The 72,089-nt window shown below is 45.4% G+C and overlaps 3 protein-coding genes across 5 annotated transcripts; 1 reads left to right on the forward strand and 2 right to left on the reverse strand.

The window, feature by feature from the left end:
* The first annotated feature begins 12,273 nt into the window (after window positions 1–12,273).
* LOC123070816 (basic leucine zipper 6) lies at window positions 12,274–15,431 on the forward strand. The gene is made up of 4 exons (XM_044494164.1): window positions 12,274–13,072; window positions 13,176–13,266; window positions 14,635–14,761; window positions 14,853–15,431. Exons 1-4 carry the CDS (start codon window positions 12,630–12,632, stop codon window positions 14,996–14,998), a joined length of 807 nt encoding a protein of 268 aa, XP_044350099.1. The 5' UTR covers window positions 12,274–12,629; the 3' UTR covers window positions 14,999–15,431.
* A 3,281-nt stretch (window positions 15,432–18,712) lies between these two features.
* LOC123065681 (uncharacterized) lies at window positions 18,713–19,644 on the reverse strand. The gene has a single exon (XM_044488919.1). The coding sequence runs from the start codon at window positions 19,549–19,551 to the stop codon at window positions 19,027–19,029; it is 525 nt and encodes a 174-aa protein (XP_044344854.1). The 5' UTR covers window positions 19,552–19,644; the 3' UTR covers window positions 18,713–19,026.
* A 13,432-nt stretch (window positions 19,645–33,076) lies between these two features.
* LOC123070817 (la-related protein 6A) lies at window positions 33,077–44,130 on the reverse strand. 3 transcript variants are annotated; one of them, XM_044494166.1, is made up of 11 exons: window positions 43,517–44,130; window positions 43,220–43,307; window positions 41,402–41,496; window positions 41,221–41,292; window positions 41,055–41,134; window positions 40,838–40,922; window positions 40,534–40,581; window positions 40,173–40,424; window positions 34,782–34,866; window positions 34,025–34,226; window positions 33,077–33,480 (listed from the first exon to the last, which is right to left on the reverse strand). In XM_044494166.1, exons 1-10 carry the CDS (start codon window positions 44,027–44,029, stop codon window positions 34,072–34,074), a joined length of 1,473 nt encoding a protein of 490 aa, XP_044350101.1. In that variant the 5' UTR covers window positions 44,030–44,130; the 3' UTR covers window positions 33,077–33,480; window positions 34,025–34,071. The 3 variants fall into 3 exon arrangements, with proteins under 3 accessions (XP_044350101.1, XP_044350102.1, XP_044350100.1); XM_044494167.1 differs by having other exon boundaries at window positions 33,077–33,524; XM_044494165.1 differs by lacking the exon at window positions 33,077–33,480 and having other exon boundaries at window positions 33,927–34,226.
* Window positions 44,131–72,089: the final 27,959 nt, after the last annotated feature.

Genomic DNA, 72,089 nt, shown 5'->3' on the forward strand with positions numbered 1-72,089 from the left:
TGAGTTTTGATGTACCGAAGGATTTCGGAGTCCCGGATGAGATCGGGGACATGACGAGGAGTCTCGAAATGGTCGAGACGTAAAGATCGATATATTGGACGACTATATTCGGAGTTCAGAAAGGTTCCGAGTGATTCGGATATTTTCGGGGGTACCGGGGAGTTACGGGAATACGAGGAAGAAGCAATGGGCCTCATGGGCCAAGTGGTGGAAGAGAGGAGGCAGGGCGCGCGGCCCCCCTAGCCCAAACCGAATTGGACTAGGGGGGCGGCCCCCCTTTCCTCTTTTTCCTCCCTCTCCTTCCTTCTCCTTCTCCTTCCCTTCCTTCCCCTCTCCTAGTTGGACTAGGAAAGGAGGGAGTCCTACTCCCGGTGGGAGTAGGACTCCTCCCTGGCGCGCCCTCCCTTGGCCGGCCGCCCTCTCCCCCTTGCTCCTTTATATACGGGGGCAGGGGGCACCCCATGACACACAAGTTGATCTACGGATCGTTCCTTAGCCGTGTGCGGTGCCCCCCTCCACCATATTCCACCTCGGTCATATCGTCGCGGAGTTTAGGCGAAGCTCTGCGCCGGTAGAACATCATCATCGTCACCACGCCGTCGTGCTGACGGAACTCATTCCCGACGCTTTGCTGGATCGGAGCCCGGGGATCGTCATCGAGCTGAACGTGTGCTGAACTCGGAGGTGCCGTGCGTTCGGTACTTGGATCGGTCGGATCGTGAAGAAGTACGACTACATCAACCACGTTGTCATAACGCTTCCGCTTACGGTCTACGAGGGTACGTGGACAACACTCTCCCCTCTCGTTGCTATGCCATCACCATGATCTTGCGTGTGCGTAGGAATTTTTTTTGAAATTACTACGTTCCCCAACACTTGAAAGGTGCTCATGCAAACCTCAAGGAGTCTCATGCTCAACTCCAAGTTAAGCTAACCAAGGAAAAGGCCACATTTCCTCACATGGTCTTGATTGATAATGCAAATGCTACTAACCCATGTTGTGAGCATGTGCATCTTGTGGAGGAGAATGTCAAGTTGAAGGAACAACTCGAGAAAGGTCTTGTGTCATGCATACAAGGCGAGAAGAACCTAAATGACCTTTTGAGCAATCAAAAGGAAGTTGTGGGCAAGGAGGGAGTTGGGTTCTCACCCAAGTCCAAGAACAAGGAGAAGAACAAGGAGAAGAATAACAAGACCAATCGACCTCCCCCGCTCAAGCAAACCTTTGTGAAGGAGGGAGAGGGTGCTCCTAAGGAGAAGAAGAACAATGCGAAGAATGGTGATGCCAAAGAGTGCAAAGCCATCTCTCCCAACAAAGCCGGCGACTTTAACCCCTCTTATGTGTTGTGCCGTGCTAGTGATGGGCATGTTTATGCTAAATTTGTTGGTTCTTCTTATGAGTACATTGAATGGTCTATTTGGGTTCCTAAGACACTTGTTACTAACATCAAAGGACCCATTACTCAATGGGTACCTAAAACCAAGCATTGATCTCTTGTAGGTGTTTGCTTCCGGTGGGGGATCATGGTTGCTCGATAGTGGAGCAACAAATCATATGACCGGGAGCAAGGACTTGGTGGTGGAAGTGCACAAGATCCCATCTATGCCCACCAATGTCGAATGGGGTGATGCCTCACATTCTAAGGTATTGGGTCTTGGCAAGGTTGTCATTTCTCATGATCTAACGACCGAGAAAGTCATGCTTGTTGAGTCCCTTGCGTTCAATTTACTTTCCGTTCGTCAACTCGCACTCATGGGCTTTGCCACATCCTTTGATATTGATATTGATACCGTGGCCCTCTTGTGGAGCAAGACTCTTAAAGTAGCCTTTGTTGGGCATGTCGAGAACGGTCTTTATGTGATTAACTTTTCGGAGCAACCCACTAAGACCGCGACATGCCTAATGGCTAAAGTTGATGTGGGATGGCTTTGGCATCGCCTTTTAGCCCACGTCAATATGAGATCTTTGCAAAGTCTTCTCAAGGGGGACCATGTTCGTGGACTAACGAATGTTAGTTTTGCCAAAGATCGTGCTTGCAGTGCTTGTATCGAAGGAAAGCTTCATGAAACGGCTCATCCTCCCATGACTATCATCTACTCAAAGAGACCCTTGGAGCTCCTGCACATGGACCTCTTTGGGTCTCCATCCTTTGATAGTCTTGGGGGTAGAAAGTATTGCTTGGTGATTGTGGATGATTATTCAAGATACACTTGGGTATACTTCTTCAAGAGGAAGAGTGAGACTCAACAAACCATCATCGACTTTGCAAATGAAGCTCAACGTCAACATAATGCAAAGATCTTGACAATAAGAAGTGACAACGGCACCGAGTTCAAGAACTACACCTTGGATGAGTTTCTTAGTGATGAGGGGATCAAGCACCAATATTCTGCACCATGTACCCCTCAACAAAATGGTGTTGCGGAGAGGAAGAACCAGATATTGATGGATGCGGCAAGGACCATGATGGCGGAGTTCAAGTCTCCATACAACTTTTGGGCCGAAGCCATCAACACTGCATGTCATGCATCCAATCGGCTCTATCTCCGCAAAGGCTTGAACAAGACTCCGTATGAGATACTCATCGGGAACAAGCCCAATCTCAAATACTTCCGGGTGTTCGGGTGTAAGTGTTTCATTCTCAAGAAAGGTGTTTGTTTGTCTAAATTCGAGGCTAGAGCTTATGAGGGCATATTTGTTGGTTATGCTACAAACTCTCATGCTTACCGTGTTCTCAACAAGTCCAACGGACTCACTGAGGAGACGTGTAACGTGGAGTTTGACGAAAATAACGGCTCCCAAGTGGAGCAAAGTGGTACTTGTGATGTAGGTGATGAAATTCCTCCCCAAGCCATAAGAAGAATGGGTATTGGTCATATTCTACCCATTGAGGAACCCCTTGTGGCCGAAGGAGAAGGACAATGCTCCACTCCAGTGGAGCCTTCACCTACTCAAGACCCACACGCTTCCGAAGAACAAAGTGTAGGCCCTCAACCTTGGGAACAAGACCAAGGGCAAGATCAATCTCAAGATGGTGGTGAACCTCCAAATGATGCCCAAGGTCAAGTTCTCCCCCTCGAGCAAGTTCAAGATCATGAGCAAGCTCAAGATCAAGAACAAGCTCATGATGACGCTCAAGATGATCAAGTGAACCCTCCTCCTTCCACATCCGAGGAGGAATTAGAGCGTCGTGCCGCGAAGATTGCTTCCAAACTCGCCACCAAAGGTCATCTCATGGAGAATGTGGTTGGAAGCCTAAGAAAGGGGGTAAGCACTCGTAGACAATTAGCAAACTATTGTGAACATCACGCGTTTGTCTCTTGTGTTGAACCCCATAAGGTCTATGAGGCGCTCGAAGACTCGGATTGGCTCAATGCCATGCATGAAGAACTCAACAACTTCGAGTACAACAAGGTGTGGAGGTTGGTGCCAAGGCCTTCGGGGAACCATAACATCATTGGAACCAAGTGGATCTTCAAGAACAAGCAAGATGCTCATGGGAACATCATTCGCAACAAGGCAAGATTGGTAGCACAAGGCTACTCCCAAGTCGAGGGTATCGACTACGGTGAAACCTTTGCTCCCGTTGCTCGCCTTGAATCCATTCGTTTGTTGATTGCTTATGCTTCCCATCACAACTTTAAGTTGCAACAAATGGATGTGAAAAGTGCTTTTCTTAATGGTCCTATTAATGAGTTGGTTTATGTCAAGCAACCCCCCGGGTTCGAGGATCCTTACTTCCCGGATCATGTGTATCAACTCGATAAGGCACTCTATGGCCTTAAACAAGCCCCACGTGCGTGGTATGACCACCTTACCGAGTTGTTACAAGATCGTGGATTTGAAGTTGGGCTAATCGATCCCACTCTTTTTACTAAGAAGGTCAAAGGGGAGTTGTTTGTGTGCCAACTATATGTTGATGACATTATCTTTGGTTCTCCTAACAAAGCTTTCAATGAAGAATTTGCCGCTCTCATGACCTCTAAGTTCAAGATGTCTTCAATGGGAGAGTTGAAGTTCTTCCTTGGTTTTGATATCAAACAAAGAAGAGAAGGAACCTTCATCAACCAAGCCAAATACACTCAAGACATGCTAAAAGATTCAAGCTAAGTGATGTCAAGCCGGCCTCTACTCCAATGCCCACCAAGTGCCAACTTGACATTGATCCCAATGGTAAAACGGTGGATCAAAAGGTATATCGCTCTATGATTGGTTCCTTGCTTTACCTTTGTGCATCTAGACCGGATATCATGTTGAGTGTGGGGATGTGTGCACGGTTTCAAGCCACACCGAAGGAAAGTCACTATGTGGCGGTCAAGCGAATCTTTCGATATTTGGCTCATACCCCAAACTTTGGCTTATGGTACCCAAGAGGGGCAAACTTCAAACTTGAAGGATTTACGGATTCCGATTGGGCGGGAGACAAAGTGGATAGGAAGTCCACTTCCGGAGGGTGCCAGTTTCTTGGGTGCTCTTTGGTGAGTTGGTCTTCCAAAAAGTAAAGTTGTGTGTCTCTCTCGTCCACCAAAGCGGAATATGTGGCGGCGGGTAGTTGTTGTGCACAACTTTTATGGATGAGGCAAACTTTAAAGGAATACGGTGTCATTTGTGACAAAGTGCCTCTTTGGTGTGACAACGAAAGTGCCATCAAGATTTCTCTCAACCCGGTGCAACACTTCAAGACGAAGCATATTGAGATTCGGTATCATTTCATCCGGGATCACATTAGGCGAGGGGAGATCGAGCTCAAGTATGTCAACACTCATGATAACCTTGCAGATATTTTCACGAAGCCCTTGGATGAAGCAAGATTTCGCGAGTTAAGGCATGAGCTAAATATCATTGATTCGAGCAATGTGACTTGAACCCTTGCACACCCCACCTCACTCAACTTGGTGTCTAGTTTAGATGTAGGCATGGACATAGGGGGAGTGTTGTTCTCTCAATGAACTTTCCCTCCCCCCATTATGCATAAAACGATCAACTCTTTCACATTAGCCATTTTTATGGTACTTGTGCTTCAAAGACGAGTTTTGGTCATGGGCCCCAGGATAATTCTTCGCGGTGCCATACCAATTGACTCAAACATAGGTGGTTCCGGCCACCGCTCTCTCTTGAGAGAGGCCAGAGCTCGCTCTGTTTCGTGTGGTTGTTTTGAAAGAGTGGGTTCTGGACCGTTGTTAGTGTGTGTGTTGCCTTGTTGGTTTTTTTCTTTCTCTTGGCCTTGCTTTCTCGTCTCTTTGGTGCTTTAGCCGCTTGTCTAGAAGCCGTTTGGTTGCTGAGCGGTACTACCGCTGGTGGCGAGCGGTACTACCGCTCCGAGCGGTACTACCGCCCTCCAGCGCGGTACTACCGCTGTGAGGCGCGGGCAGGGGGTTATATCAGGGGCAGGGGGAGTTTCTTGTCCCCCATACCCATTCGCACGCCCCCTTGCTCTGTTCCTATCTCTTCAACAACCAGCGTCGCGGGAGGGCTCCGGTGGATCTCCCTCTCCGGGGCGTTCCTCTCCATTTCCTTCGGTGGAGTCGATCCCCACCTTGTCCTCTTGCCATGGATGCTAGTATTGCCCCCGCTCCCTATTTCTTCTTGTCTAGATTTCCAATCTAGCATCTTAGGGGCAATAGCACTTGCTTCTCTAGATTTTTGGTCAGATCTAGGCTTGAGTAGGATGGAGAATGCTTCTAGATAGTTTGGATTGGTGTTTGGTTGGAGTATTTTTGAATTTGGTAGGACGGTAGTGCTGGATCTAACCACGGCAGTAGGAAACTGCTGTTTCCCCGTCTCGAGCGGTACTACCGCTCTCTCCAGAGCGGTACTATCGCTTGGAGTGGTACTACCGCTCGCGGGTCGCGGTACTACCACCATCTACCAGTTTCCACCATGCTCTTACCTCTCAGTGATCTTTTGCTCGTGTTTTGTGGCTTATGCTCGTTCTTTCTGGTTGTTTGCGTGTTCTTGTGTGTGGTTTCAGGTGATGAGGTTCCTGAGCATCAGGCTCGTCGTGTCAACCCCGGTCGTGCCACATCCAAGCGCTACCACACCACTGAGTCTGCCGGAGGTTCTTCAAGTGCTCCACCTCCACCTCAACTCCAGAAGAAGCCTGGTGTCAAGCTGAAGCCAGGCAAAACCGTGCCAGAAATGCCGCCCAAGGAGTTCTAGGCAAGGCGTCGCCGCAACCTGTATGAGGAAGACCAAGATCCCACTTTGGTCAACCGTCCGTTCTGAAACAGGTTCCAGTTTGCCATCTTCTTTGATGTTCTCAAAGCCAAGAAGAACCTCTTTGTCAATGTGCACTCCATCGACACTGACCATATGGAGAAGGATCCTGAATACTTTGGTGAAGCTCTTTAGATGTGCACTCAACTGAACATTCTTGGGGTCATGCAATTCAACAAAGATTATGATGCTGATATTGTGGCCCAATTCTATGCCACGGTTCATCTCGGGACTGATGAGGACAGGACACTGACTTGGATGACCAATGGCAAGTTGCTTTCAGTCAAGTGGAAAGCTTTCATGGAGTTGATTGGGGTGCAAGATCTAGGTCTTGAGTCTCCTGTCGGCTTTCGCCCACACCGCCGCACCAACGCCACTCACAAGCAAGCTCTATGGCCCTACTGCACTTTGAGGATCAACCCTGAGACGAAGAAGGAAACTTATGAGCTGCCTGCCTATCTGGATATCCTTCACCGTGTCTTCAGAGAGACTCTTTTCCCTCGTATCGGGAATCTGGATATGGTTCACTCCTATCTCGTGGACATGCTTCTCTTCTGCCAGCGTCAGAAGGGACAGAACACCGGAGAGTCCCTGGATATCTCTCATGTTATGTGGTCTGAGCTGTTATCTGCTATCTCCGAGCGCAAGTGCCCGATTTATGGTCCGTTCATCATGCTGCTTATTGAGAAGGCCTGGGATCGTGTCTATCCCCAGGTGATACTGGAGACTGGAGAGTTGGTCTCTCACGACATCAAGCGTCTGAGGAAGAAGGATAACTGGGGCACTCAGGCCCCTAAGACTGGAGTTCCTTCGTCTGCTACTGCCATGGAGACCGAGGAGGAGACTGGGGCTGAGGCTGAGGATGATGATGATGACTACGTGCCTTCTGAGGCAGAGCCCTCTTGGGCAAAGAAGCTCAAGCTCAAGATGAAGAAGCTGTTCTGCATGGAGTCTCACGGTCAGTACATGACTCATGTGGCTGAGAAGAAGGCCCGAGGTCGCCACAAGGAGCTCATGCATCAGTTGGGTGCTACAGTTATCAGTGGATCTGAGGACCAGCTTACTGAGGAGGAGGAGTGGATTCAGCAGCACTCCCCGTGGACCGATTCTGATGCCGAGCACTTCCCGACTGACGACGGTGGCGCAGATGATCCCACTGAGATCTGATGTGTGTGTCCCTCTTTTGCTATCACCTGGAGCCGTAGCAACACTCCCTCTCCTTTTTGGTGTCTCGATGCCAAAGGGGGAGAGAGTTTAGGGATTTGTGCTGTGTGTCTTCCGTCTTCTGTGTTTGTGTTTGTCCTCGCTATTTGCTTTGTTTGGTTTGTGTCAGTGAGACCTAAGTTCCATCCATATGGTGTGAGACATATGCTACCTTATCTTTCCAGTTTCATTATCTATGTCACTATCTAGCTTATGAGTTGCATGTTTATCCTGTTAAGTTATCTATGCTACTCTCATATACCCTGCTTAGGTGGTTGGTCTCTAAAATGTAGGGGGGGCGTTGATCCTAGTATGTGTGTCGTGCAGTCCAAAGCACTTATCTAGATATCACACATCTAGGGGGAGCTCATCTACATTTTAGGACGGTGGGGTTTTTGCGCTTGTCCTATATCTCTCATGTTGTGCAAATCCCGTATTGTCATCAATCCATCAAAAAGGGGGAGATTGTAAGGGCATATTTATCCCCAAGATGTTTTGGTGATTGATGACAATGCTTGTGCGGACTAATCGTGTGCGTTAAGTTCTTTCAGAGATTCATCCATTGGCACGAGACGATTACCTCCTCTCGGTGTTTTATTCAAGATGGTGTAGCTCCTTCGTTTCATTGTTGGTGGACTAGTTTCGTAGGAGTCACCGTACTATCAAGAGGGGATCCGCTTTGGTAAGGCTAGAGTGGAATCAACACGTACACATCCATATCACACCCGACGTTTTCCTTCCGCTTCTTTGGAGCTACCTTTTCCCATGTGTCTCCCTTATCCTGCCCCAGCGGTAGTACCGTTGTCCACAGCGATAGTACCACCGAAGCACCCAAGCGGTAGTACCGCTCCCCAAGCGGTAGTACCACTTGTGGTCTTCAGCCGTAGTACCGCAGTGGTTCCGGGCTACTACCGCCTGGATTCGAGACCGATGTTTTTCGTGTCGGGTTTTACGGTACTAAGTGCGGTAGTAGTGGCGGTAGTACCGCTCCAAGCGGTAGTACCGCGCCTACTCCCATGGTAGTACCGCTCTGGGGCCAGGACCCTGGCCTCCTCGTCAGTGCGGCAGTACCGCTGGGTAAGAGCGGTAGTACCGCCCTCAGCGGTAGTACCTCCCTGCCCAAGCGGTAGTACCGCTCTGTGCGGGGCTGTTCAGTGGGGTAACGGTTGGATTGGTTCCCCCACTATATAAAGGTGTCTTCTTCCCCAAAGTTGACCCACCTCTTTCCCCCAAAGCTCCATTGTTGCTCCAAGCTCCATTTTCGCCCGATCTCTCTCCCTAGCCAATCAAACTTGTTGATTTGCTCGGGATTGGTTGAGAAGGCCCCGATCTACACTTCCACCAAGAGAAATTTGATTCCCCCCACTTATCCCTAGCGGATCTTGTTACTCTTGGGTGTTGAGCACCCTACACGGTTGAGGTCACCTCGAAGCCATACTCCATTGTGGTGAAGCTTCGTGGTGTTGTTAGGAGCCTCCAAGTGTTGTGGAGATAGCCCCAATCTTGTTTGTAAAGGTTCGGTCGCCGCCTTCAAGGGCACCAATAGTGGAATCACGGCATCTCGCATTGTGTGAGGGCGTGAGGAGATTACGGTGGCCCTAGTGGCTTCTTGGGGAGCATTGTGCCTCCACACCGCTCTAACGGAGACGTACTTCCCTTTAAAAGGAAGGAACTTCGGTAACACATCCTCGTCTCCACCGGCTTCACTCTTGGTTATCTTGTGCCTTTACTTTTGCAAGCTTACTTGTGTTGTATCTATTGCTTGCTTGTGTGCTAGTTGTCTTTGCATCATATAGGTTGTCCACGTAGTTGCACATCTAGGCAACCTATTTCGTTGCAAGGTTTAAATTGTTAAAGAAAAGTCTAAAAATTGTTAGTTGCCTATTCACTCCCCCCCCCATCTAGTCAACCATATCGATCCTTTCAACCATGCCTCTTGCGAAGCAAAATCGTGTCTCTCGCGGAAGAAAAAAATCAGAAAACGCGCTTTTTCCCCTTTTTCGAAAGACATGGTCGTGACTCTCGCGAAAGCAACCGTGCCTCTTGCGGAAGCCAAACCGTGCCTCTCACGGAAGGAAAAAACAGAAAACGCGCTTTTTTCTGTTACCAAAAGGCACGACCGTGACTCTTGCGAAAGCACAACCGTGCTTTTCGCGGAAGCAAAACCGTGACTCTCATGAAAGGAAAAAAATAAAACGCGTTTTTTCTCGTAAATTTTTTTTGACCCAAAAGCTAAGGATGACCGGTAGAAAACCGAAATGTCGGAAAAAACCAGAAAAAAGAACGTTTAAAAAATCAAAGACGTGTGCGGAAAATAATTAAAAAACAAAATTTGGAGGGAGCGTCCAGAGCGCGACACGTGACGAGTGGCTGAGAGCGCGCCAAGTGGCGTTGATCATTGCGAGGCTTCCGAAGGAACGCTCGTTAACTAGTTACTCTCGTCTGTGGTGGACAGGCACAATAATTGTTTGTTCGTCCGTAACATTCAATTGATTGGTTCCACATTTTTTATTTTTATTTTTTTACTATTGTTTACATATTGAAATATTTCTAAATTTATATAGCAAAAATTTCTTCTGATTTTTCCTGTTTTCATAAAAAAACGTGTAAAATATTTATTTTTTTAAAAGTAAAAAAATATGCATTTGTCGAAAAACTTACACTGTTTTGCAAAAGGTACCACCATTTTTGAAATTTGTGGATATCTCTACTCTTATAAAAAACCAAGTTGGTGATGATGGTGTGTGTGCCATCCTGCAATATAGACCGTCCGATCTATATATGACGGATAGAAATTAAACTACGGCAATTTTGCAAAAAGATATCCGGACTTCTCTCCACATTTGCAGATAAGGCCTTCCTCGTTCATTCTTATCTCCCACAACCTCATTGTTGAGCAATTAAAAAAGAAAACCTCTGAAACAATCTGGCATCTTGGCCGCTGCCGGTGTCGTCCATGCCCATGCCTCCGCTCAGTCCGACCACCAATCACCATCAGGCCCCACTCCTCCTCACCTTATCTCTCCTCTTTTTTAACATATCATTAATTTTTACACATGGCATTACTCCCGCATGGGTCAATCACAACAGATGTTTTGTAAAAAAAACGCATCTTGATGTTCCGTGCAATGCACGGGCATCTTGCTAGTTTTTTGAAAAAAAATGGATAATTGAAAATGTGATTGGTTTTTGAACTTCACTTTTTTGCATTTCTTGAAAAGAAAAACTAAAAGAACAAAAACAAAGGTGAATGAGAAATAAACAAAAGGAAAAACAAAAAAAAGGACCATTGGGTTGGGCATGTCGTCATGTTTATTTTTACTTCGGGCCCATCGTCATGTTTGTGTTGCATTTGTGTGTGCCCAAACCAACCTTACATCTTCTCACAAAATTCAAATTTTGGTGAATTTTACAAGTTTGTAGTTTTTGAGCGACAATATTTTAGTTATTCATATTTTTGGTAACATTCACAAAAAATATACTCCATTGGTATCAAAATCTAAGATGTTTTTGTATGCTAGTTTTGCCTAAAAAAGTCTTATATTTTGGTATAGAGTATTATATTGGAAACATGCATATCAAAAAATTTGACAAATGTCCAAACAATTACCAAATTCCTACACATAGTAACAAAAACATCGTATAGAAGAATTGGACACAAACCAAACACCAGTATATTATTATTATTCTGACGTGCATGGTTCCCCGATTTATGAGACAAACTATGCCGAAAACCACAAGCAGACCACTGGCACCAGATGCCCTCTTCCAGGGAAGATCGAAGGCAACATCTTCAGAAACGCCTTCAAGAAAGTAAACGACGTTCGAGGACGCGGCCGTCGCCAGCATCGCCCCCCATTGACTTAAAAGCTTTCGCCTAGATCTGGACACGACCATTCCACCGAACCCTCAGAATGCTTCGGCCTAGCCAACAGCCTCCAACGCCGCTTCCAGCCCAGCCGGTCTGCACAACCGAGACCTTTCCTGTCATAGCACAGGTTGGTACTCAATTAGAAGCAAATGCATCGAGGTCAGTGAACAATGAAGATCACGTAATTAGCACGTCTCAAATGCGTGCTTACTTGTTCTTCCTGCTGTTGTAAACATTTCATCAGCACGGAGGTCGATCGGTGCAGCCTTTCGTTTGCAAGATTAGAGATATGCAGCGCACCATCCTTACGGACAGAGCAGGTAATTCTGTAAAGAAGTCACTGGACTTCTTTGGAGTATATTACTGTATTAACAAAGAGGAAGGTAGTAGAAGGTGTCGTGATAAAGAGAGGACAGAAGATTCCCGCGTAACATGGAATTAGAATTAGACGCGGTGAGATCTCTGATCCCGAGGATTTGCGAACATGCCCGTTTTCTGACCAAGTGATACGCGCGCACGCAGCTTTCCGGTGCAAACCAACCTGACAGCAGGCTGACACGCTTTCCTGCCTGTTCCTTTCCATCCATTCCCATGTCTGACACGGTCGAGCCATGCTAATGGAGTCTGAAACTACTAGTAGCCATGAAGGAACGAATGAGAAGAATGGCCATCGTCTCCCGCTCGTAATCGTAATAATCAGGGCAAGCGCAATCAGCAGCTGCATGGCCATTAATTCAAAGCGCGCACGCAGCAGATCAGATCTAGCTGCTGCTGACATCCGGCCCATTTTAGGCGACAACGACGGCTACTTGCAGCTCTCGCCATATATGCACAGGCAGCGAGCTACTGAGAGGCAATGATGGGAGAATGAGATCCATGGACGGACGGACGGACGGGTGGATAGATCGACAGCGGCACGTGGATGGGGATTCCTGCCCACCTACTAAAAACCGCCTCGCTTAAAACCGTTGATCCCCACCACCATCTTCGACGATCCATCCTTCCTTCCTTCCTTCCCGCGCGCACCACCCCCTCCGGCCAAGCTAGCTGGCTCAGGCTGTCCTCATGTTCCAAAAGTCTCGTCCCATGTGACTCCCCGATTCCAATTCCCATCAATCTCCATCCCCCATCTCACCCAAGCAACGAGGCGCAAGCAAGTGTAGCAGCGAAGAAGGCTACTCTCTATGCCAGCCTCGGCCAGTATAAAACAAGGCTCTACGCGCGCCGGCACACCGCATTACGCAACTCGCTGGTTCAGCAGCTAGCTAGCTTTGGCGTGGCTAGGAGAGGTAGCGGCTAGCTAGCTGTTGCGCATTGCCGGGTTCGCCCTCGAGCGTAATGGCGCAGCTCCCGCCCAAGATCCCGACGGCGGCGACGGGGGCGCACCACTGGCCCGGCGCCGGCGTGGAGCACCACGGCCACGGGCCCGTCGCGGTGTGGGCGGACGAGTTCGCCGAGTTCGCGGCGGCGCGCCGGGGCGCGCACCGCAGGTCACTGAGCGACTCGGTGGCCTTCGTGGAGATGGCGCCGGGGGGCTGCGGCGGGGCAGGCGACTTCGACAGGCTGGACGACGACCAGCTCATGTCCATGTTCCCCGACGAGGGCGGGTCGACGGCCCCGGGGTCCGAGAACGGCACCAGCGACAGCGACGGCGACAAGCACGGCAAGGACCGGTACGACGACGGGCAGCACGACGATGCTAATCCGGAGGAGCCGGGGCCGGGGCAAGCCACGCCGACCTCGTCCACGGAGACGATCCGCGACCCCAAGAGGGTCAAGAGGTGCGCGCGCAATGCCAATGCATGCATGCATGGATGCGATTCCTTGATTAATGTGTTAATTATCAACCTCGGTCCATGGACCGACCGAATTATGTGTTCTCAGGATACTGGCTAATCGTCAGTCGGCTCAGAGATCTCGGGTGAGGAAGCTGCAGTACATCTCCGAGCTCGAGCGGTGCGTCACAACGCTGCAGGTACATATATAGGAGTACTGATCACCTGCTGCTAGCTAGTAATTGCTTCGCTAAGAACAGTCTAATGAGCTAGTACGTGGAAAACTCATAACTTCTGGCCTTAATAAAGGGCGAGCTAGTGCTACTCAATTCTAGTTAGCTAGTCCAAATTGTCTCAAAAAAAGAGTTAGCTAGTCGAAATATATGGATCTCAGTTCTAGGAGCTATACTTAAAAAGCTGACAACACGTACGCCACTCACTCTACTTCATGCATGCCTCCGGCCTTTAATTTTGTCGCCCAGCACCCCTTTGCAAGAAAGCAGAGTAGAAAACTGAGTAGCAGTAGATCATAGATGTACGCTACGTAATGCCAAGGAAATTCCGTAGACACGCTCATGAGCACGATTTCGGCATGCATGCAGCTCATGTACGCTCTTGTCATGCGTGCATGCATGCATGCGCAAGAGCTAGCGCACACTCGGCCTTGCGTGGTTTTGTATCACAAAATGTGCACGTCGCTCGCACTCGCAGGGCAGGGCGATGTATACGTACCCATTAATTTGCTGTACTCACGACATACCACGACGTACCCATATACCGATGTTTTCGCTCGCGCGCACACAATGACACAAACGTATCAATCGCCGCGTGCACTAGAGGGTTAGATCCATGGTGCAGGCTGGCTGGCACGCAAGGTAGCAAAATGATGTTGGTGAGAACCCATGTGGGGTGGGGTGGGGTGGGGTGGGGTGGGATCATGAATGAGATCGATCATCAGTAGGCTCCCCTCTCGTGCGTACGCACAGCGATGTACGGTACCTACCAACCAAGGCCGGCTGGCGGGGTTGCTCGCGTGATCCAAATGCACATGGCGCTGCGTGCTCGCATCTCACGGAGTGGCGGTCCCTCTCCCGCTCCAATTACACGGCCAGTGAGTGGTACGGCACATGCAGATGCAGGCGCCTCCCGGCCCCACCTAGTAGTGAGTGGTGCCACATCTGATTATTGTCTTAAGCAATGATGTGAGCGCTAGTGCACTGGTAGCATTTAACAACTCTACTGTACCCACTTGCAAGCGCGCGGCGCACGTTAAGGGTATATGCTATGCTGTGTGTATTCTATCACAAGCTGGGTGCACATGGAGACATCATAAAAAAGAAAGGGAGGATGTTTGGGGGCAAACCCAGGAGTTAATCTGACAAGTAATCGGTCAAAACTAATTAACTCTAGCAGCATGTGAACTGCCATCAGTTTAGTTAGTCAGTGTCCCCTTCCAATTTGACTGTCGTGTAGGTGTAAAAATGTTCAGTTCGGGTTAATGAATTATTACTTGCCCTCGTACGCTCATGGTGTCTATCTAACTCTCACGTGACGTTTCGATTGTCCAGAACGAGGTGTCCGTGCTGTCTCCCCGGGTGGCATTTCTGGATCAGCAGCGGACGATCCTCACCGTCGGCAACAGCCACCTCAAGCAGCGGATCGCAGCTCTGGCGCAGGACAAGCTTTTCAAGGACGGTCAGCACTCCTTCCCACCCAATCAGAAATTCACAAGTCCATCCATCCTGCATGACTCGTGAGGAATAACCAAAATCGTTTTGATCTGCAGCTCATCAGGAGGCGCTGAAGGAGGAGATCGAGAGGCTGCGGCAGGTGTACCAGCAGCAGAACCTCAGAATGTCGTCCGGTGCGGGCGCGGCCTCCGACCACGGCGGGCCGCCCCCTGTGCGCGCGGAGAAGGAGCTCATGAGCTGAAGCGATCATTGCATGTCCCTTCTGCGCAGCCCGCCGCCGCATCATTGACCTGGGAGGGAACACATGACAACAGTGCATGAATGAAACCGTCCATGCTTCTTCTTTTTTCTTGTTTCTTTTTCTTGTCCATTGACCTGTGTATCATTCTTTGCAAATCGATTTCAGTTTTGGGTTTTTTTTTACTGTGAAGAAAAACTGAAGTGTGCCTCCGTTGTAATTTGTAAATTCCGTGTGTAGCATTGCATCTTGTGTACGTAGACTGTTTCAGTTTAGTTTTGGAGCCATCGTCTTTTAGGAAAGTTTTTTGGGAAACCACATAAGCACAACTCTTGCTTTGTATCCTCGTACTGATTTAGCAGAACTGTTGTATGTATTCTTCTGAATCCTTTGTTTCTCAGTAAATGTATATGTGGGCTTATGCTTCTCTTTTGTACTAGCTTTATCCTTTTGTTACGATGCTTCACCTAACTTTGTAACTTTTTTACTTGTTCCATGTGGTTGGAGGGCCGATGAAACTCTACTCAGAAACTCATTGCAGTGGATCCAACTTTGATCCTGGGAAAATTCTGACATAGTTATGTCACATCTAAGCTGATGTCCATTATGTTTGTGGTATTTTTTTCTTGTCCTAGTTTTTTTTGTTTTTTGTTGTTGCATTACATATTTGTGGGAGCTTAGATGTGACATCCTTAAAAAATATCTAGTTGTGAATTAGACAAACTGATACAGTTACCCCCGTCCAGCCTTCACATTTTTCTGTTCGATGATTTGGTGCACAACCCTGCATATTTGTCAATTATTCTCCCACCGATTAGTATAATGCACTGCAAGAGCCCTTAGATTTTCAGTACTGCTCCCCAAGAACTGAACTGCACAAATCTTTGTTAGCAGTGTTTCTTCTCTCTGTCAATTTCATGCCCAAGAAAATAACAGAACTGTCAACTACTCCCTCCGTCCAGAAATACTTGTCATCAAAATGAATAAAAGAGGATATATCTAGATGTATTTTAGTTCTAGATACATCTCTTTTTGTCCATTTTGATGACAAATATTTTCGGACGGAGGGAGTACATGAAAATAAGCAACCAGTCAACAGTTGCATACTCATTTCAGAAATAAGCAATCTATAAAATAACTCTGACACGATCGCAAGCAGAACTAAATTAGTCCAATCACCTGAGGTTATAGGCTTATTCACAAACCGATCTCTGTACCTCTCAGTTTAGTTGTAGCGCGGGGGGGGGGGGGGGGGGGGGGGGGGGACTTGTATGAGATTTCACATTTAGGTGAGATCATGATATCAACTCTAAAAAAAATCATATTTAAACATTTTGAAAAAATCAGAAATTATTTGACAACATCCATGTGGGGTATGTCTATAACTCCGAAAAAGTTCAGCTCAAAATTCAATGTACATTTAGAGATTCAAAAAACAGAAATTCAAATGTGAATAGTGAGTGCTTTGGGTGAATAGTACGTTGACACTATTCACATCCGATTTTGTCTTTTTCTATTAGTGTAAGTTGAATTAGGAGCTGAAACTTTTCTAGGTTGTAAATCAAACATTGAAGTGTGTCTACAAAAATTTGAGAATATTTCAGCATGTATTTTTTTTCAAAAAAATCGATCTCATAGATCTCACCTAATATGAGATCTCACACAAGTCTCCCCCGTTCTAGCGGACCTAACCAACTGGGACAGCTACTAGTTGTACGAACTATCACCCAATTTTTAATTGAAAAAGAACCACATTCCCAGTCTGGTTTCTTTTTTCCTTTTTTGGCCGTTTTTTCTTCAGATTTTTTTCTTTTCTTTTCTTAATTCGCAAACTTTGTCTAATTTCATGAATTTTTTTTTCATATTCATGAATTTCCACAAATTCATGAACATTTTCTGAATTATGAAGTTTTTTCAAAAACAATTTTGCCAAATTCATGAACTTTTTCCAAACTCACAAACTGTGTTTCTAATCTATGAACTTTTTCTTTCCTTTTTTGTTTCTATTTTATTTTATTAGATGCATTATCTTTTTTAAAAGTTGCAATTTTTCAAAATAGATGGACCCTTTGAAATTCATGAACTTTTTCTTCAAAATTGATGAACATTAATCCGTGAACCCTTTTCCAAAGTTTTAAAAATCTTTTCAAAATCGATGAACTTTTTTAGAATTTATGATTTTCTCTTCAAAATTGATGAACTTTTTCATGTTTTGTGAACTTTTCTTCAAAATATATGATTTTTATTTCAAAATCAATGAACTTTTTTTCAAATTCATTGAACTTTTTTAAAAAAATCGATGAATTTTTTTGAAATCGATACTTTTTTTTCAAATCCGTGAAAGCTTTTGACATTTGTGAAAAATATACAAAATCCTTGGACATTTTTTAATTCATGAATATTTTGGTTTTTATTTTTTGTAATTTTCTAAATAATTTAAGCTAGGTACAAATATATATGTTTTGTACTAGAAGAAGCAGCAAATGTCCAAGGATTTTGAAATGAGATCTCACATTTAGGTGAGATCGTGAGATCGACTCTACAAAAATCATATTTGAACATTTTGAAAAAATCTGAAATTATTTGACAACATCCATCTAGGGTATGTCTGCAACTCCAAAAAACTTCAGCTCAAAACTCAACGTACATTTAGAGATACAAAAAACGGTAATTCAAATGTGAATAGTGACAGCTTTGGCTGAATAGTACGTTGACACTATTCACATCTGACTTTGTCTTTTTTTCTATTAATGTACGTCGAATTAGGAGCTGAAACTTTTCTGGGTTGTACATCAAACATTGAAGTGTGTCAACAAAAATTTGAGAATATTTCAGCATGTATTTTTTTTCAAAAAAATCGATCTCATAGATCTCACCAAATATGAGATCTCACACAAGTCTCCCCCGTTCTAGCAGACCTAACCAACTGGGACAGCTACTAGTTGTGCGAACTATCACCCAATTTTTGCTTGAAAAAGAACCACATTCCCAGTCTGGTTTTCTTTTTTCTTTTTCTGGCCGTTTTTTCTTCAGTTTTTTTTCTTTTCTTTTCTTAATTCGTAAAATTTGTCCAATTTCATGAAAAAAATCATATTCATGGATTTCCACAAATTCGTGAACATTTTTTGAATTATGAAGGTTTTTCAAAAGAAAAATGCCTAATTCATGAACTTTTTCCAAATTCACAAACTATGTTTCTAATCTATGAACTTTTTCTTTTCTTTTTTTGTTTCTATTTAATTTTATTAAATGCAATATCTATTTTTAAATTTGCTATTTTTTAAAATAGATGGACCTTTTAAAATTCATGAACTTTTCCTTCAAAATCGATTAACATTTTTTAAAATCCGTGAATTTTTTTTCAAAATTATAACTTTTCAAAATCGATGAACTCTTTCAAATTTACGATTTTCTCTTCAAAATTGATGAACTTTTTCATGTTTTGTGAACTTTTCTTCAAAATAGATGATTTTTATTTCAAAATCAATGATTTTTTTAAATTCGTTGAACTTTTTTTTTCAAAATCGATGAACTTTTTTGAAATTGATATTTTTTTTCAAATCCGTGAAAGCTTTAGATATTTGTGAAAAAAAATCAAAATCCTTGGACATTTTTTATTTCATGAATATTTTGGTTTTATTTTTCTAATTTTCTAAATAATTGATGCTAGGTATAAATATATATATATTAATGTTGTACTAGAAGAAGCAGCAAATATATGCAATGATGAATCCAATGATATGTATTTGGTGGTGTACATGTTGATATATCTTTCTACAAACTTGTTGAACGTACATAAAGTTTGACTTCAGACAAAACCTAATATGCAGAGTAAATAAAAAGGGAGGAAGTACTAGATAGAGACACTGTTCATGGCTCACACACACTTCTAGCTCAAAAAAAAAGGCTCACACACTTCTAGCTAAAAAAAAGGCTCACACACACTCCTAGTAGCTAAAAAAAGGCTCACACGCACTTCTAGCCAGACTGCTAGATTTATTTATTTTTTTGCCATGATAGAGACTCCTAGTTCACTCCCACAATGGACTGATGTACGGTTGCTCCGCGCTCGCCTCGCCGCCGTAGGATGGGTAAAAGGAGTAGTAGCTTCTCCCTTCGTCCCACTCCATGGCCATGCCGTCCGAGTACCACTCCCCCACGCAGTCGCCGTTGAAGAAGCCAAAGGCGGCGCCCTCCATCTCCTCCGCCCAGTACCCCACGGCGTTGCCAACGTCGTCCAGGACGTACGGTCCCGGCGAGCACCCGCAGCCGTCAAAGCCGGAGAGGATTATGCCGTCGAGCCCGCAGTCCTCGCAGCCCGCCTCCTGGTGCGGGTGGATCAAGTTCAGCTCCTGTAGGCCGTCGTCGATCCAGCCTTCGCCGACGTCGTCGGCCGGGAAGCCGAGCTGGTGATGCTTGCAGCCGACTGCCGCCGCCTCCTCCTCGGCGGCGAGCGATGCGTCCAGGAGCTCGACGAGCAGCTCAGCACCATCGACCTCAGGTACATCCGTGACGCAGCGCTCCCGCTCCCGCTGCGGCTCCACGATGCACTCCATACTGAATATTGCTCGTTCCTTTGTATGCAGAGGAGAGGAGAATGTTGTTCAGGTGTGTGTGTGGTGTGTTGATCATGGCAGGGTGGTGCGGTGTCGTGTGATGATTTCAGTGGGAAGCGTTTTATAGCGCGAGGTGGGGTGGGACGTGCCAGCTGTGTGGACGCCGAATTGATCGGCAGGATGGCATGCATGTGGACCGCACACCACTTGACGCCATTGATGGCTAGTGCTGCTTGCCCTGATCAAGGGTCGATTTGCTTCTAATGCGAGCTACCTAATTGTTTCGTACATGCATGCGGCTTCGCCGTGTTGCATTTGCACGCATTGTCGCTCCAGCTTGAGAGCGTCAGGGAGGCTTTCTTATGCCTTGTACAATCCTAGGTGCCTATGAAGGTGTTTAGAAAAATAAACTGATTTTTTTAAGTATCCGTGCCTATTTCTATATTTCTATAGGAGAGACGCCTAATTAAGCGTCTGACTTTTACAAATAAGCACCGGTGCTTAAGAAAAATCTGACTTATTTTTTCAAGTACCTCTCCTAAGCACCTTGCATTGTACAAGGCCTTAGGCCCTTTTATAGACTGGATTCATGAGTGCTTAGGAGGTGCCTAAGGAAAAAACCCGGGTTTTTTCTAAGATTGGATTGCACAGATGATCAGGAAGGCAGGCAGAAGCAAATATTTGCTTCCGGTGCTAGCCGGTGCCTGGGAGAATAACTGCTCCCTGTAAGCCATGAACGCTTCAACCCAGTGCCTTCATTAACAAAAGAAGAAGAAAAAAAACAAAAGAAGAAGAAAAAAAGGCAATTTCTGTGGACACTTTACATTCGTCTCAATCTCAGAACCCAAGAAAGTCACCGAAGTCTTTATGAAATCTGAATGGATACAAGCAATGCAAGAAGAGCTTCAACAGTTTGAGTTGAACAATGTGTCGGAATTGGTCAAGCGTCCTGATCCTCGAAAGCACAATATCATTGGCACCAAATGGATATATCGCAACAAGCAAGATGAACATGGTCAGGTGGTCAGAAACAAAGCTCGTCTAGTTGCTCAAGGCTACACTCAAGTGGAAGGGATTGACTTTGATGAAACTTTTGCTCCCGTGGCAAGGCTTGAAGCCATTCGCATACTGCTAGCCTATGCAAATCATCACAACATTCTCCTTTATCAAATGGATGTGAAGAGTGCTTTTCTCAATGGAAAGATAGAAGAAGAAGTATATGTTGCACAACCTCCTGGCTTTGAAAATCCAAAACATCCTGATATGGTGTACAAGCTCAACAAGGCATTGTATGGCCTCAAACAAGCCCCTCGCGCTTGGTATGATACGCTCAAAGACTTCCTGAAGAGCAAAGGCTTCAAACCTGGTTCACTGGATCCTACCCTCTTCACGAAGACTTATGACAGTGAACTGTTTGTGTGCCAAATATATGTGGATGACATTATCTTCGGCTGCACCAACAAGAAATACAGTGATGAGTTTGGTCATATGATGCAAGAGCAATATCAGATGTCCATGATGGGTGAACTAAAGTTCTTTCTGGGTCTCCAAATCCGTCAGCAACGCAACGGCATCTTCATTTTTCAAGAAAAATATCTCAAAGATTGCCTGAAGAATTTTGGAATGCAAGACTGCAAAGGATACACGACGCCAATGCCAACCAAAAGTCATTTGGGTCCCAACAATAATGATAAAGAATTCGACCAAAAGGTATACCGCTTCATGATTGGTTCTTTGCTTCATTTATGTGCATCTAGGCCAGATATAATGCTTAGTATTTGCATGTGTGCCCGACTCCAAGCGGCACCAAAGGAATTGCATCACTTAGCTGTGAAGGGAATACTTTGATATTTGGCTTACACCCCAACACTAGGATTATGGTATCCAAAGGGCTCAGAGTTTGATCTAGTTGGATTCTCAGATGCTGATTATACTGGTGACAAGGTTGATCGCAAGTCCACATCAGGCACATGTCACTTTCTGGGACGATCACTTGTCTGTTGGTCTTCAAAGAAGCAGAACTATGTATCTCTCTCCACTGCTGAATCCGAATACATTGCTGCTGGATCTTGCTGGGCTCAGCTTCTCTGGATGAAGCAAACTCTCAAGGACTATGGTATACACCTGAAGAATGTGCCTCTTTACTGTGACAATGAGAGTGCCATCAAGATTGCCAATAATCCAGTTTAGCACTCGAAGACAAAGCATATTGAGATTCGTCATCACTTCCTCAGAGATCATGTTATGAAGGAAGACATTGATATCATCCATGTCAACACTGAAGAGCAACTGGCTGATATCTTCACAAAGCCCTTGGACGAGAAAAGGTTTTGCAAGTTGCGGTGTGAGCTAAATATCTTGGAATCCTCAAATGTCCTGTGAATGGGACACACATTTTAACACTTATGCATTTTGATGACTTAGATGTGCAACACACGAAGTAACGTATATCTTCAATCAATGAAGACATACACTCCAAGTGTGAATAAATTAATGCGGAATTTGACTTCGGAGCGCCACGATAATTGTGCGTCGTGTCTGGGTCCAATACTTCCTATGCGGTGGGTAACGCCATCATCAAACTTTTGTTTGAGGTGCTTCTCTTGGCGTTATGTTTGCATAGTCTTCATAACTGAGTTGTCTTTATTTCTGACTTATATTCGAATTTATCTTCATATGATTGATTTGGCCTTAAACTGATTGCATACTATTTGTGTTCTGTCCTCCACAGCATTCACTTATAGTTATGACTTCGTGTTGAATCTTTTGATCTAAGTGAATGTGATCGGACCCTAATCTAACTATGCTTCTACCTCAACTCCATCTGTCCAAATCATATGTATTCTATTGAAAACTGTCGATTGTCTTCACTGAACCTTGTCAGCTGAAGCCAATCTGACAAACATTCATGTTTGTTTTAAATGTGTTATCTTTATTATCGGAAATCCGAAGAATTCGGAACGATCGCCCCGACAATCCAGGTGTGCGTGGGAACATGGAACAACTACCCAAGAGTTGCATGCGCGCCATGTGTCATTCAAATGCGAATCGCCAGGGGCACCTGCGTAATTACGCTGTGTTGTCCCTTTCCTTATAAATGCACATCCCATCGTGGTCAAAATTCTTCTTCCACCTCGCCACCTCCCGAAAACCCTAGCGCCACCGCTAGCACTCGACGACGCTGGCGACAAAGCACTTAGCTGCCGCGACTTCTCCGACGCCGTCCTCACGCCGGCCGCGGACCTCATCTTCTCCGCCGCCGCCGTAGCTGTCTCTCGTCGCCAAGTTAGGGCACGAGAGATTGAACTGCTCGGCCTCAACTTTCCCTCCGTCTAGCAGTTCATCATGTGGTAATTAAAACTCTCTTTTTACTATCTTTTTGATCCGATAGATTCATCCTTCCTTACCAAAAGTAGTTTCTACAACTCCAAAGTTGAATCTATCACACTCTGCATCTCATAATGTGCCTAGAATGTTCACTTATGCTTCATTACAAGTTGATTCCTCACTTGTACTTATTTCCGGATTTGTACAACTCTGGAACCAACTCACATGAACTAAGTGAATATCTTCGTGTTATGAGGTCAATGTCTTCAAACTGATTTATCTTCAAAATCATCTGAGAATGCATATGACCTCTTCCCCTTCCCTCGCATCTCTAATGATGTCACAGGTACATGTTCGTGGGAGAATCCCTTGGTTCTCATAGTCTGCACTCATTTGCAGAATTCTTCTAGAGTCACATCAATTCACCTGAAGCAAGTTCTTGTCTGACTAGCTGCAAGAAGCCATTGCACGTTCTGAAACCCTTCAGCTTAAACTTCATGACAACTGAAAAGTCAGCATGGAAGGGAGGAAAACATCGTCGTGGTAACACTTCAAAGGATTTGCCTCCTGATCTGCACGAGCTGTACAAAACTAATCCTGAGGAAACCTATACCGGCCGCAAGAATCGAATCCAGTGGATTCGAAGATATTGGGCTGAAGAATGGTTCAAATACCGCTTCATCACTGAAGAATATGCAGAGAAAAATGCCATCAAGGCACCCTGGGGAGATATTGTGTACAAAAATCTTCAACCCCAGTCTCTTTCCGAAGCCATCCAACGGGAATTCTATCCTTGCATGGTTCGCGGACCAAAGCCAGAGAATGCTGACCCTTCTTCTCTGCTATAGTGTCACGAAGACCATCTCTTTAAACACAATTACCAGTTCGCCAAAGACTCAGCTGCGAAGAACAAGAAGGCTCCAGGGCTCGACTGCAACCCTGGTCCTTCCTCACCTCGGGATGATGGCACCCGCGAAGCCAATGAGAATAGGATTGGTCCCTTCTACAACTTTGAAGGCCTCCTCGCTCACATAGCTGTACAAGGTGCCAAGGTGGATCATTCTGATGATGATGCTGACACAGATGAAGCTCCTGCTCCTACTCCAAAGCCGCAGAAGCAAAAGAAGGCTAAAGCTTCAAAACCCTCTGCTGCACCAAAGGCTTCTTGAGTGAAGCCGTTGGCAACTGCCCCTCCTGCTCCAAGCAACGCCTTTGAAGATCTCTCTCGCGTCTACAAGAAGCATGAGAAGCCACAGAAGAAACCTATTCAGAGACTCAGTCAAGCACTGACACCAGCTGACATTCTGAGGAACGAATCTGAAGCCATTGATTTGTCTTTAGATGAAGAATTTGGTGAGGATGCTCTGGAGCAGCTGATCAAGAGCAAGCAAGAGGGGGAGATCTTCAATTATCTGACCCTCTTTGATGTGAACATCTTGCACAATTTCATTGATGAATGGTTTGACAATCAAAATCTCAGCTTTGATGATCTTCAACTCCCCATTAGCATCAGTGTCGCCTTCCAAGGCGCAATTGCTCCTGAGCTGGCTCTGGCCCGGCGAATTGTTGAACTGAAACACAAGATTGATTTCGAGAAGGAACAATTCAAGAAGCATGTGGCCAAGTTGAGTGTGGCTGATGTCCAAAAATTCAAGGTGATGTTGAATGACCTTAAAGAAGCCTTTCGCAAGAAGCGTGAAGAAGCCAAAGGCTCAAGAGAACGCATGAAGATTCTTGCTGTCAAATGTGTTCAGGCTTACAACAAAGCTGAAAAGCGCAAGGCACTCGGGCATCCTGATATTGACCCCAAGATGGCTGCCAAGCAAAAGAAGAAGTCTACTATGGCCCCCACTGAAGCTCCAAGGCGGGAAGAACCTCGCATTGTCTTCCCTGCCAGCATGACAGGCTCTAAGCCTAAGGTCTCCATAGTGGCTTTAGATTAGCAGAAGACCAAGGCCGCTGAAGCCGAAGCCAGAAAGCGCAAAATCAAGCGCACTACTGATGATGCACCACCCCCAAAGAAGAGAAAGACCAAGAAGAAAGATCGGGCTGCTTCCAGAGAGCCCCTAGTTGTTGAACCCATTGCTTGTGCTCCCCTCCATATGACAATCAAGAGCGTCAGCTGATTGTTCATGAGCCTGCTTCCATAGAGGCTCCTGAAGAACAAGAAGTTCCAGTCGTCGATCCTATCGCGACTGAAGACATTCGTCCCCAAGACAATGTAGAAGATGATGAAGTCCTTCCTCAGATTCAGAACCCCACAGTATCATCGCCTATTCTCACGAACAGCGAACTCATCAGTATTGGTCGTCCTTTGACGCCAATCACACAGGATGCTTCATGGGCTGATCGCCCCCAACCAGATACCCCAGTTCAAGACTCCCCAAGTACATCGCATCCTACGCCAACGCAGGGTACCAGTCCAATTGTCAATGATGAAAATTACATGGAGACCACACCATCACCACAGACGTCACCCGTGTTTCAACGGCTTCGCAAAGGCCTGAGGCCTTCGGTCTCCATGACGACTATCACGGAAGAGGATTCACACCAATCCAGCTCAGTGGCACGTCAAAGTGTTTCCTGAAGACAATCCTTCTGTGACGGTTCATGTGCCCGAAGCTAATGCTTCTGAAGAGATTCCGGCTGCAGCAGCCGATGACAGACAAGAAGAACCAGTTGCCACACACCCCACAAATCAAGAAGTTGTTCTCGAGGAGAACGTATCTGTGCCCGACCCTCCAGCTACACAAGTGGAGGTTGAGAATACTAAGGCGGCCACCAACAACGCCACTGAAGCCAATGACGTTGTCATGGCTGAAGCCAATGTGGCGCCTCAAGTCAATACAGTGAATGAAGCCAATGCTGCACCTGCATCCAATGTGCAGCCTGAAGCTAATGCAGATGGCACTCCTCCTGTTCCGCCTCCAAGGCCACACACAATTGAGCATGCATTCTATCAAGGCGATCTTGTTCCTGTACGATGGCCAATTCTGGTTCCTCCGCCTGCTCCTGGACCACAATTTGACTACCATGTGGAGCATAGGCCTTAGGTTCAGAAGCCAAAACCAAGACTGCCCAGATTCCCAGATTCTGCATCAGCACCAGGCTCCTTCAATGTCAACGGCTTCATTGCACACAACACCTTCTTCGATTCTGGCAAGAACCCATATTCCAAGCCAAGAATCTCATCAGATCGGTTCTGGAGCTACCAGCAACGCAACTACTACTCCTGCATTCTATACAATCAGGAGCGCATATTTCCTCATACGTGTCTGGACACTGAAGCCATTGCTGGTCTGCCCTGCCTTGAAGAAGCCCTAGACTGCTTTCGTGATGCTGGCCTTCTGCAGTTTGTCACCGACAAGGAACATTGGAATGAAGAGCTTCTCCTGCAATTTTATGCAACCCTCCACATTCGCGGCTACAACAGGGATACAACGACATGGGTCCTTGAGTGGATGACGGGCAACGTTCATCATGAAGCCAAAGCCTTTGATCTCATTGAGCTTACCAGCCTCTCCACTCCAGGCGAACTGTATGAACCAGGTTGTCAGCTTCACCACGATGCATTGGAGAGCATCTTTCAGAAGCCTGAGCCCAACATGAGCCATATGCTCAGTATGATGAAGCCATTGCCCTCGGATGCTGAGTATCCCAAGGAATTCCTTGTTGAAGACCTTGAGTATCTGCCACACACAATCTATCATATCATTCAGCGAACTCTATGGCCGATCAAGGGGCATTCCTCCTCAGCAAAGCTTGAAGGAGCAATGAAGACATTGGTCTTCTACATACTCAATGGCAAAAGCTTCAATGCTCAAGATTTCTTCATACGCCAGTTCGCTGCATCTGGGTCTGACATTTTCGGTCTCAAATTTTATGCTCCTTGGGTTATGCGTCTGATTAAGCTGCACTCTGCTATTGACTATCAGCCCTCTGCACGCAACCATATTATCTTCCTGCCAGAGGTTGATATGTCAGTCGAAGCCATTTACCCAGAGCCTGCCAAGGAAGCGTTATATCTTCACAATGCAGATCGTCAGATTTTCACTTAGGATGTTGACGGTGTTCAAGCTGTTTCGCGTGTCTATCCATTGGTCGGCAACACTCGTCGTGCACGTACAAAAGCCACTGAAAGCACCATTGCGCCAAGGTCTCACAAGCGCTCCCGTGTACTCAATGACCGTGAGCTTCTTGTGGCCCTACATCAGAAACAAGACAAGCATCACTTCTGGCTGAAACGACAGATGCAAAGCCTCTTGGTGGATGTTAATCGCATTCGCAGTCTTGCTACCAAGAATGTTTTTGTCACTCATGAAACCTATCGGAGGTCCTAGAAGAGTCTGACATTACTAAGTGCTGAAGTTGATCTTCAAGACGATGGCTTCACTAAGAGATTCAAGTTCGACTCCACTCCTCCACGGAATGCTGTGCTACATCGAACCCCATCTCTTGAAGACTCAGAATACTCTTCCTCCGCAGCCACTGTTCACGCTAGAGTTATTGATGAAGCTGATGATGCTACCTCACCACCTCCAACCTCAGCACGTGTCGACACTGCACCAAGTACTTTTGCACCACCTAACCTCAAAGATGACCCTACTGCTTCACCTACTCCTCATGGGAACGAGTAGCGACTATGTCTTCAAACCTTTTTGGTCCTTACTGACAAAAAGGGGAGAAGCATATGTTGATAGTCTTCAAGCGGGTCCATATGGGTGGTTGCTATACTTTTGCCTGGTGTCTACAACTCTCGTTTTTGATACATTTGGTTATTTGAGTTGTAACACCTAAACTCGATGGTTGTCTGCTACTTTTTGCTACTATTCTGTGATGCGACGATAAATTCCGCATATGCGATGATAAATCCCGCATAAAGTCATGTCGCAGACATCCATCTTTCATTATGCATGTCATTATCCTTCTATATCTTCTCATGCATGATGCATTGTCTTCATATGGTGAGATGGATCTCCACAAGTACAACCTGCCATGTGCATTTGCATTCCAACGCAAAACATTTATATGCACATCTTTAGGGGGAGCCTCTTGCCATATATGAAAACAATGCCTTAATCCCCTACAATTTCTCATACTTTTATCCCCATTGAAAACTTCAACCAGTTTGTCATCAATCACCAAAAAGGGGGAGATTGTAAGTGCATCTAGTGCCACCCCTAGTTGGTTTTGGAGTATTGACGGCAAACCTGGTTGAGGGACTAATGTGTTTGTGAGAATTGCAGGATAACACAGGTAGTAGTCCCTCATTGATTCGGTTTACCTACCGGAGCTGACCCCTAAAAATGTGTGAAGACACTGAAGACAATGGTGGTCTGTGAAGATATTCATATTGAAGACTATGACATGAGAAGACATTGAGTGAAGACTATGGAACGCGAAGACTTAGTTGTTTCGTTGTTTCCTTTTCTTCTTTGTTGAGTCATGGAACCACCGCACTGTTAAGTGGGGTCCCAGTGAACAAAATCAGAGTGACTAAAGTGATGCTCAAACAAATCCTATGTCTTCGAGCAAAGACAATGAGAGCAAATTTTATCCAAAGTCGGATGAGTCAGCTTTACTTGTAGCCCAAGTCAAGTTGCCGCGTGTGTTTGAAATCTGACCGTTGCGACACGTGTCAGTTCCTTAGTGACCCGGGGTCATTTCGGACAAATCAGGTCGGGTTGCCCTATGGCTATAAATAGCCCACCCCCTACACCATAAATTGGTGGCTGCTCAGAGTTAGATACGGCTTTTGTCGTTTGAGAGCAACCCACCTCCGAAGCTTTTGAGAGAGAATCCTTGCGAGGATAAAGCCCAAACCACCCAGAGCCCAGAGTGTATTTGGCATCACTGAAGTCTTTCTGTCGGCGTGATCTGAAGACTTGTTACACTTGAGGATTGTGAATCCTCCAAACGGTTAGGCGTCACGTTCTGAGCATCCAAGAGTCATTGTGGATTGTCAGTGAACAAAGTCTGTGAAGGTTTGAAAGTCTACCTTGAAGACTTACCTGAGTGATTGGGCGGGGACTAGGTGTCCTTAGCTCAAAGGGAATAAGGTGAACACGAGGTCTTCTGAGTTGAATCTCAGCCTCCCTAACCAGACGTACAGTTGTCACAGCAACTAGAACTGGTCGAACAAACCACTGTCTCCCTGAAGCTACTGGTTCTATCTCTCATTTCTCTTTACTTATCGTTTGTCTTCGTGAAGTCTTTGCCTGATTGCATAATCTGTTTGACTTCACAGTTTGACTACTTGTCCTGGTTGGCTTCATACTATCTTCCACCCTGATCCTTACTACCTAGCTGCTGATAGTCTTCATGCTTTCACTTCATTGAATACTTGACTATGGCTTGTCTAGTGTAGTCTACCTTCCGCTGCATACGAATAGTATTGTTTCTCTTGTTTGTCTTCGAAACTCCCATGTTTTGAAGACTTTTCTAAAAATCGCCTATTCACCCCCCTCCCCTCTAGTCGATAACTAGCACTTTCACCATGGCAGAGCACATGTGGTGGTGTTGCAACATCTCACTATGGTGTGGCCTTATACTTAGATGCACATGATACTATTGAAAAAGGAGAATAAACGGGGAAACAATTCCGCTCTTAAAAGAACACAACATGAAGTATGTTGTGTGGCTATAGGTCTACTAGAACGAAAGGCCTCCCGGAAATGAAGAAGAAGAACGGTCAAAATGTTGTCACAAGAACCAAAGAACTAAAGATTTGAGTGTGTTAGTCCATCCGGGGGTTGGTTTTTATACGTAGAGATTCGGTATTTTGCGTAGGACCAACGTACACAAATCCACTCAAAAATAAACAAAAACATGCACAAGTCAATGCCTCTGAATCTCATATTTAACTCACAATCGACCGGTGGTGTATTTCTTACAGTAAGCACAAAGATTCAGCTTGTATGTGGCGCACGTTACTAACCATTAGTAACACATAAGGATTCAACTTGCAAGTGCATGTTACTAGTCATCTACACGTGCATTGCATTTGCCAAAAAAAATAAAAATGGTTAGAGTTATTATGGATGAAAATTTGTAGGAATTTAAGATTTTAAAAAATCAACTGATGTCTTTATCTTTACCATTGAAGTTTAGTTAGTGCCGCGGTCTTCATGTCACCTCCTTTTCACCCCATCTGGTCCCAACCGATAGATGCAACATTGCTTCACCCCTTTCCATGTGTCGCCCAACATAGCAACGGGTGGTTTACCATATGTTGTTTGTGATACGACACTCCATACCCTCATTTGCGCTAGAGCTAGCAACTAGTTGTCAACGAATCTCCTCAACATTCAAACCAGATGATTTCACTCTCAATCTACTCTCAGCAAATCATTGCTCCAAATCATGGCTTCTCCTACCTCTCATCCAGTGCCACCCCACGCCGTCTTAATGTGTCGCTCCGAGCATCCAATCCACTCATGTTCATCGCCACTAGCCTACTAGCGACGATAGGCTGCCCGTCGGAAGTTCTCGGAGATTGATGCATAGGTAGATGAGCTCCTCCCCGCCCAATTGCAAATCTGAAATGGAATCTATAAATGGCATAGCTAAACCTCAACCGGGAATTTATGATCCACCTAGCATCTATCCATAGCACGTACACATACACATCTGAGATCCATTTCCCAGACATATATACTAGAGAAAAGTTGCAAGTTATATATTTTCGTTGTTGTTATTTTTTTCGCCATGCCAATATATGTGGGATATGTGGCATGTTATGTTCAAGCAGATGGTCTGCGACGGGGTCTCCATCGACTAAGTTGTTGTGATTCCCGTGCAGACATGGGGCTGACCCACTGACTACGTCGCCTACTAGCTCCAAGGGTCGGCCTGTTCACCATTGATGATCAGTGTGGCCGCTTTAGCTGGCCGGCCGGGTTCAGCCGCCCGAGACGCTGCAAGAGAGCTCGGTCCACATCGATTGCACAGTTTGCAGCTGTACTAGAGTTCTAGAAAGCATGACCCTGATTGATCCGGTGCAAAGGTGAAACACGAGGAAGGAGTGGTGAAAACAGCCCGCGTCCTCTGCTCCTGGGCTTCTCAGCGCAGCAGCAGCCGCCGTGCCATGGTAGATCCCAGTATATTGAAGGTCCGTTGGTACGTACTGTTTCTGCTGGTACCACGGTAGAGTGGCTAGTGGCTAGCGCTGGAGTAGATAGCACTGTGGAGTGTAGACATGAGCCTACCGATGTACGTACATGTCGTCTACCACGTGGGACTGGTGCCGGAATCTACAGCTTTTAGGGCGTGTTTGTTTCAAGTTATGAAGAGTACCTGCATGCCATACACTTCTCAACCCAGTCTGGTTGAGCAAAAACAGGCTCTAATGCGCCATCTACAAGTTGTTTGGTTGTCTAGATTTAGGGTCCCTGCATTATGTAATACGCAAGTGCACTTTGTTGGTTGTCTGGCCCAAACGGCACATGGACACGGTGTTTGGTTGCACGCATGAGGTATGACTAAGAGTTAGCACTTGCACTTAGCATATAGGGTTAAGAGCTAGCAGAGGAAGGGGGGAAGAAATGCAGTGTGCGCCGGACCATGGCGACTGCGGTGGATAGTGGTCGTGGCGTCGTGTCCAACATGACGAGCATGGAGTCATGGGCAAGCGACCCCGGCGGCGGCACGGCGAGCGACACCGTCGGCGAAGTAGTTGCGGTGCTCGCGCAAAGACAGTCGACAGAGGAGGAGAATGCAGTGTTCGCGCCATGGTATCGTTGGTGCAGTGGACGAGAGAGGAGGCCGAGATGATCGACCGCGGGAATGACTCCAGTATAGTAGGGCGAGAGAGAGGAGGCCAAGATGATCGATCCCGTCGGCGGCACGGCGAACTGCAGTGTGCACAGAGGCAGAGGACACAAGAAAGCAGTGTGAGCGTCATTGCAGCGTCGGTGCAGTAGGAGGAGGACGGAGAGTAGGCCGAGATGAGCGACGCCGGAAACGACTCTATTGTAGTAGGACGTGGGCAAGGAGATCAAGGGGAAGGGCCTCGGCGTCAAGAGGGACGAATAGGAGGGCTCTGAGCAGAGGACACATGAGCTCGACATGGCGGCATTAGTGCAATAGACTGTTGTTCAAAGAGAGATGAAACTACGATCGTCGAAACCAAAAACTTACAACAGAATGTTGTGAGGAACTGCGAGATTAGGCTGCTGGTCAAAGGAAATTTCAAATGATCAATCGTGCGCGACGAAACTGACAAAATTTGTCCAGAATAGCTCCAAACGAGAACACAAAATTAAAAACTTACGGCCGACGAAACTATGAACCGATCGCCTGAATGAAACTGTAGCATTAAGGTGCATCTTTTTTCGTGTAGAGTTTACCTCGAATCGAAACACCGTTGTGTAGATCAGAGGGACAAGGAAGAGAGGAGATTAGATAAAAACTTAGTGGAGGTTGAAGAAGACCTCACCTAATCACCTCGCATCACTCCGGTCTCCACTCGTGCAAGGGTCCGCTCGCCTCGGCCTGACTCGCAAGAAACTGTCGATCTGAGCGTCTCCAGCGAACCAGGCCTAATAGTGCTTTAAGTTCCGTGCTATGTAGACCCAACAATATGGCAACCAAATAGGTCAGATTCTTCTCGCGCGGGCCTGATCGAGGTGTATGCATACAACCAAACACGTCCTTACGTCCGGCTTGATTTTCCGGTGAAGCACATGCGTTCGTTCATTTTTCATTGGCCAATTGTTCCAGAAACCAAACTGCCAACAAAATTCGCCCACTCTCGGATGCATTCCGTCGGATGGTTAGATCGATGTAATTAGGGCCTATGACTATGGAGCAGTGCCTACAAATTTGATGGTCATGCTCCCGTCGGGCGTGCCGGCAACGAGTGCTCCTGCCATCGTGCCGGCCCCTGCATGCCCTGCCATGGCGCGCGACATGGCCGAGAGGGAGATGGGTGCCACCCCAACGGCGAATCATTTTGCGGCCTCGTGGCACCAGCTGCTGCTTTTTACCATCCCGGAGTGTGGTCGCTCGAGATCCAACATGGTGCCAGGCACGGATGCTGAAATGCCGCCTTCTACTTCGTCCACGAAACGAGCTCCGGTTAGCTGACCCGAGGACCTTGACTCCAATTATCTAAACGAACTGGCATCTCCAGACAGTATGCCAACTTCATACTGGTCGGAAAATGTTCACGCGAGACCGATGGATCTTCCATCTATAGAAACTCGGAAGATTCCTTTTTTTAAGCCGTACAGAAAGGTAGAACAGCAGCAAATACAAATATCAACCGTTGTGTGACTAATTGCAAAAATAAAAACGTAGTGTGACTACTGGCCCCTGCTTTTTTTTTTTTGAGACAAACTACTGGCCCCTGCTTGACTTGTAAGACTGGAATCGACACAACGCACAAGAACGCCGAGGCAGAGCGACACAGCAGGCTCCCAACGTGGTAGGCCCTTAGAGCAGGACCAGGCAGCAGAATTGGCCCAAATTGAAGACCGACCAAGCTGCAGGATGTGATCTCGATCTCCATTCATTATTGTTCGCGCAACACTTATCCAATCAGCAGCAACAATACAGCACCAGAGCGCAAAGTCCCTTTTAATAACTTCCTCACTTCTTCTCCTTTTTGCGATTCAAATATGCACAATCAGATCGACATAAATAGCCTAAGCAGACATTTTAGGAAGCGTCTTAATTTCCAAGCCAAAGCATATATGACATCAGGCAAAGCTTTGGCAGTCATCAGACCAGGTGTCAGCTTGTCACAAATATACATAGTACTCCCTCCGTTCCTAAATACTCCCTCTGTAAACTAATATAAGAGCATTTAGATCACTACTTTAGTGATCTAAATGCTCTTATATTTCTTTACGGAGGGAGTATTTGTCTTGCTAGAGATTTCAACAAATGACTACATATGGAACAAAATGAGTGAGTCTACATTCTAAAATATGTCTATATACAGCCATATGTGGTTGTCCATTTGAAATCTCTAGAAAGACAAATATTTAGGAACGGAGGGAGTACTATACTAGTAAGGTGGTAAAGGACCAGCCACGCGTGAAATCTCCAACTGAAGTGACAGTTATTTCAAAAAAGGCAACTGGGAGCTTTTCCATATACAAGTCATAAAGGAAATGTAGCATAGAAGCATGGTTATGCTTACGTCTTTATAAAGTGGCATGAAAAAGCACTACCCATTTGTATAAAGTTCTATTCCTCGGTCTTCTGGGCCTTCTCCGCTTTCGGAAGTGGAAGCGATCTACCACGCCCCATTGTAAAGCCCCTTGTTCCATCCGGCATTCTCGGTCCAGAAATAGGCTTGTTTGCAGAGTCAGAACCAGGAATAGTAGGGGATGAGCCGTGCCCTGATATGGATATTGAAAACGTTAGAAGTGTGCGCGTCCTGTAGACTCTAGTGTTAGTTAGTTATGTAACATAAATGAGGAAATTAGAGTCAAGGGTGTAAAAGCACATAGACTTATGAGGTTTGCCTTCTGCGTGTCTGTTTGGTTATCAAGAATGTGCATGCAAGGATAATCAGGGTAGTTCTTTGGCTCGTGCAAAGGATAAGCATGCTAAAGCAATGGTTTTATCCACAAATTTAAGCCCAACAGAAATTCCCACGTTAATCCTCAAGTTGGAAAGGGACCTAACTGGGGAAACAGATGACACGACATTGTCACATGGACTAGATAAATGGAAGTATCACAGCGCATTTAGCAGAGATAAAAAGATCAATCCAGCTTCCCTTACAGAGATTAACATGTTTACCATCTAGCTTCTCTTATGTGTTGATTTCGGAATAAACTCAAGTTATGTGTTCAAATGGACTTCATACAAAAGGATGTTGTTCTATCACTACAGAAGTACAAACCATAATCAGATCCAAAATTTTAGTAGGTGACGATTGAGCAGAATACCTTGTCCACTCAGGCCTTTTCCTTGGCTTCTGTATCTGCCTTTTCGACCACCGCTAGCATTTGCCCTTTGGTGTTGGCGCACCTCCTGTAGATATGGACAACAGGGTATCAACTTTCTTCTGAAACTATACATATGTATGTCAAGGACCTCGGTGCCCAAGACAGCAGGACCTCGACTACGTAGTTCGTAGTCTCGGTTGATAGGAGCGCTAGGGTTTTTGCCTAACTGCTCAATGGTGCAGGAGAAGAGATTAGGAGTAGGGGAGGAGGTAGGAGATAATGATTTATTGCCTGCGTCCAAGGGTGCAGATTACAGGATATATAAAGGCCTTATGGGCTTCTAACAAACTAGGAAACTAACTACTCCTGGACTCCTAACAAACTAGGAAACTAACTACTCCTGGACTCTAGGAACCAACGTAGGATCAGGACTCCTTGTCCCGATCATGCCTCGCCAGCTGTGGCCGTCGGCTGCTGCCCCTGGGCGCGCGACCCGCGCTTGTACGCAGCGCCCCACATGACATCTCTCCCCCCCTCGACGAGCAGCTCGTCCTCGAGCTGAAAAGCGAGGTAGCGCTCGACGAAACTGTCAAGATCCTCCCATGTAGCTGATGATGCTGCTTCACCCTTCCAGTGGACGAGCAGCTGGCGAACGCCGCGTGCTAGTCGTGCACGAGTCACGCGCTCCGGTTCTGGAACAGCCGCCCAGTTGTGGATCGGAGGCAATCCGGGTGGTGCAGTTGGAGGCGTGCCGAAGAACTTCTTGAGGAGGCCCACGTGGAACACGTCATGGAGGCGCGAGCGTGCCGGAAGCTCAAGGCGGTAGGCCACGTCGTTGACGACCTCTGAAATGCAGTACGGCCCATAGAAGCGTGGCTTGAGCTTGCCCCTGGTTGGCAGGTTGAGAGAGGACGCGGCGCGCTGGCGAAGACGAAGCCAGACCCAATCGCCCACATCATGCCGAATGTCCCGATGGCGTCTGTCGTAGTAGGACTTGTAGACCGCTTGTGCTTGCTGTAGACGATAGCGGACGTCTGCGAGTAACTCGTCGCGCTCCGCCATGCTCCTGGCCACTGCGGCCACCCGTGTATCGCCCGGCTCGTAAGAGCGAATAGTGGGAGGGTCACGGCCATACACAAGCTTGAACGGAGTTTCTTGGGTTGCTGTCTGGTAGGCGGTGTTGTATATGTACTCGGCCCAGGGAAGCCATCGGAGCCACTGCCTGGGACGATCCCCGGTGAGACAACGGAGGTACATCACAATGATCTTGTTAGCAGCCTCCGTTTGGCCATCCGACTGTGGATGAAACGCCGTCGTCATGTGCAGCTTGGTCCCGGTGAGGCGCATGAGCTCCTGCCAAAAAGCCGAGGTGAAGACGGGGTCGCGGTCAGAGACCATGGACTGCGGGACGCCATGGAGACGCACAATCTCAGCGAAGAACACCTGCGCCACTGATTCCGCCGTGTACGGGTGGGCCAGCGCCACAAAGTGGCAGTACTTGCTGAAGCGATCCACCACGGTGAGGATAACAGACTTCCCGCCCACACGAGGGAGCGCTTCTACGAAATCGATGCCGATGTCAGTCCACACGGGCCGTGGGCACCGGCAGTGGCAGCAGCAGACCGGCGGGGTGCAAGTGCTCGGACTTGTACCGCTGGCAAGTACCACAGGCGCGGACATACTCCTGCACCGTCTTGCGAAGGTTAGGTGCATGGAAGTCGCGTCGGAGACGATGCAGCGTGCGCAGGACGCCTTCGTGTCCGTCATCGTGCACTGCGGTGAGAAGCTCCTGGAGTAGTGGAGACGTTGGCGGAATGTAGAGGCGGCCGTTAAAAGTGACGAGGCCGTCGGAGAGCGCCCACGGCAGCTGCCGAGCACCTGCCGTGATATCCTCGCGCAACGCGACGAGTGCTGGGTCGGTGGACGAAGCGTGCTGTAGGCGGTCGATGAAGTTGAAGTGAGGACCAGATATAGCCATGACCCCCGTCTCTTCCGTGTCGCGGCGGGAAAGGGCATCCGCCACCGTGTTTGTACTACCGGCCTTGTACTCCACAGTGAAATCGAACCCCAGTAGTTTGCCGACCCAGTGGTGCTGCGGAATGGTTGCCAAGCGCTGGTCAAGGAGGAATTTGAGACTGTAGTGGTCAGTTTTTACCACAAATTGGCGCCCCTAGAGGTACGGTCGCCAATGGCGAATAGCGAGCACCAGGCCAATGAGTTCCCGTTCATATGCCGCCAGAGAACGGTGACGAGGCGCGGCCGGCCGGCTGAAGAAAGCCACCGGGTGCTGATCCTGGAGAAGGACGGCCCCGAAACCGTATGTAGACGCGTCACACTCGACGATGAACGGCCGTGTGAAATCGGGCAATGCGAGCACGGGAGCCGTGGTGACCGCCGTCTTGAGGGCGGTAAAAGCTGCTGCCGCCTCCGGCGACCATGAGAAGCCGTCCTTGCGAAGCAGGGCTGTCAGGGGCGCGGCGACCACGCCAAACTCCTTGACAAACTTGCGGTAGTACCCTGCAAGACCGAGAAACCCCGGACCGCGCACGCCGAGCGAGGCTGCGGCCAGTCGGCCACGGCCTGCACCTTTTCCGGATCCATGGCCACTCCGGCCGCGGAGATGGTGTGACCCAGGTAGGAGATCGACGCGACGGCGAACGAGCATTTGGACCTCTTGACGAAGAGCCGGTGCTGGTGCAGTACGGTAAAGATGGTGCGCACATGGCGAAGATGATCGGCCCACGACTCCCTGAATATGAGGATGTCGTCGAAGAAGACGAGAACGAAACGGCGCAGGTACGGCCGCAGCAGATCGTTCATGAGTGCCTGGAACGTCGCCGGCGCGTTGCAGAGGCCGAACGGCATCACCAGGAACTCGTAGAGGCCGTCGTGGGTACGGAAGGCAGTCTTTGGGATGTCCTCCGCACGCATCCGCACCTGGTGGTAGCCGGAGCGTAAGTCGAGCTTGGTGAAGAAACGAGCGCGCTGGAGCTCGTCGAGGAGTTCGTCCACCACCGGAATTGGAAACGCATCCTTGATGGTGATGGCGTTCAGGGCGCGGTAGTCGATGCAGAAGCGCCAGGACCCGTCGGGCTTGCGGACCAGCAGTACCGGCGATGAGAATGCGGAACGACTTGCTCGGATGATGCCCTAGGCGAGCATGGCGGCGCACTGACGCTCCAGCTCGTCCTTGTGCGCGGCCGGGTAGCGATATGGACGGACGGCCACCGGGGCGGAGCCGAGCAGCAGGGTGATGTCGTGGTCGCGGCTGCGGAGTGGTGGTACGCCGGAGGGTTCGGTGAAGATGCCGTCAAACTCGGTGAGGATGGCGTCGAGGAAATCGCGGCCATTGCATGATTGCAGGGCTGGCCCGTCCGGTCCGGCAAGGCCGCGCCAGCAGACCCGATGGCCCCTCCGCCAGAACGTCATGGAGAGGGCGTGGAAATCCCACAGGATCGGTCCAAGCGTCGCCAGCCATTGCGTGCCCAAGACGACGTCGTAGCCTGCGAGCGGCAAGGCGAGGAAATCCTCCGAGAACGCCTCCTGGTCGATGCGGAAGGAGACGGCGCGGTATGCGCCCTGGCACGGAACACGCTCGCCGTTGGCCACCGTGACACGCATCTTCTCGGTGGTGGGGGATGGCAGTGTAGCACGAGCGGCCGCCTCCTCGGCGATGAAGTTGTGGGTGGAGCTTGAGTCGATCAGGGCGAGGAGGGAGACACCCCCAAGGGTGACATGCATCTGCATGGTCTCGCTCGTGCGCACGCCGGAGATCGCGTGGAGCGAGATCCGAGAGTCGGCCGGCGAGGCATCAGCGGTGGCGGAGGCCGTGTCGTCGTCGTCGTCGTCTGGCGCCAGGTCGAGGAGGAAGATGCGCTGGCAGACGCGGTTGTGGCCCCTGCCAAACTTCTCATTACAATTGAAGCATAGGCCCAGGCGACGGCGTTCCTCCATCTCTGTCTGTGACAGGCGTTTGATTGGGCGCCCTTCCGGCAGACTAGGAGCAGGGGGTGCGGCTGGTACGGGCGCCGGCAGGATGCCCTTCTGCTGAAAACGCACCGGTGGCGCGGAGGTGAACACACACTGGTCGCGCAGCTCCAACTTGCGGGCGAGGCTCATGGCGACGGCGAGGGACTGCGGGTTGTGGATTTCCACGTCGAGGCTGAGGGGTGGCTGGAGTCCCGCGGTGAAGATCTGAACCTTCTGTGTCTCTGATAAGATGCCTGCCCGGGGAAGGAGCGCCTCAAACCGCTCCTGGAAGTCGACTACGGACGTTGTGCGCTTGCACGCCATTAGTTCGCCCAGCGGGTTAGCGCGTAGAGGTGGCCCGAAGCGGAGGTTGAGCAGCTCGGAGAAGCGGCGCCACGGCGGAGTGCCCTCGTCACGCTGGACCTGCATGTACCACAGCTGGGCAGAACCCTCAAGGTTGTAGGACGCCATCCAGACTTTTTCCTCCTCGGCGATCCGTTGTTGATGGAAGAAGGACTCGCATCTATTGAGGAAAGCGAGCGGATCTGACTTGCCGTCGAACTTGAGGAAGTCCATCTTCTGGAACCGGGGCGGGCGATCATTGTGGTGCTGCCCATCGTGGGCGCCGGCAGCGCTCGACGAGGAGGTGGACTTGTCCTTCTGGAGCGCGGCGACGGACGTCTGCAGGGACGCCACCGTTGCAGTCAAGGCCTCGATCATCGTGGCCAGATCGGTGGTGGTTGGTTCTGCCATGCCGGAAGTGACCGAGGCGGCGGCGGATGGTGGCGATGGAGGTGTGCTTGGCGCGGACGCAGGGGTGGCGGCGGGCTGCGGATGGAGCGCGGACGAGGAAGAGGATCGCCTGGAACCTGATACCAAGTTGTCAAGGACCTCGGTGCCCAAGACAGCAGGACCTCGACTACGTAGTTCATAGTCTCGGTTGATAGGAGCGCTAGGGTTTTTGCCTAACTGCTCAATGGTGCAGGAGAAGAGATTAGGAGTAGAGGAGGTAGGAGATAATGATTTATTGCCTGCGTCCAGGGGTGCAGATTACAGGATATATAAAGGCCTTATGGGCTTCTAACAAACTAGGAAACTAACTACTCCTGGACTCCTAACAAACTAGGAAACTAACTACTCCTGGACTCTAGGAACCAACGTAGGATCAGGACTCCTTGTCCCGATCATGCCTCGCCAGCTGTGGCCGTCGGCTGCTGCCCCTGGGCGCGCGGCCCGCGCTTGTACGCAGCGCCCCACATGACAATGTAGCTCTAGTTTGCAGCATGTGCAGAGCACAAGAAAAAAGGCCCAGACTATCAGCATTGAAGTGTGCAGGCAACGAATGATGCACTAAAATACAGGAAACTGAACCTTCAATCGTACAACAGAGCATGAATGGAATAAATATCGAAAAATTCAGACCTCATGGTTAACATCAGAGTTCACATTCTCCTTATCTGAAGCAACCTCTCCTGAATCAGCACCACCATTTTTTTCTGATACCGACTGCTGTACTTCTTTTGAAAACTGGCCCTCGTTGTTCTTTCTCAAACATGTTCCATGATTTTCTTTAGAAGACTGGATATTCTTTCCTGATCCCACTACACTTCGTTTAGCCAGAAGTATGACTCTCATCCCAGTTCTCCAGTTCCTCTCATCGTTTAAGGTGGCCACCTAATATAATAAATTTTTCAAAACATCTTAAAAAGAAGGTAATTATACTAGATGTATAGCTCTTCAATTAGCACCGAATGGGTCATTGAATATGAGGTGAATAACTTACAGCCTTCTCAGCTGCCTCCACTGCTTCATACTCAACAATGGCATGTACCTGCACAACCCTCAAGTTACTTGATTCAGAACCACAAGATGATTTTCTCAAGATGTAGAGACGAATGAAATTATTACTTAATTAAACAGAATGCGTATATATTTCCATTGAATAACTAGTTACAATAGAGTGGTAATTTACCAGGTTAATAAAAAATCTGCAGAGCTATGTATTGACAGGTATAAAATCAAGAACTGCCATAAATTATCGGTAAGATCTTAAATATGCCACCACTAACCAGATGTTTACAGCATACCTTATTACTCAACATGATGTCAGGCTTCTTCGATGCTGCAGATTCTCCAACTGCATGTGGATCATGGATGGCTATCTTCATAATTCTGGTATATAAAATGATAAAGTTCAGTTTCAGAATGATTTAGCATTTGCTATTAACTGCCTTTAGAATGTTACACCATAAATTACCAACTGCAATACAAGCACAGACTACTACAAATGTCCAGCTAACATACTTGCCAACTGATCCAAATTTCTCCTGTATACTCTCCAGGGAGAAATCCAGAGGTAGATTTTCCACCACAACAGTCCTTTTCTGAAAAAGGTTTCAAGTTAGAAGTTAAAACATAGTTAAAGAGGGTAAAGTTAAACATTCCAGTACAGAAGGAATCAGAAATTCACCTTCACGTCTTTCAATTCATTGCATGGTAAGGGATGTAACCTTCTGACTCTTTTCCCATTAGAGCTCACAACCTAATAAGACAAGATGACAATTATAAGTGGATATCAAGTAGCCCACACATATTTCCATCTGTATGATCTCCAAAGTGCCAGCAAAGAGAACAGAAGCGCAAAATATTACCAGCTTGGATGATGTCCTAAGGGCAGCTTCAATTGTAGAGTGGTCCTGAACAAGTTTCTTCATTTTTCTGAATGATGCAATAACTCCAAGCGGAACTATTGTAAAGAATAACACGCCATTAGAAGAGAGCATTCTACATTTCTATGACACACTACATGAGATGTTCATTCAAATCAAACCATGATGCACATCTATTAAATATGGGCTGAAGCACAATAACTGCCGAGCAACACTAAATATTGAAGAAACACAGCACAATAGAAATCCACAAATGTAGAACCAAAACAAAACACTGAATAAAACATAGTTTACATCCAAACAGGTGCTTGATGGAATGCTGTTTAGGGCTTTAGGCTACTTCATAAGTGTTATTTAGTATAGTGTGTGCATACAAAATTCCAGCAAATATCATAGATATATGATATATCATGTTCCAGCAAATATCAAACATATATGATGTATCTGTCTAAAAATGAAAGGAACTCCCTGCCTTGCAAAAGAAAGTGCAGTATTTCTGCCATTCTGTTTGGTACTTTGTAAGTAGAGATCACATATGTTTTCATATTTCATTTCAAAGGAACTATTTGGTTCAGTCCTCACATCATAATATTCCACAAATTATGCCTACGCAAATTGCCTATTTTCTTGTATTTTGTAAGATCTTCATTTATTTATTTATGTTTAAGGGAGTAAGATATTTTATTTACCATTCACCTTATATTGCTTCATGTGAAATTTGAAAATGCGACTCGGTCACCATCACACACAGAACAATACAAATAAAAGAAAAAAATCAATCCATCTTAACAAAATTATGGAGCTATATTTCGATTAGTACAAAATTTCGTTCCTGCGTGCACTGGGCCCAGACATGCCAGACCTAGGTCAAAAATCTGCTTCATTGTAGGCTAAGGGACAACTCAGATGAGTAAGGTACATATCATATTCCTGGGGAGATAATCTTGACAGAGCTACCATGGTGGAAGACCAGGCAACATCTGTCAACCAAGGGATCGGATGTATTTATCTTCATGGTCCCAAACTCCCAAATCAAACCAAAAGCAAGGCAAAATTAACAGAAACCACCAAAAGGGAACTGACAAGATGCTATGCATAGATCTTAAAGAAACAGAAATAAACAATGAAGCCCAATAGTTATTCCACAAGACACTAGCCCATGATCTCTACTTGTTTGAATAGAATGGAGTGAATCAGAACAAAGTATATGTAATATTCACAGAGGCCTAGACCAGCTTCTCGGCACAACTAAACAAAGCTGCACCATGAGTACCCATGTAAAAGCCTCATCATAAGTACCTGTCACATTTCATCATTTTCATCTCCATTCCACTAGACATAACAAAGCTAGGGCAAGAGCAAAACATCATGTTTACAAAGGCAGTAATCCTGAGGACTGAGTTTGCAGTGCTAGACCATGCACCATGATGTGTAGGCATGCAAAAATGTTCCACAAAAACAGATGTCGAAAAAGGCCTTCAAATTGAATATGTCCTGCTGAAAATGCAGCAAATTCTAGCCTTCTAGGGCAAAAATGATCCACAAAAACAGATGAACAACAAAAGCTTGTTTATAATACAAGTTCAAATAACGTGGTTGACAAATATAATGGTGCCATTAGAATAAAAACACTCATTGTAAGCAGTTGAAAACGGCCAGAATAGTTCATCCACTTTACATGCCTATTGTCTCATAAACAAACCTAACATAACTAGGAATTAGAATATGTCAACTTCTGAGCACCGTGATACAGAGTGTTTTCATTACATGTATGTCCTAAGGCAATGGCACACTACTTACCATTACCAAGGCCCTCCTTGTTCTTCATCACAAATTTCAACATAAACTCATCTGTGGGAAGATTCTCATCGCTGAAGTAGTACTCCACCTGCAAATTTGGAACATGTTACCTTCTAACAAGCAAAGCATTCAGAATATCATTTGCTTGCACGAATACAGGATTATAAGATTCTTGTGACACGAACTATAAGAGGATGCATTTATAAATGAAGGGTGCTAAGTGCTAACTAAAGAGAACACGATACTCAGCATTCTCACGCGAACCAAGTATCAAAAACCGGACTACCATTGGTATACCTGTTTAACTATCTTGTCACGGAGCTCGTCCGTAAGCACGACACCAGAGGCAACCACGTCGGAGGCCTCCGAAGAGGCATCAATGACGGGGACGATGAGGGGGTCGTCTTCCGCCTCAAGAGGTGGCGATGGCAACAGGGGCACCACGCTACCTGTGCCAACATTGGGGGCCTCCAAAGGAAGGGCCTCGGAAGTGTCGGGGACGATGAGGGGATCCTCCTCCGCCTCAAGAGGCCGCGACGGCGGCGGCAGTGGCACTACACCACCTGCGCTAACCACGGAGGCCACCGAAGAAGCGGGTTCGACGGAGTCGGGGACGACGACTGGGTCGTCCTCCGCCTTAATAAGAGGCGACGTCGAAAGGGCGCCGACCTTGGAGGGCTCCGAAGAAGCGGCATCGGAGGTGTCGGGGACGACGACGGGGTCATCCTCCGCCTCCGTCTCCAGAGTCGGAGGTGGGTGCGGCAGGGATTCGGGTGCGACGGCGATGGGGTGTGGAGCCTGGCCGTCCATACCGGAGGGAATCAGGGGAGCCGAGTCGCCCGCCGACCGGTCGCCGCCGCTCTTGGTCGCTGGCGGCTGCGGGGGCGGCTGCGACTGCGGGCTCGAGATTGAGATTCGGGTGGGACTTGGGCTATATGCGACTCCGCCGGTGACAAACGGCCCGCTGGACAAACTGAAACTGGGCCAGAATGTTGCATCCGTTTATCCTTTGAGAAAAAAAAGGGAATGACCATGTGACCCCTTCCATGATGGAAGAGCTGCCGGACATGATGAAACCGGCGAAGTGGCTGGCGATTGCCCGTGCTCACACACCCAAAACCTTGAGCCCTAATGCCCTGTATAGCTATATGCGGGCGGCTTGGAACCCGGCAAAACTGGTGATATGGAGGAAGATCAAGGAAAATCTCTTCACGGCGTAGTTCGGTTGCTTGGGAGACTAGAATAAAGCAATGGTTGAGGGGCCATGGTTGTTCAGAGATCAAGCGGTGATCATGCATGAATATGATGGTTTTAAGAACCCCGACACCATCAAACTTGACAAGCTAGCTGTCTGGGCGCAAATCCATCGCTTGCCGGACAAATTCCTGATTGAGCCAGGAGTGAAGGGCTTGGCGTCAAGGATCAAAGAGGTGGAGGAGGTTCAACTGAAGCTTTCTGCAGGTGTTTTTTTTTTGGAGTTTGTGAGGGTCAAGGTGAAGATTGATATCAATGCAAAGATCAAGCACTTTGTCACATGCAAGAAGGAAGAAGAAAGGGGGCCCCTACTACATCATGTGTCTTCTGTCATCATGTCATTGTTCTTATTGCATTACTTCATTTTTCCATGAACTTAATACACTAGATGCATGTTGGGTAGCGGTCGATGTGTGGACTAATAGTAGTACATACAGGCAGGAGTCGGTCTACTAATCTTGGACGTGATGCCTATATACATGATCATTGCCTTGGATATCGTCATAATTATGTGCTCTTCTATCAATTGCCCAAGAGTAATTTGTTTACCCAATGTTTGTTAGTTTCTCGAGAGAAGCCTCTAGTGAAATCTACGGCCCCTGGGTCTATTTCCTATCATATTATTTTACATATTAATCCAAAATCCAAAAATATATTGCTGCACTTTTTATTTATTTATTTATTTATTTTGTGTTTTTGCTAGATCTATTTATCCAATCTCATACAATTTAATCTATCTCAATGCCGAGTAGGGATTGACAACCCCTCTTACGCGTTGGGTTGCAAGTTTTTGTTAGTTGTGTGAAGGTACTACTTACATAGTTTGGGTGGATCCTCCTACTAGATTGATACCTTGGTTTCATAATTGAGAGATATACTTACCGTTGCTGTGTTGCATCAACCTCTCCTCTTCGGGGAAATACCAACACGAATACAAGCAATCAGGAAGAATTTCTGGCACCATTGCCGGGGAGGATCAAGTCCAGATCTATTAGGTACCCAATCACAATTCTCATCTCCTTGCAATTTAATTTATTTTCCATTTGCCTCTCGTTTTCATCTCCCCCATTTCTAAAACATTTTTCCGAAAAACACAAAAAAAAATTGCCTTTTTATTTGCCTTCTTTCCATTTGCCTTTTTGCTCGTTTGCTATCTTTGCTTGTGTGCCATGTGCCTTCTATTTGCTTGCATCTTCGCTTGCTAAAAATCTATTTATATGGATCTTCGTCCACTTGATAATCTTTTTAAAAGATCCACTTATGATGAACCAATTGCTAGTGAATTGAGTTCACTAGATTATCTTTATGAAATTTTGCTTAAAATTCGTGAATCTGGAAATTGTGATGAAGTGTTAAAAGAAAAAAATTATGAAGTGATTCACGATAGCTCATTGAATGAAAAGCATGATTACAATGATGCTATTATAATTCTACTAATGTCAATTGTGCTAATAATATGCAAAACTCCAGGCTTGGGGATGCTAATTTTGCTATGTACACTACTTATTGTAATGATCGTGATCGGGGTGATAATGGTTCTTATGATCTTAAACATTTTTTTGAGCCTCATGATGAATATATTATTGATAACAATATTTGCAATAATATTGAAAGTAGGTTTGTAAGAGTGTCAACTTTAGCTAAAAAGAAACCCACATATTCGGAGAGTGATCAATCTTATGAATTTTTTGATGAAAGTGGGTTTGGAGAGGTCATGACTTTAGTTAATGTTAATCCCACCATCTTGGAAGATTATAAGACTTTTATGCATGTGGATCATGAAGTGAAATTTTTATATGATGGCTATATGTTGAATTTGAATTTGATCCTACATATAATTATTATGAGAGAGGAAAATATGGTTGTAGAAATTTTCATGTTATTAAATTACCTCTCTTCAAGGTGAGATTGCTATTGTTTCTTTCTCCTTCCTTGCATACGCTAGGTTCTTCTTGTCTTGATAATTTGATCTCTTATAAAATGTGTATGCAAAGAAGTATGTTAGACTTAAATGTGTTTATCACATGTTTTATGATGTTATCTTTATCTTTCATGTGAGCATCAATAAAATTTCAAGCCTATCTTAATGGTTATAAAGAAATAGCTTGTTGGGAGGCAATCCAATGAATAAAATATATTTTTCCCTTTTTATTTCTGTTCTTGAGTGTTTGAACAATTATGCTACTGTTATCATTGTGTTTTTATGTTTTAGTTAGTGTTTGTGCCAAGTAAAGCCTTTAGGATCATGTTGGTTGATAGTTGATTTGGTCTTGTTGGAAAACAGAAACTTTTGCGTCCAGTAGTAGAATTGTTAAAATCACAGAAGCGACGAAAACTTCTGAATTGGTTACACAAGATTGATATACAAATTGCCTACATTGTCCTAATTTTTCAGAATTTTTGGAGTTACACAAGTATGAGTAAAATTTGCGTCTTTACAGATTGTTTTGTTTTTGACAGATTCTGTTTTTGTTGCATTCTGTGCTTATTTTGATGAATCTATGAATTGTATTGGGGGGTATAAGCCATGGTAAAGTTAGAATACAGTAGATATAATACAATCACAAAATATGTATGGGCTTGCAACAATACATAAAGTAAATATTGGTTTTCTTATACTAACAGATCTCATGAAGGTTTTTGTTAAGTTTTGTGTGATTGAAGTTTTGAAGTTTTGGGTGAGATCACGATGGATGAAGGAATAAGGAGTGTCAAGAGCCTAAGCTTGGGGATGCCCCATGGCACTCCAAGGTAATATTCAAGGAGTACCAAGCAACTAAGCTTGGGGATGCCCCTGAAGGCATCCCCTCTTTCTTCTAACGATCATTGGTAAATTTTACTAGGAGCTATATTTTTATTCGTCACATATCATGAGTTTTGCTTGGAGCGTCTTGTATTATATGAGTCTTTGTTTGTTTTGCTTTTTAGTACGTCACAATCATCCTTGATGGACACACCTATTTTGAGAGCCATAATTATGCCATGATTTGTTAGAATTACTGTATGTGCTTCACTTAATTTTTTGAGCTATGGAATTGCTCTAGTACTTCACTTATATCTTTTGAGCACAAAGATGTTCTAATTTTGAAGAAATATGCTCTCATGCTTCACTTAGATTATTTTGAGAGTTGGTAAAATTTTAAAGAAATATCCTCCCACTGCTTCACTTATATTATTTTGAGAGATAAAAAATATTTTGAAGAATTTTTTGCTCTTGTTCTTCACTTGGATTTGTTTGAGAGCTTTGTTAGTAGCAATGGTAATATATGGAGCTTGTCCCAAAGTGATAGATATTCAAGAGGGATATAATAAAAACTTTCATGAAGATCATTGGATGTTAAAGTTGATTCCTTGCAATAGTTTTGATATATGATGATAGTAATATGTGAGTCGTGTTGGTGAGTAATTATGCTTTAGTAAGAACATTGGTGTTAAGGTTTGTGATTCCCTATGCAAGCACGAAAGTCAATAGTTATGCAATGAAGTTACATCCTACTTGTGGTGCATTATTCAGTGTTAGTTATGTTTAATGCTCTTTTATGATTGTTTTCGTTTCTTGGTTGGTAGCTTCTCAATCTATTTGCTAGCCTCCATTTGTACTAAGTGGGAATACTACTTGTGCATCCAAATCCTTAAACCCAAGTTGTGCCAAATGAGTCTACCATACCTACCTATATGTCGTATTTTCATGTCGTTAAGTAAATTTGTATGTGCCAACTCTAACTTTAAAATAAACTTCCTTTTTGTGTGCCCGTGCCGCTCATGAAGCGACAGGGGGTGGCCAATATTTTCCATGCTAGATATTTTATCTCAAGATTAGTGTTTATTCACTTGTCATTGCACAAGAGTGTGGCAAGGTAATAGGGATGCCCAGTCCTGAAATGATTTTCTTATTATGTTGTTCAATAATAAATTCCTTGGAAAGTGTTGGTATGGAAAGCACCCGTGGATACGACTAGCCATGGATTGTGAAAGAATGCTAGAAAAAGGAATAAACTTTATTTTCTGTTTGGGAACCGCCTATGATTTATCTAGCATGGAAAGTATTGGGAATTCTCGATCGTTTTCGTTGAAGGGAAAAGCATGCCACCCAAAATAATAGTATCTCTTAATTTAAGCTTTGAGCTCTGGCACCTCTACAAATCTCTTCTTCCCTCTGCAAAGGGAATATCTATTTACTTTATGAAATTTTTATTTTTGAGTCTCCATCTTCTCTTATAAAGCACCAACTAGGGAACACTATTATCATACTTGTGCATCGGGCATAGTTAATATTTGAGTGTGTTTCACGAATGGATCAATGACAGAGCATAATGGGCTAGGGATAGCTTTCTTTAGTGTTGATATTTTGAAAGACATGGTTGCTTGTTGATATGCTTGAGTATTGATGTCCTCATGTCAAATATAGACTATTGCTTTGAATCATCTAAAAGTCCAAATGTCCATGCTACAAAAGAAAATATTATGAGATGAACATGTTAGGCAGCATTCCACATTGAAAATTCTGTTTTTATCATTTACCTACACGAGGACAAGCAGGAATTAAGCTTGGGGATGCTGATACGTCTCCAACGTATCTATAGTTTTTTATTGTTCCATGTTATATTATCAATCTTGGATGTTTTATATTCATTTTATAGCAAGTTTATATCATTTTTTGGGACTAACCTACTGACATAGTGCCCAGTGTCAGTTGTTGTTTTTTTGCTTTTTTTACTTCACAGAATATCAGTACCCAACAAAGTCCAAATGCCACGAAACTTTTTGGAGATTCTTTTCTGGACAAAAGACACCTTGGGAGCCAAGGAAGTGCATGAGGGGATGCCCATGGGGCCCACTAGGCACCAAGGCACATCAGGGGCCCCTGGCGTGCCCTGGTGGGTAGTGGGGCCCATGGGAGGCCTCTCCACCGGCTATCAACTCTATAAATACTCTAAAATCCCAAAAACCCTAGTGAAGTCGAGAGATCAGAGTTTCCATCGTCGCAAGTTCCAGAACCACGAGATCCAATCTAGAGGCCTTTTCCGGCACCTTGCCGGAGGGGTCAACGATCACGGAGGGGTTCTTCATCATCATCCTTGCCCCCCCCTGATGATTCATGAGTAGTTTACCACAGACTTACAAGTCCGTAGGCAGTAGCTAGAGGACTTCTTCTCCCTTTTTCAGCTTGAATATAATGTTCTTCTCAATGTTCTTGGAGATCTATTTGATGTAACTATTTTTTTGCGGTGTGCTTGTTGGATCCGATGAATTGCGAGTTTATGATCAGATCTATCTATGAATATTATTTGAGTCTTTGTTGAACTCTCTTATGCATGATTGTTATAGCCTCGTATTTCTTCTCTGAAACTTTGGTTTGGCCAACTAGTTTGATATTTCTTGCCATGGGGAAGAGTTGCTTTGTGATGGGTTCGATCTTGCGGTGCTCAACACTAGTGACAGAAAGAGACATGACACACATGTATCGTTGCCATTGAGGATAAAAAGATGGGGTCTATTCCTACATGAGTAGATCTTGTCTACATCATGTCATCGTTCTTATTGCATTACTTCGTTTTCCATGAACTTAATACACTAGATGCATGCTGGATAGCGGTTGATGTGTGGAGTAATAGTAGTAGATGCAGGCAGGAGTCGGTCCACCAATCTTGGATGTGATGCCTATATACATGATCATTGCCTTGGATATCATCATAATTATTTGCTCTTCTATCAATTACCCAACAGTAATTTGTTTACCCACCATATGCTATTTTCTCGAGAGAAGCCTCTAGTGAAATCTACGGCCCTCGATGAGGGAGTCCTGGACTGGAGGATCCTCGGGGTCCCATCCCATCTCACATGGGCCGGACTATTGGGCTGCACCGTATCCGAACCGAATACTTTTTGTGCCTTGGAGTGTACCTCAAGTCAAGATGGAAGATCCGATGTTTCCTCTTTATAACCAACTATCTATAAACCCTAGTACCCCTGGTGTGTATATAAACCAGGGGGCTTAGTCCGTGGAGGCTAGAAGAATAATCACCATCCTACTAGTTAGGGTTTAGTTCATATGATCTCGTGGTAGATCTACTCTATAACCCCCTTATACACAAGCAATACAATCAAGTAGGACATAGGGTTTTACCTCTTAGAGAGGGCCCGGAACCTGGGTAAACATCGTGTCCCACATCCACTGTTCCCCATCGATCCAAGGTTATAGCTCGGGACCCCCTACACGAGATCCGCCGGTTTTGACACCGACATTGGTGCTTTCATTGAGAGTTCCACTGTTGGATCGCCGAAGGGTCGATGGCTCGCCTGATCATCGGAGATGGCATTAGCACCGGGGACATCTTCGTCCCCGGGCAACTTTTCGCGTTCGACAGTGTTGTCTTGCACACCGACTCGGCCGATCATCTCGACCCGGTTGACAGCTTCGCCCCCGAGCATCAGATCAGGTTTGGTAACTTCGAATATGTCACCGATGCTCGGGGCGATCTGATCTTCACTGGTTTCTCAGCCTCACCTGGAACCACCACGGCTTCCGAAGCTTCAACTTCATCACCTTTTTTCGATCCGATATTCGGATCAGTCCTTACCGCTAAGGATGGCAATGGGTAGGGTATGGGGCTGATGTCTACTACACAACTTTCTTCTTGTAGACGCTGTTGGGCCTCCAAGTGCAGAGGTTTGTAGGATAGTAACAAATTTCCCTCAAGTGGATGACCTAAGGTTTATCAATCCGTGGAAGGCGTAGGATGAAGATGGTCTCTCTCAAACAACCCTGCAACCAAATAACAAAGAGTCTCTTGTGTCCCCAACACACCCAATACAATGGAAAATTGTATAGGTGCACTAGTTCGGCAAAGAGATGGTGATACAAGTGCAATATGGATAGTAGATATGGGTATTTGTAATATGAAATTATAAAAACATCAAGGTAGCAAGCGATAAAAGTGAGCGTAAACGGTATTGCAATGGTAGGAAACAAGGCCTAAGGTTCATACTTTCACTAGTGCAAGTTCTCTCAACAATAATAACATAACTGGATCATAGAACTATCCCTCAACATGCAATAAAGAGTCACTCCAAAGTCACTAATAGCGAAGAACAAACTAAGAGATTATGGTAGGGTATGAAACCACCTCAAAGTTATCCTTTTTGTTCTATCTATTCAAGAGTCCGTAGTAAAATAAAATGAAGTTATTCTTTCCGTTCAATTTATCATAGAGTTCGTACTAGAATAACACCTTAAGACACAAATCAACCAAAACCCTAATGTCACCTAGATACTCCATTGTCACCTCAAGTATCCGTGGGCATGATTATACGATATGCATCACACAATCTCAGATTCATCTATTCAACCAACAAAAAGTACTTCAAAGAGTGCCCCAAAGTTTCTACCGGAGAGTCAAGACGAAAACGTGTGCCAACCCCTGTGCATAGGTTCATGGGCGGAACCCGCAAGTTGATCACCAAAACATACATCAAGTGGATCACGTGATATCCCATTGTCACCACAGATAAGCACGGCAAGACATACATCAAGTGTTCTCAAATCCTTAAAGACTCAATCCAACAAGATAACTTCAAAGGGAAAACTCAATCCATTACAAGAGAGTAGAGGTGTCAGAGTAATGGGCCACGGGTAGGCTAACCCGAGCCCCTGAACCTTTCAAAACATTGGGGCAGACTGCGCCCCTCAAGACCCCGCGATAAGGAGCCGCCCTCTGGGAGTCGGCGGCAAGGCCGCCGACTGCCCCTCACGGCCGAGTCCCAAGGACGACTTCGAGATAAGCCAACTCCTATTGGCGACTTCCAGAGAAGCCGGCTATGTGGAGTCGGCCCGCGACTCCGACCACCTCCTGCCTTCGCCATGATGGACGGGACGGGGTACGGTCACCGCGTGGCCCATCCCCCTCCCGCTTACGAAGAGTTGGCATGGCTACAGTGCGTCGTATCGATGGAGATCTCCATCCGGCGCGGCACTGTTGCCATGCCTGCCCCGACCTCAGCCCCCGTGGGCGGCGCACTGTGCCCACAATGGCCTGCCTGTACGGCCCAGAGATGGCAGGTCCCACCCGTCAGTGGGGGTACAGAAGACGGCAAGAGCGCCACAAGACGGACCCGTTGGGAGTTGGCCCCCGGGAGTCGGCCAGCCCCTCCCACGGGCCCCACACGCCATTAACCAGACAAGACGGGGAATGGCAACAGTGATCGTCCGTCAGGCAGCGGCACTGTTGCCACGACCCCATGACCAAGCCAGCGTCATTAGAAGCACGGCTACAGTACCAGGCCTGTCGGCGGGTGTAACACCCATGATGCTCTACGAAACATGAACACTGGGCTCAAACTAAAAACCACTAGAGCATGACTAAAATAGCATGGCAATAATGCAAGAGATAACAGTTCTATAGATTTAGTGGAATTACTAGACATAGCAGAAACAGATTCATCATGGCATCTCTACAGGCTTGATTAACTCACTACCAGGCATGTCATGGCATGGAACAAGTACTAGCATGAAGTAGGCATGAAAATGAAGCTACTCATGTGCAAAACAAACAACTAGTGTATTTGCATGAACAAGCACATAAGAGACAAAACAACAATAAGAAGTGAGATGGCATGATTATGAACTTGCTCAAATGCAGAAACTAATGCCACCAATGGATTGGTGGGATTTTTCTACCCCAAAAACAAATATAATATGTTAGGGTTGCTGTAGAAAAATCATCACAAATGCACAAAGATAAAACCTGCCTAAAATGGTAATTGACAGAAATGGCACTTTCCATATTTGGAAACGTCCAGAAATGGACTTGCCCGAAAAGGACAGATTCCATATGCCCGAAATGGAATATTCGCTGGGAATCAAAATAAAACAAATAATAATAATAAAATAAATAAAAAAACAAACAAGCTAAGAGAGGATGACAGGTGGGGCCACCCTGTCATACTCACAGTGCAAAGAAAAGGAAAAAGGGGGGGAATAAAATGCACCCGCGGGGGATCAAACCCGGGTCTCCCCGGTGTGGCTCTGCTACGGCAACCACTGGGCTAGGTAGGTGGTTCTGATAGGAAAAGGGCTTCGGCTCCTTTTAGATAGGCACCAGGTCGATCAACTCTGTTGCAAACCGAGAAGACGACGGCGCCGACGAGGGCAGCGGCGGCAATCCAGCGGGCACAGGGACTCCGGTGGCCGTGCGGATAGGGGAATGGATGCGTGCATCTGCGAGGGGATGCAGGGGCGCTCGAGCTCGAGCAGTTGCTCGACTCGGGGCCATGGCGTCCGCGGCGAGCGGCAGAGGAACTCACCGGAGCTGCGGGAGGCTTGTAGGGTGCGCGCGAGGCGTAAACGAGTGCGCGAGCGTGCTATGGGAGCACGACGAGGGGGAACCAGAGCAGGGACACGCAAAACACACTTCGGTCGAACATCGCTGCACAACTACATTCAGAGAACGCCGGAGCACTGCGAGCGCGGGAAAGACACGGATCGGACGCGCCCTACGGTTGCCTAAATGCCAGGGAAAGGATGGGAGAGGGAGGTGCGTTACCAATCTCACCCAAGGACACAAAGTGGTCAACAAAGACGAGCTGACGGCGACGAATCGGAGCTCTGAACCTTGGCGCGTTTCTGACCGAGAGGAAGGAGGAAGCAGGGGACGTCGAGGAACTCGTCACCGGGGCACCGTAGTCGACATCGTGGAAGGAGACGACGGCGAGGAAGAAGATGGACACGATCTGCGGGGTTTGGAGTGGCCGGAGAGCACGCCGGCGTCGAGGTGCACTCTCAGGTGCGCTCGGGACAAAGCGGAAGCGGTGGATCTGGTGGCTAAACTTACCAGGAAACGGCGGCGGCGGACGAGGGAAACCCTAGGCGACGCGGGGGACACGGAAACTGGGGCTTATAAGGGCTAGGGCGAGCGGTGCGAGCTCACGCGTGCTCGTGCTCACGGTCCCCATGGCGACGGCGAGAGGAGAGGGAAAAGGTGGGTGCGAGAAACAGGGGAGGCGCTGACGAGCGGGGCCGATCTATCCACGTGGCGAGGGACCAGCGGGGGTGACCGGTTGCGTGGGTGAGAAATCACGGAGGGGAGGACCGAGCGGGCCGGCTGGCGCGATGGGCCAGCTGGCGCGGTTAGCTAGTTGGGCCGGCCTAGGAGGCCGAGGCCCAAGGGGGTCTGCTGCGCTGGTTGCGGGCTGCTGCTGCTTCATTTCTATTTTTATAAACAGAAATAGAAACAGAAAAGCTCAGGAAAAAAGGAGAGGAGTTAGAGCATAAAGAAAATACTCTCCAACTCCTGGAACTATCCACTATTTTAATAAATTGCATTGGGCATTTTTAGAGGTAGAAAAATAAGACAAGTTTGAATTATATTCAAACTTGTGTCATTTTTGAACCTGACCAAAACAACTTCAAATAAGGAGATCTTTGGCAGAGAGGTTTAGGGCAAGGAGCAAGATTTACAGGGAGAAGATGAACATTAATAGAGAAGGAAAAATAGCACTTGATAAGAGAAGGAAGGAGGAGAAGTGATGGTGCCATGGTTGAAAAGGGGGGGGGGGACAAGGTCATGCCCATGATGCTCATGGCAACAACATGAATGACAAAATGCAACATGAGATGACATGAGATGAAAATGCACTATATGATGATGACAAGAAGCACAAATGCAATATGGCTAAAAGGAATATGACAATGAAAAGAATAAAACCACACAACCAAACAAGATGAGGCCAAACATGAAAAAACCCACAACAATTGGATGAGGTCAAGTTGATATATTGCCAAATTGGGACATGTTACATCTGGGGTGTTACAACTCTCCTCCACTACAAGAGGATCTCGTCCCGAGATCTAGGACTGGAAGAACTCCGGATATTCAGAACGGAGGTGATCCTCGTGCTCCCAGGTGGCTTCTCGGTCGGAATGGTGTGACCACTTCACTTTCAGGAATTTGATTGACTTGTTGCGAGTCTTGCGCTCGGTTTCTTCAAGAATAGCAATGGGGTGCTCATGATAAGAGAGATCTTCTTGGAGGTCGATTTCTTCAAAGTTGATAGTGCGCTTAGGAGTCTTGAAGCACTTGCGAAGCTGTGACACGTGAAACACATCGTGCACGTTTGCAAAGTTGGATGGAAGCTCAAGTTGATAGGCGAGGTCGCCTCTTTTGCCAATGATCTTGAAAGGACCCACGTATCTAGGGGCAAGCTTCCCTTTGATACCGAAGCGACGAGTGCCTTTCATTGGAGAGACGCGGAGGTAGACATGGTCTTCGATTTCAAAAGCCAAGTCACGGTGCTTGCTATCATAGTAACTCTTCTGTCGTGATTGTGCGGCTTTGAGATTCTCACGAATGACTTTGCACATTTCTTCGGCTTCTGTGATCAAGTCGTTGCCAAGAAGTTGGCGTTCACCTGTCTCAGACCAATTGAGAGGAGTACGACACTTTCTGCCATAGAGAATTTCGAATGGGGCCTTGCCCGAACTCGCTTGGAAGCTGTTATTGTAGGAGAACTCGGCATATGGAAGACAATCTTCCCACTTCATACCGAAAGAGATGACACAAGCCTTGAGCATATCTTCAAGGATTTGATTGACTCGCTCGACTTGGCCACTTGTTTGAGGATGGAAAGCTGTGCTGAAACGAATGTTGGTGCCCATGGCCGTCTGAAAGGAGTCCTAGAACTTAGAAGTGAAGATGCTTCCACGATCTGAAGATATCAATTGTGGAATACCGTGCAAGGAGACAATTCTGGAGGTGTATAGCTCTGCCAGCTGAGCTGCTGTGAGAGATTCTTTGATAGGAAGAAAATGAGCCACTTTGGTAAGCTTGTCAATGACAACGAAGATAGCATCATTTCCACGCTTGGACTTAGGAAAACCAGTCACGAAGTCCATCTCGATATGGTCAAACTTCCATTCCGAAATAGCAAGAGGTTGGAGGAGACCAGCTGGTCTTTGGTGTTCTGCTTTCACTCTTCTGTAGACATCACATTCATTCACGAATTGAGCAATCTCTCGCTTCATTCGAGTCCACCAATACGACTGCTTGAGGTCATGGTACATCTTTGTACTTCCAGGATGAATGGATAGGAGGGAATTGTGTGCCTCATTCATGATGACTTTTCTCAGATCACCTTTTGGAACCACAATTCGATCCTCGAAGAAAAGAGTATCTTTGTCATCCAAGCGATAGCACTTGTATTTAGGAATGCCCTTGTCAATACCACGTTTCACCTTCTTCACCATGGTATCCAGGAGTTGTGCCTCACGAATTTGATCTTCCAAAGTAGGAGAGACTATGAGGTTGGCAAGAAAGCCTTGAGGAACAACTTGAAGATTCAGCTTGCGGAAGGCTTCACAGAGATCCAGTTGAAACGGCTTGAGAATTAGACTGTTGCAATAAGCCTTTCTGCTCAGAGCATCTGCAATCACATTCGCCTTGCCAGGAGTATATTTGATACTCGGATTGTATTCTTGAATCATTTCGACCCATCGAGTTTTCCTGAGATTAAGGTTGGGTTGAGTGAAGATATACTTGAGACTCTTGTGATCGGTGAAAATGTCCACTTGCCTTCCCAATGAGAGATGTCTCCATGTTATCAATGCATGGACAACTGCCGCCAACTCAAGATCATGAGTGGGGTAGTTCTTTTCGTTGGGCTTCAACTGACGAGAGGTATAGGCCACAACTTTCTTCTCTTGCATCAACACATCACCGAGACCTTGAAGGGAAGCATCACAGAATACTTCGAATGGCTTGGATTCATCAGGAGGAGTCAAAACAGGAGCTGTGACTAGCTTCTCTTTGAGGGTGTTGAAAGCAACGTCACACTTAGGCGTCCAGACATACTTGACATGCTTCTGGAGGAGGTTGGAAAGAGGCTTTGCAATCTTAGAGAAGTTCTCAATGAATCTTCGGCAATAGCTTGCAAGACCAAGAAAACTGCGGAGCTGTTTGACATTCTGAGGAGGTTCCCAATTCAGAACAGCAGAAACCTTCGCGGTATTAACAGCAATGCCCTTGGCAGAGATGATATGACCAAGGTAAAGAACTTCATCAAGCCAGAACTCACATTTGGAAAACTTCGCATAGAATTGATGCCCTCTGAGCTTGTCGAGCACCAATCGCAAATGTTTGGCATGATCCTGCTTATTCTTGGAGAAGACCAAAATATCATCAAGAACACCAGAACAAATTCATTGGTGTAGGGGTTGAAGATAAAGTTCATCATGCGAGAGAACGTTGGAGGAGCATTGACAAGGCCGAAAGACATGACAATATATTCATAAGAACCATAGCTTGTTCTGAATGCTGTCTTGGGAATATCTTGTTCACGAATGCGAATCTGATGATACCCCATACGAAGGTCAAGCTTGGAGAAGACTTTAGCACCTTTGAGTTGCTCGAAAAGCTCATTGATGTTGGGAAGTGGATACTTGTTCTTGATTGTCTTCTTGTTCAATGGACGGTAATCGACGCAAAGTCGGTCCGTGCCATCCTTCTTCTGGACAAAAAGAACTCCACAACCCCATGGGGAAGAACTCGGTCTGATCAAACCCAGACGCTCTTGTTCATCGAGCTGCTTCTTCAATTCCTTCAGCTCCTTGGGTCCAAGCTTGTATGGACGCTTGCAAACGGGTTCAGTTCCAGGTTCAAGATCAATAACGAACTCGACTGGCCGATGAGGAGGCATACCTGGAAGCTCTTCTGGAAAGACATCTTGGTACTCACAAATGACTGTAATTTGAGAAATAGCATCCAACTCGCCATTCTCATTGAGAGAAAACAACCGAATGGTTTCATCACGAGCGGCATAGATGATAACATCCTCAGAAGGGTGTGTCAATTGAATTTGCCTGGCAGCACAATCAAGCTGAGCCTTGTGCTTAGAAAGCTAGTCCATCCCAAGAATTAGATCAATATCAGAGTCGCCAAGAACAACTGGAGAAGACATAAATTTATAGTCGCCCATCTGGATGGAAACATCCGGAACCATGGAGCTTGCGTTCATGAATTTACCCGAAGAGACAACTGATAACGGTCTAGGCAAATCTTGAAAAACCATCTCATGCTTAGATGAAAAAGGTCTTGAGATGAAACTATGCGATGCACCAGTATCAAATAAGACTTTTGCAGGAATATCATTAACAGGAAGATTACCGATGATCACATCTGAAGAATCCTCTGCCTGAGCTGCATTCATCATGTTCACCTTTGCAGACTTTGGATTATGCTTGACCACTGCATTGCTTGAAGATCTCACAGGAGGAGGAGGAGGAAGGCGCCTTTGATTTAAGCATTTGTTCGCGTAGTGGCCTTTCTGCTGGCACTTGTTGCAAGTCACTTCTGAGAGCGGACGGTGATAAGGAGCACTTGGCCTTGGAGCTTGAGACTGAGACTTGTTCTGATAGCTTGGGTTGGGTGGGTGGGAAGATCCACGAGCACCTGAGTTCTTCTGTTGGTAAGGCTGACGAAACGGAGGAGGAGGAAGATAAAACTTCTGCTGCTTAGCTGCCACTTGTGAGGAAGAAGAAGATTGCACTGCATCCCTGATTCTCTTCTTAGAAGCCTCACACTTGAGCTGAGCACCTTCTTGCTTGAGTGCCATATTGTAGAATTGATCAAACTGAGTAGGCTCAATAAGAACAAGAGCTAACTGCAGATCCTCTCTAAGGCCACCTCTGAACTGATAGATCATACTCTTCTCATCTGGAACATCTTGCTTAGAAAAGCGAGCAAGTTTCTGAAACTGCTTGTTGTATTCATACACTGACATGTTGCCTTGCTTGAGATTGCGGAACTCCTCACGCTTGCTCTCAACAACACTGGTAGGAATATGGTGAGATTTAAAGTCCCGACAGAAATCAGTCCAAGTAATCACTCGACCACCTCTGGAATCCTTATATTGCTGGAACCAATCAGCTGCCTGATCCTTGAGCTGAAAAGAAGCGAACTTGACATAGTCCTCAGGCCTAACATTGCTGCATTCAAAATGCTTGTTGATATCCACGAGCCAATCATCGGCGTCTGTGGCCTCGGCACAGTAGCTGAAAGACTTCAGCTGATTTGCCAGGAACTGGTTGAGGGTAGGAAATAGAGGCTGATGATTGAACTGCCCTTGACCTTGATTCCTTTGGTTGCCTTGACCTTGGTTGCACTCTTGCATGAGCTGGATCATCATCTAAGCATGGGCGTTAGAGGCTGCCATTAAAGCTTGCCATGCCTCCGGAGGCGGAGGTGGTGGTGGAGGGTTCACCTGACTCCCATCATTGCGATCCGGATTCAGACGTGTTGGCAGAGCCATCCTGAAGAGGGTGACATCCGTTAGCATCTTGATAGACAGATAGACAAGTTGAATCAACGGATAGAAATTGCAACATATAGTCTTCACAATAAACATTCGAACAAGGATGAACGAATGAATTCCAAAGTAAACATCACACGTCCATAAAGGTGAGAAGCCACTTGAATAGAGATTGATGAATGAAATAAACAAGGTACAACTGGAACAAATAAGTGGTAAGGATTACGCAATCACGAACCAAATATCTGCGGGAAGAAATGCTAGAGCTACTTGAATCCCACCTATAAACTCCCAAAATTTTCTGGTTATGCAATCAGGTGTTGGGGATACAGGGGAAGCAATATATCTCACCCAAACTAACAATCCCTACATCCAGCTGTATCCATCCGTCAACACATAACCAAGAAACCTTCGGAAATCGTGTACCTCAACCTTCAAAAAGCATCCGTTATACGAGTTATGGCAATACTCCCGAGCTCGCCCCAGTACTGGGTTATCGGGGTTATCTCACCAACAACTGTACAAAAGAGATTTTTGATGTCGGCAAAGCTCAGGTATTCCAGAACTGCAACGATAAAATTGTGACGACAACACCTCGGAGCTCAACTCCCCGGGACACTGCCACAACCCCTAAATGTCAGGAGGCACCAAGAACAATGTTCTCGTCACAAAACCATCGAAAGGATTCCAAGATACCCGCGTGATCCTAAATTTTTTTTAGTGAAATTTGAGAAGAGGAAGGTCAAAACATCTACGTCAGGAGACCTCACCAGAGCGACGAAGAGACTGAGGAGTAAAAAGAATCCTACTCTCCGATATATATAATCCTAAGACTCAAAACATTTTTGTTCTAGACTCAACATCGCCAGCAAACAATCAAGCAGGGGGCTCCTAAGTCGGGGATGGCTCTGATTACCAACTTGTAACACCCACGATGCTCTACGAAACATGAACACTGAGCTCAAACTAAAAACCACTAGAGCATGACTAAAATAGCATGGCAATAATGCAAGAGATAACAGTTCTACAGACTTAGTGGAATTACTAGACATAGCAGAAACAGATTCATCATGGCATCTCTACAGGCTTGATTAACTCACTACCAGGCATGTCATGGCATGGAACAAGTACTAGCATGAAGTAGGCATGAAAATGAAGCTACTCATGTGCAAAACAAACAACTAGCATATTTGCATGAACAAGCACATAAGAGACAAAACAACAATAAGAAGTGAGATGGCATGATTATGAACTTGCTCAAATGCAGAAACTAATGCCACCAATGGATTGGTGGGATTTTTCTACCCCAAAAACATATATAATATGTTAGGGTTGTTGTAGAAAAAACATCACAAATGCACAAAGATAAAACCTGCCTAAAATGGTAATTGACAGAAATGGCACTTTCCATATTTGGAAACGTCCAGAAATGGACTTGCCCGAAAAGGACAGATTCCATATGCCAGAAATGGAATATTCGTTGGGAATCAAAATAAAACAAATAATAATAATAAAATAAATAAAAAACAAACAGGCTAAGAGAGGATGACAGGTGGGGCCACCCTGTCATACTCACAGTGCAAAGAAAAGGAAAAAGGGGGGAATAAAATGCACCCGCGGGGGATCGAACCCGGGTCTCCCCGGTGTGGCTCTGCTACGGCAACCACTGGGCTAGGTAGGTGGTTCTGATAGGAAAAGGGCTTCGGCTCCTTTTAGATAGGCACCAGGTCGATCAACTCTGTTGCAAACCGAGAAGACGACCGTGCCAACGAGGGCAGCGGCGGCAATCCAGCGGGCACAGGGACTCCGGCGGCCGTGCGGAAAGGGGAATGGATGCGTGCATCTGCGAGGGGATGCAGGGGCGCTCGAGCTCAAGCAGTTGCTCGACTCGGGGCCATGGCGTCCGCGGCGAGCGGCAGAGGAACTCGCCGGAGCTGCGGGAGGCTTGCAGGGTGCGCGCGAGGCGTAAACGAGTGCGCGAGCGCGCTACGGGAGCACGACGAGGGGGAACCAGAGCGGGAACATGCAAAACACACTACGGTCGAACATCGCTGCACAACTACATTCGGAGAACGCCGGAGCACTGCGAGCGCGGGAAAGACACGGATCGGACGCGCCCTACGGTTGCCTAAATGCCAGGGAAAGGATGGGAGAGGGAGGTGCGTTACCAATCTCACCCAAGGACACGAAGTGGTCGACAGAGACGAGCTGACGGCGACGAATCGGAGCTCTGAACCTTGGCGCATTTCTGACCGAGAGGAAGGAGGAAGCAGGGGACGTCGAGGAACTCGTCACCCGGGGCACCATAGTCGACGTCGTGGAAGGAGACGACGACGAGGAAGAAGATGGACACGATCTGCGGGGTTTGGAGTGGCCGAAGAGCACACCGGCGTCGAGGTGCGCTCTCAGGTGCGCTCGGGACGGAGCGGAAGCGGTGGATCTGGTGGCTAAACTTACCAGGAAACGGCGGCGGCGGACGAGGGAAACCCTAGGCGACGCGGGGGACACAGAAACTGGGGCTTATAAGGGCTAGGGCGAGTGGTGCGAGCTCACGCGCACTCGTGCTCACGGTCCCCATGGCGATGGCGAGAGGAGAGGGAAAAGGTGGGTGCGGGAAACAGGGGAGGCGCTGATGAGCGGGGCCGATCTATCCACGTGGCGAGGGACCAGCGGGGGTGACCGGTTGCGTGGGTGAGAAAAGTCACGGAGGGGAGGACCGAGCGGGCCGGCTGGCGCGATGGGCCAGCTGGCGCGGTTAGCTAGCTGGGCCGGCCTAGGAGGCCGAGGCCCAGGGGGGGCTGCTGCGCTGGCTGCAGGCTGCTGCTGCTTCATTTCTATTTTTAGAAACAAAAATAGAAACAGAAAAGCTCAGGAAAAAAGGAGAGGAGTTAGAGCATAAAGAAAATACTCTCCAACTCCTGGAATTATCCACTATTTTAATAAATTGCATTGGGCATTTTTAGAGGTAGAAAAATAAGACAAGTTTGAATTATATTCAAACTTGTGTCATTTTTGAACCTGACCAAAAAAACTTCAAATAAGGAGATCTTTGGCAGAGAGGTTTAGGGCAAGGAGCAAGATTTACAGGGAGAAGATGAACATTAATAGAGAAGGAAAAATAGCACTTGATAAGAGAAGGAAGGAGGAGAAGTGATGGTGCCATGGTTGAAAAGGGGGGGGGGACAAGGTCATGCCCATGATGCTCATGGCAACAACATGAATGACAAAATGCAACATGAGATGACATGAGATGAAAATGCACTATATGATGATGACAAGAAGCACAAATGCAATATGGCTAAAAGGAATATGACAATGAAAAGTATAAAACCACACAACCAAACAAGATGAGGCCAAACATGAAAAAAAAACCACAAGAATTGGATGAGGTCAGGTTGATATATTGCCAAATTGGGACATGTTACATCCGGGGTGTTATAGCGGGGCCCGCCAGTCGGCGGGCCCCAGCAGTCGGTGGAGAAGACGGCGACCTGAGAGACAGACGGCTGGGACCCGCACCCAGCCGGATTACCATTGTATCCCTGGGGGACGGGCCTATATAAGCCCCCCGGGGCACCCATGCAAGGGGGGTCGCTCTTTTAGCACTAGACCAGATTATATAGGAAGGAGGGAGCTAGCCTTGCTTTCTCCTAGCTCCAGGAAACAGCTCAAGGAGCAACCTTGTATTCACTTGGCCATAGTGAACATGCGGAGACCCCGCAGAGCAGCAGTAGGAGTGTTATCTCCAAGGAGAGCCCTGAAGCTGGGTAAGATCCGCCGGCGTGCATGCCTTCGCCTCATCCCGTTTCCAGGCACCGGCGACGTTCTACTCGCCCCCACCATGATAAGCCATCCCTTGGCATATGTCGCACCAACCACCCGACAAGAGGGGGAGAAACATCATAAGATCCAACTATAATAGCAAAGCTCGCGATGCATCAAGATCGTGCCATAGAGAGAACACGAGAGAGAGAGAGAGATCAAACACATAGCTACTGGTACATACCCTCAGCCCCGAGGGTGAACTACTCCCTCCTCATCATGGAGAGCGCCGGGATGATGAAGATGGCCACCGGTGAGGGATTCCCCCTTTGGCAGGGTGCCGGAACGGGCTCCTGAGAGGTTTTTGGTGGCTAGAGAGGCTTGCGGCGGCGGAACTCCCGATCTCTCTTCGTCTTTGATGTTTTTAGGGTATATGGGAATATATAGGCGAAAGAAGTGGGTCGGGGGACGCTCGAGGGGCCCACGAGACAGGGGGCGCGCCCAGTAGGGGGGGCGGCGCCCACCACCCTCGTGGCCACCTCGAAGCTTCCTTGACTTTAACTCCAAGTCTCCTGGATCACACCCGTTCCAAAAATAACGCTCCCGAAGGTTTCATTCCGTTTGGACTCCGTTTCATATTCCTTTTCTTCGAAACACTGAAATAGGCAAGAAAACAACAATATGGGTTGGGCCTCCGGTTAATAGGTTAGTCCCAAAAATAATATAAAAGTGTATAATAAAGCCCGTAAACATCCAAAATAGATAATATAATAGCATGAATGCTTCATAAATTATAGATACGTTGGAGACGTATCAGCATCCCCAAGCTTAATTCCTGCTCGTCCTCGAGTAGGTAAATGATAAAAGAAAGAATTTATGAAGTGTGAATGCTAGCAGGTGCACAAGTTTGATCAATGATAATTTCAATCACCTTTTCTAGCATGTTTATATGTCATAACAGTAGTTCATCTCATAAAACTTCTCACGATCAAGTAACAAGCTATTCACATGTTAAAGCATAGACCATAAACTTTCTTGAAAACTTAGCAAACTTCATTCTAAGTCATCAAACAATTACAATTCATCTTATTTTGATGATGGGTCTATGTCAGAGCTTTGATTTAGCAAACTCCACATACTCAACTATCATATAGTCTTCTACAATTGCTAACACTCACACAATACTTATGGTTATGAAGTTTTAATCGGACACTGAGAAAGATAAGGGCTTATAGTGTTGCCTCCCAACGTATTCACCTTTGGGTGATGTCAACAAGAATAGTTCATGCTAACTTACATCCAATTGGATATATATATATCAGGATCTTTCCAACACGAGGTGCTTGCCAAAGGATAAAATGAAAAAGGGAAAGGTGAAGATCACCTTGACTCGTGCATAAAGTAAAAGACATAAGGTAAAAGATAGGCCCTTCGTAGAGGGAAGCAAAGGTTGTCATGCACTTTTATGGTTGGATGCACAAAATCTTAATGCAAAAGAACGTCCCTTTATATTGCCACTTGTATATGGACCTTTATTATGCAGTTCGTCGCTTTTATTGCTTCCATAACAAGATCGTATAAAGCTTATTTTCTTCACACTAATAAATCATACATATTTAGAGAGCAATTTTTATTGCATGCACCAATGATAACTTACTTGAAGGATCTTGCTCAATCCATAGGTAGGTATGGTGGACTCTCATGGCAAAACTAGTTTAAGGGATATTTGGAAGCACAAGTAGTATCTCTACTTGGTGCAAGGAATTTTGGCTAGCATGAGGGGGAAAGGCAAGCTCAACATGTTTGAATGATCCATGACAATATACTTTAACTGAGATGTGAGAAAACATAACCCATTACGTTGTCTTCCTTGTCCAACATCAACTCTTTAGCATGTCATACTTAATGAGTGCTCACAATTATAAAAGATGTCCAAGATAGTATATTTATATGCGAAATCTCTCTTCCTTCAATATTCTTTCATGAATTGTTCAAATGACCAATACAATGCTTGCTAACCTTCAATAAAATTACAACCTCTACTTCTTAGATGTGAAGTCATTACTCCCCATGGGATAAGCAAATGAGACATATATAATTTCAGATTTATGACATTCAACTCATTCAACCATTTACTCATAGGATATAAGTGAAGCACACGAGTAAATAACAAACTAATGTAACAAGATATAAGTGAAGATCAATGAGTAGTTAAATAATTATGCAACTATGTGAAGACTCTCTCTCATTTAAGAATTTCAGATCTTGGTATCTTATTCAAACAACAAGCAAAACAAAATAAAATTGCATTGCAAGGATAGCACGACCCATGTGAAGAAGCAAAAACTTAGGCTCAATCGATACTAACCGATAATTGTTGAAGAAGAAAGGTGGGATGCCTAATGGGGCATCCCCAAGATTAGATGCTTGAGACTCCTTGGAATATTATCTTGGGGTGCCTTGGGCATCCCCAAGCATGATCTTTTGTGTCTCCTCAATTTCTTTTATATCATGGTTTCCTAAATCTCGAAAGCTTCATCCACACCAAACTCAACAAGAACTCGTGAGATAAGTTAATATAAACTAATGCAAAAACCTTATCATTTTATACTGTAAAAAATCACTAAAATTATTATTCAACATTGCATACTAAATGTCTCTGCATATTTAACACTCCTATCATCAAATAGAATCATTAAACAAGCAAAGATATGCAAACAATGCAAACATAATAGCAATCTGCCAAAACAGTATAGTCTGTAAAGAATGCAAGATTCATCATACTTACCTAACTACAAAAATTATGAGAAAAATACTACGCTGTAGAAGATTTATCAGAGCTCATTATGCAAAAAGTTTCTACATTATATCATTCTATGAATTTTCTAGGGAATTTTTGCAACAGCGGTAAAATTTCTGTTTTGAAACAGCAACATGTATACTTGCAAAATAAGCATGGTAAAGGCTATCCTTCACATTTTTATTGAAAATATAGGTGCAAAACATTATTCTAAATAACATCAAGCAAATACTAACAAAATAAAATGACGCTCCAAGCAAAACACATATCATGTGTCGAATAAAAATATAGCTCCAAGTAAAGTTACCGATGAACGAAGACGAAAGAGGGGATGCCTTCCGGGGCATCCCCAAACTTAGGCTCTTGGTTGTACTTGAATATTAACTTGGCATGTCTTGGGAATCCCCAAGCTTAGGCTTTTGCCACTCCTTATTCCATAGTCCATCGAATCTTTACCCAAAACTTAAAAACTTCACAACACAAAACTCAACACAAAACTCGTAAGCTCCGTTAGTATAAGAAAATCACTTAGGTACTGTTGTGAACTCATTCTAAATTAATATTGGTGTAATATATACTATATTACAACTTCTCTATGGTTCATACCCTCCGATACTACTCATATATTCATCAAAATAAGCAAATAATACATAGAGAATAGAATCTGTCAAAAACAGAACAGTCTGTAGTAATATGTATCATTCGAATACTTTAGTAACTCCAAAAATTCTGAAATAAATTGGTGAACCTGAGGAATTGGTCTATTAATCATCTCCAAAAAGAATCAACCTAAAAGCACTCTCCATTAAAACATGGCAGCTTATCTCGTGAGCGCTAAAGTTTCTGTTTTTTACAGCATGATCATAAAGACTTCACCCAAGTCTTCCCAAAGGTTCTACTTGCACAAACACTAATTAAAACATAAAACCACATCTAACCAGAGGCTAGAAGAATTATTTGTTACTAATCAGGAATAAAAATAACATTGGGTTGCCTCCCAACAAGCGCCATTGTTTAACGCCCCTAGCTAGGCATGATGATTTCAATGATGCTCACATAAAAGATAAGAATTGAAACATAAAGAGAGCATCATGAAGAATATGACTAGCACATTTAAGTCTAACCCACTTCCTATGCATAGGGATTTTGTGAGCAAACAACTTAAGGGAACAATAATCAACTAGAATAGGAAGGCAAAACAAGCATAACTTCAAGATTTTAAGCACATAGAGAGGAAACTTGATATTATTGCAATTCCTACAAGCATATGTTCCTCCCTCATAATAATTTTCAGTAGCATCATGAATGAATTCAACAATATAACCATCACATAAAGCATTCTTTTCATGATCTACTTGCATAGAAATTTTAATACTCTCCACATAAGCAAATTTATTCTCATCAGCGGGAGCAAACTCAACAAAATAACTATCATGTGAAGCATAATCCAATTGAAAAATAAAATCATGATGACAAGTTTCATAGTTATCATTATTGTTAATAGCATACAAGTCATCACAATAATCATCATAGATAGCAACTTTGTTCTCATAATCAATTGGAACCTCTTCCAAAATAGTGGATTCATCACTAAATAAAGTCATGACCTCTCCAAATCCACTTTCATCAATATAATCATCATAAATCGGAGGCATGCTTTCATCATAATAAATATTCTCATCAAAACTTGGGGGACAAAAAATATCATATTGATCAAACATAGCTTACCCAAGCTTGTGGCTTTGCATATCATTAGCATCATGGATATTCAAGGAATTCATACTAACAACATTGCAATCATGCTCATCATTCAAATATTTATTGACAACCATTCTAATGCATTCTTCTTCTAGAACTTGAGCAAAATTTTCCTTACCATCATTCTCACGAAAGATATAAAAAAGATGAAGCATATGAGACAAACTCAATTCCATTTTTTTGTAGTTTTCTTTTATAGACTAAACTAGTGATAAAACAAGAAACAAAAAGATTCGACTGCAAGATCTAAAGATATACCTTCAAGCACTCACCTCCCCGGCAACGGGCGCCAGAAAAGAGCTTGATGTCTACTACACAACCTTCTTCTTGTATACGTTGTTGGGCCTCCAAGTGCAGAGATTTGTAGGACAGTAGCAAATTTCCCTTAAGTGGATGACCTAAGGTTTATCAATCCATGGGAGGCGTAGGATGAAGATGGTCTCTCTCAAACAACCCTGCAACCAAATAACAAAGAGTCTCTTGTGTGCCCAACACACCCAATACAATGGCAAATTGTATAGGTGCACTAGTTTGGCGAAGAGATGGTGATACAAGTGCAATATGGATAGTAGATATGGGTATTTGTAATATGAAATTATAAAAACATCAAGGTAGCAAGCGATAAAAGTGAGCGTAAATGGTATTGCAATGGTAGGAAACAAGGCCTAAGGTTCATACTTTCACTAGTGCAAGTTCTCTCAACAATAATAACATAACTGGATCATAGAACTATCCCTCAACATGCAACAAAGAGTCACTCCAAAGTCACTAATAGTGAAGAACAAACGAAGAGATTATGGTAGGGTACGAAACCACCTCAAAGTTATCCTTTTTGTTCTATCTATTCAAGAGTCCGTAGTAAAATAACATGAAGTTATTCTTTCCGTTCAATCTATCATAGAGTTCGTACTAGACTAACACCTTAAGACACAAATCAACCAAAACCCTAATGTCACCTAGATACTCCATTGTCACCTCAAGTATCCGTGGGCATGATTATACGATATGCATCACACAATCTCAGATTCATCTATTCAACCAACACAAAGTACTTCAAAGAATGCCCCAAAGTTTCTACCGGAGAGTCAAGACAAAAACGTGTGCCAACCCCTATGCATAGGTTCATGGGCGGAACCCGCAAGTTGATCACCAAAACATACATCAAGTGGATCACGTGATATCCCATTGTCACAACAGGTAAGCACGGCAAGACATACATCAAGTGTTCTCAAATCCTTAAAGACTCAATCCGACAAGATAACTTCAAAGGGAAAACTCAATCCATTACAAGAGAGTAGAGGGGGAGAAACATCATAAGATCGAACTATAATAGAAAAGCTTGCGATACATCAAGATCGTGCTATTATAGTTGGATCTTATGATGTTTCTCCCCCTCTACTCTCTTGTAATGGATTGAGTTTTCCCTTTGAAGTTATCTTATCAGATTGAGTCTTTAAGGATTTGAGAACACTTGATGTATGTCTTGCATGTGCTTATCAGTGGTGACAATGGGATATTCACATGATCTACTTGATGTACGTTTTGGTGATCAACTTGCGGGTTCAGTGACCTTGTGAACTTATGCATAGGGGTTGGCACACGTTTTCGTCTTGACTCTCCGGTAGAAACTTTGGGGCACTCTTTGAAGTACTTTGTGTTGGTTGAATAGATGAATCTGAGATTGTGTGATGCATATCGTATAATCATGCCCACAAATACTTGAGGTGACATTAGAGTATCTAGGTGACATTAGGGTTTTGGTTGATTTGTATCTTAAGGTTTTATCCTAGTACGAACTCTATGATAGATCGAATGGAAATAATAGCTTTGTGTTATTTTACTACAGACTCTTGAATAGATCGATCAAAAAGGATAACTTTGAGGTGGTTTCGTACCCTACAATAATCTCTTCGCTTGTTCTCTGCTATTAGTGACTTTGGAGTAACTCTTCATTGCATGTTGAGGGATAGTTATATGATCCAGTTATGTTATTATTGTTGAGAGAACTTGCACTAGTGAAAGTATGAACCCTAGGACTTGTTTCCTAGCATTGCAATACCGTTTACGCTCACTTTTATCACTTGTTACCTTGCTATTTTTATATTTTCAGAATACAAATACCCATATCTATCATCCATATTGCACGTGTATCACCATCTCTTCGTCGAACTAGTGCACCTATACAATTTACCATTATATTGGGTGTGTTGGGGACACAAGAGACTCTTTGTTATTTGGTTGCAGGGTTGCTTGAGAGAGACCATCTTCATCCTACGCCTCCCGTGGATTGATAAACCTTATGTCATCCACTTGAGGGAAATTTGCTACCGTCCTACAAACCTCTGCACTTGGAGGCCCAACAACGTCTACAAGAAGAAGGTTGCGTAATAGACATCAATCTCTTTTCTGGCGCCGTTTGGCGGGGAGGTGAGTGCTTGAAGTTATATCTTTAGATCTTGCAATAGAATCTTTTAGTTTCTTGTTTTATCACTAGTTTAATCTATAAAAGAAAACTAAAAAAATGGAATTGAGGGTGCCTCATATGCTTCATCTTTTTAATGTCTTCCGTGAAAATAAGGATTCCGATAATTGTGCTCAATTGCTAGAGGAAGAATGCATGAAAATGTTTGGCACTAAATCTTTGAATGATGAGCATGATTGCAATGTTGTTAGTATGAATTCTTTGAATACCCATGATGCTAATGATATGCAAAGCTACAAGCTTGGGGAAGCTATGTTTGATAAATACGATATATTTTGTCCCCCAAGTTTTGATGAGCAGATTTATTATGATGAAAGCATGCCTCCTTTTTATGATGATTATTGTGATGACATGCATGCTATAAAGAATAAAGATAACCGTGAAACTTGTTATCATGATTTTAATTTTCAATTGGATTATGCTTCACATGATAGTTATTTTGTTGAGTTTGCTCCCACTACTATTCATGAGAAGAAATTTGCTTATGTGGAGAGTAATAAAAATTCTATGCTTGTGGCTCATGAAAAGAATGATCTATGTGATAGTTATATTGTTGAATTTATTCATGATGCTACTGAAAATTGTTATGAGGGAGGAATATATACTTGTAGGAATTGCAATAATATCAAGTTTCCTCTCTATGTGTTGAAAATCTTGAAGCTATGCTTGTTTTGCCTTCATATGCTAGTTGATTATTGTTCCCATAAGTTGTTTGCTCACAAAATCCCTATGCATAGGAAGTGGGTTATACTTAAATGTGCTAGTCATATTCTTCATGGTGCTCCCTTTATGTTTCAATTCTTATCTTTTATATGAGCATCATTGAAATCATCATGTCTAGCTAGGGGCGTTAAACGTTAGCGCTTGTTGGGAGGCAACCCAATTTTATTTTTGTTCTTTACTTTTGCTCCTGTTTAGTAATAAATAATTCATATAGCCTCTGTTTAGATGTGGTTTTATGTTTTAGTTAGTGTTTGTGCCAAGTAGAACCTTTGGGAAGACTTGGGTGAAGTCTTTGTGATCTTGCTGTAAAAAACAGAAATTTTAGTGCTCACGAGATTAGCTGCCATTTTTTACTGGAGAGTTATTTTAGGTTGAATCTTTTTTAAGATGATTAATAGACAAATTACTAAGGTCCACCAATTTATTTCAGAATTTTTAGAGTTACAGAAGTATTCTAATGATACAGATTATTACAGACTATTCTGTTTTTGACAGATTCTGTTTTCATTGTGTTGTTTGCTTATTTTGATGAATCTATGAGTAGTATCGGAGGGTATGAACCATAGAGAAGTTGGAATACAGTAGATATTACACCAATATGAATGTAGAATGACTTCACAGCAGTAGCTAAGTGGTGGTTTATTTTCTTATACTAACGGAGCTTACGAGTTTTCTGTTGAGTTTTGTGTTGTGAAGTTTTCAAGTTTCGAGTAAGATTCGATGGACTATGGAGTAAGGAGTGGCAAAAGCCTAATCTTGGGGATTCCCAAGGCACCCCAAGGTAATATTCA

Source organism: Triticum aestivum, chromosome 3B, assembly GCF_018294505.1.
Source record: "Triticum aestivum cultivar Chinese Spring chromosome 3B, IWGSC CS RefSeq v2.1, whole genome shotgun sequence".
Lineage (NCBI taxonomy): Eukaryota > Viridiplantae > Streptophyta > Magnoliopsida > Poales > Poaceae > Triticum > Triticum aestivum.

Bases quoted from the DNA above. Each gene is read 5' to 3' on its own strand.
- LOC123070816 (XM_044494164.1), top strand. From the start codon at position 12,630: ATGGCGCAGCTCCCGCCCAAGATCCCGACGGCGGCGACGGGGGCGCAC. The intron at 13,073-13,175 runs GTGCGCGCGCAA...ATGTGTTCTCAG, and splicing joins GACCCCAAGAGGGTCAAGAG to GATACTGGCTAATCGTCAGT. The intron at 14,762-14,852 runs GTCAGCACTCCT...TTTGATCTGCAG, and splicing joins GGACAAGCTTTTCAAGGACG to CTCATCAGGAGGCGCTGAAG.
- LOC123065681 (XM_044488919.1), bottom strand. From the start codon at position 19,551: ATGGAGTGCATCGTGGAGCCGCAGCGGGAGCGGGAGCGCTGCGTCACG.
- LOC123070817 (XM_044494166.1), bottom strand. From the start codon at position 44,029: ATGGACGGCCAGGCTCCACACCCCATCGCCGTCGCACCCGAATCCCTG. The intron at 43,308-43,516 runs GTATACCAATGG...CCAAATTTGCAG, and splicing joins GTGACAAGATAGTTAAACAG to GTGGAGTACTACTTCAGCGA. The intron at 40,582-40,837 runs GTATGCTGTAAA...AGGGTTGTGCAG, and splicing joins ACATCATGTTGAGTAATAAG to GTACATGCCATTGTTGAGTA.